The sequence below is a fragment of the Nuphar pumila genome, chromosome 12, assembly GCF_984573655.1.
Source record: "Nuphar pumila chromosome 12, dmNupPumi1.hap1.1, whole genome shotgun sequence".
Classification (NCBI taxonomy): Eukaryota; Viridiplantae; Streptophyta; class Magnoliopsida; order Nymphaeales; family Nymphaeaceae; genus Nuphar; species Nuphar pumila.
Window position 1 is genome coordinate 28,057,873 of NC_143260.1, and position 72,089 is coordinate 28,129,961.

The 72,089-nt window shown below is 36.4% G+C and overlaps 3 protein-coding genes across 4 annotated transcripts; all 3 read left to right on the forward strand.

Annotated features, from left to right (window-relative positions):
• The first annotated feature begins 2,696 nt into the window (after positions 1-2,696).
• LOC149820428 (FAD/NAD(P)-binding oxidoreductase family protein) lies at positions 2,697-25,186 on the forward strand. Of its 2 annotated transcripts, none has more exons than XM_089982294.1 (4): positions 2,697-2,940; positions 5,670-5,974; positions 19,528-19,738; positions 24,540-25,186. In XM_089982294.1, exons 1-4 carry the CDS (start codon positions 2,707-2,709, stop codon positions 25,065-25,067), a joined length of 1,278 nt encoding a protein of 425 aa, XP_089838420.1. In that variant the 5' UTR covers positions 2,697-2,706; the 3' UTR covers positions 25,068-25,186. The 2 variants fall into 2 exon arrangements, with proteins under 2 accessions (XP_089838420.1, XP_089838421.1); XM_089982295.1 differs by lacking the exon at positions 2,697-2,940 and adding an exon at positions 2,956-3,056.
• A 10,376-nt stretch (positions 25,187-35,562) lies between these two features.
• LOC149820429 (uncharacterized) lies at positions 35,563-41,629 on the forward strand. The gene is made up of 7 exons (XM_089983064.1): positions 35,563-36,096; positions 36,291-36,604; positions 38,072-38,800; positions 39,393-39,521; positions 39,832-40,035; positions 40,240-40,440; positions 41,081-41,629. Exons 1-7 carry the CDS (start codon positions 35,841-35,843, stop codon positions 41,201-41,203), a joined length of 1,956 nt encoding a protein of 651 aa, XP_089839190.1. The 5' UTR covers positions 35,563-35,840; the 3' UTR covers positions 41,204-41,629.
• An 11,294-nt stretch (positions 41,630-52,923) lies between these two features.
• On the forward strand, positions 52,924-59,823 carry LOC149820430 (P-loop containing nucleoside triphosphate hydrolases superfamily protein). Its single transcript, XM_089983774.1, has 12 exons — positions 52,924-53,096; positions 54,210-54,574; positions 57,656-57,735; positions 57,836-57,887; positions 57,983-58,024; positions 58,130-58,208; positions 58,511-58,542; positions 58,635-58,703; positions 58,902-58,976; positions 59,127-59,243; positions 59,363-59,413; positions 59,486-59,823. The coding sequence occupies exons 1-12, from the start codon at positions 52,961-52,963 to the stop codon at positions 59,621-59,623; spliced, it is 1,236 nt and encodes a 411-aa protein (XP_089839900.1). The 5' UTR covers positions 52,924-52,960; the 3' UTR covers positions 59,624-59,823.
• The last annotated feature ends 12,266 nt before the right edge of the window (positions 59,824-72,089 follow it).

A 72,089-nucleotide genomic window follows, 5' to 3' on the forward strand; every position in this document is an offset into this window, starting at 1 on the left:
AAAAGAAGAAAATACATTGATTTCAACCATGAATCTTAGAGTAAATATTCATATTTACTCCTTCTTCATGGATTTTTACCAACACATTGCATGAAATACAAATCTATGCTCTTTTTTTCATCTAAAATAAGAGAGAAACACGTACCTTTACCGTAGATCAAAAAATAAAATAAAAACAATGATGAAAAATGATGGTTGATCGAAGAAGCCTCATTCTTCCTCTTCCACTCATTTTCTCTCTTTCTCTCTTTTTCCTTCTCTTTCTCTTTATTCTTTTCTTTCTTTTTGATCTATTTATAGAGCTCTAGATGGGCTGGAGAAGAGAGTGCAGCCCCAGCTGGAACTCTCTTCTCTCTTAGAGTTTCGAAAATTTCGAAACTCTCCAAGTGTTGGCTTTTTCAAACTTTTATTTTATTTGAAACTCCACGCTTCTCCAACCTTCTTAAATGTTTCTAGGTGTGTTTAAGGGCTCTACTAAGATTCCTAAACTCTCTAAAACTAAATATTGAAATTAATTAATTAATTATTATTTATTAATAAACAAATACCTAAAAGCTTCCAAAATTCATATTATTGAACTAGAACACTTCTAAAGTGATTTTATATGGGTTTAAGGGTTCTACTTAGAGTCCTAAATAATTGTCAAATTAAAATTTTAGAATTATATAAATAAATAAATAAATTAATTACTATTAAATAATAAATAAATTTCTAGAGGCTTCTAAAAATTATCAAATTAACTTGGGAGGCTTCTTAACATTGATAAACTCCAATTTAAAGGCTTTTGATGAATTTAAAGTTAGAAAAATCATTGGGCATAAATTTGAATCCGGTTCTAAGATTCAAATCCATCTTTGAAATCCAAATGGGTTTTAAACTGGAACAAATCCAGATTAATATGGGTCTTGGATAGGGTCCAAATCCATATTAAATTGGATCAAATCCCTCAGATCCGGTCTGATCCAAATCTGGATCTGACCTGATAAATAGCTAATTTTTTAGAAAAATACATTTTTCAGCTCAACCATAGCCCGAATAAAAAAAAATAAAATATCATTGCGCTCAAAATTTTAAGATGCATCCAACGACATATTACACGAATATCAAATTTCGAACTTTGCCCAAAAATAACCCAAATTTTGCTTAAATTTAAAGGTAAAAAAGAAAATTCTTTCTCATGTTTTGATTGGCTCGCCTCGACCTTGTCGATGACACTTGGGCCAAGCCCAGACTCAAAACCATCGATCTAAAATCATGGCTCAAACGATTTTTCTTATATACTTAGCCAAATTTTTGAAAAAATTGGAAATGACTAAGTATGAAAATACGTGATATTACAACCGGCCTAGAAGGAGAATGTCTTGGGCTCTTTTTTAGTACAGTCTCTTTTACCATTTAAGGGAGGAAAGAAAACATAGATTGGGCTAAAGGTAAGGACATTCGTAACAAACATTTGCTAAGGTCGGTCATACATTTGCGATTGTACGTCTTGATTTTAAGAGAGTTTTTAATTACAAGAGGTTCACATGACATTTGTGCTAATGTCAGGACTGCCACAAATGTATGAAACAAACTTATCGAGCTCAAACTTATAAATTCTAAAAGTTTGCATCAGGCTTGTGAATCTTCAAAAAATTGACACATTTCGGATGCAAATCTCTTGTGTTGGGATCCAAGTTAGAAATGTTCACAAATATTTTATATGAATTTCATCGGGTCTACGAAATGTTCATGCAAATCTTCTTTTTATTAAGATGTTGTGATCTTCAAACAATGTACATATCTACCATACAAACATCATCGGGTTCATTTGTGTGAAGGGTAAAAATGTTTTTAAAAAGTTAAGAATAAAAAATTTGAGTATGGAGAGTATTTGGGCAAATTGTAACAAAATCGTGTCATTTTACAAGGACAATGCTATTATTTTCTGATGGTTCTATATGTACTTGTAACTATAGCGGGTAAATGCACTGGACAAACCAAACAAAGGGGGTTCAGGCTTGACTCGTTTATTGTAAAGACTGAGTCAAGCTCAAGCTAGCTCATTTATAAATAAATTATATATTTTTAGATTGAAAATAATAAAATTACACTTTAAACCTCTTTATTGAAGCTCAAAATTGATTGATTTAGAAAATAATCTCATTGTTTCAAAGTTGCAAGCAAGAGGAATTCAACTATAAGCTTATTGCTTGCTAACCAAACACTTCAATCATCTACACTTTACGGTATAAAAAATATATAAAAATACATTTATTACTAGTAATGAGCTGTACCAGAGCCGAACGGGTCTGCTCTTTTTTGGCTTGAAGAGCCAATTTCGCGAGTTTTTCTTTTAATGTTTTTTTTAAGGAAAAGAACCAATTACACGACTTGGAACGAGTTCTTTACAAACCAAACCACGAAGGGCTTTTCTCATTTCCCAGACTTGTGACCCTTCCAATCTATCGAAAGAAAAATCAATGAATCGTGTAAAATTTGTAAAATGTATAAAATCAATGAAACGTATAAAATCAAAGATTTTTTTTTTATCGAAAGAAAATTCACCAGGTTTTCTCCAAGTTTCTAGTAGATTTTTTTTTCGTGCTTGGGATTGTGTAAACCATACAAAAATGTGAAATCATGTAAAAAATTGGGAAGATTCTATTTCTTCACGTGTGGTGCAGAATTTTGTTACTTATCTCAACATCAGAGAGAGAGAGAGAGATGGGCAAGAAGGCCATCATAGTGGGTGGGAGCATCGCAGGTTTGGCGTGCTCTCACGCGCTCATACAGGCCGGCTGTGAAGTGGTGGTGCTGGAGAAGGCGTGCGCCCGTCCGTCCGGCAGCCCCACCGGCGCAGGCCTCGGTCTCGACCCTCAATCCTGCTGCTTCCTCACCCATTGGCTCCGCGACCCTCACCCCCTCACGCACTCCACCCTCCCCCTCCGCATAGAGCAGGTGCCCCCCCTCACTCACTCCCCACCAAACATTTATTCTCATTATATCACAAATTTCAACTCCCCAACATGTACTTGCCTAACAAGATGGTCGACCTCTTTTGAAGAAAAACGATGGTAGGTTGTTTTTGGCCTTGAAAACGAGTAACCCATCTTTTTTTCTCTTTCTTCAACTCTTTCTTTGCTGTTCAATTGAATGGAAACAGTTCCTGAGAGTTGGTGGAAGAGAGGAGGATGGCAGGATGCAGAACGTAGAAGCAGTTTCTTATTCTTGTTCTATGTAATATGAGTGCTTCTACACCTTCAAAGCACCCGTGTGGCACCCTCACCCACACCTGCACCTAAAAAAAATATAATTGTATAATTGTAAATGTATATATATATATATATATATATATATATATATATATATATATATATATATATATATATATATATATATATATATATATATATATATATATATATATATATATATATATATAGAGAGAGAGAGAGAGAGAGAGAGAGAGAGAGAGAGAGAGAGAGAGAGAGCTGCTCAATCCATACGTGTTCAATCAAAAACTCAATCTTGCTGCGTTTTTTTTTTCACAAAAAACGCTGAAAACGGCTCAAAAACCGAAAAATGCCTTTTAGCGACACTTTTGGAGTGCGCTAAAAACAATCTAAAAAACAGTGTGCGTCCCCGACTGACCTCTAGCCTTTGGCAGCAGTTTTAAGCACTGCTAAAGGTCACAGCAGAAAAGACCTTTTAGCGGCGCTTTTGAAGCGTGCTAAAGCTTTCTTGTGTGTGCATTTTGACATATTTTTTGCCATTTTTTGCATGCCTGCTATTGTGTTCCGCTCGAGCACTTATGGATTGAGCAACTAATATATATATAAAATGGGTGCTTCTGTGGTGGTACCGTAACTTAATTGGTACAAACTTGATTTGTATAGATCTAAGCTCCAAATGCAAAATGTAACCTTTGGATCATGTTTAACATTTTTTATTTACTATTTCCATGTGATAAAGTTGGCTGAAATATGATGTTTTATACCATTTCTGGACCATCCTTATTTTCATAATTGTGAGCTGTTGATTTTCATTGTCTAAAAAATATGATCTTATGATGTATTAGAGATGATAGAACTTTCTAACATAGTAAATAAACCATGTTAAACATCTTAGATCTGCCATTTGGTGGGTAGATCCATACAAACATGAGTGTGTATCACCATATGGTATCACAGTACAAAACTACCTCACATTTTCCCTATATATATAAAACATAAATATTTGGTGCTATTGAAAGAATGAAACTATTGAGCCGAAAATCATAGGTTCAAGTTTTATCAGCTTAATCTGACCAAATAGATGTGTTGTTTGTTTGCTAAGGGTTAAACCTTGGGTAGTGTTACTTCGATCTAAAAATATAATTTTTTAGTTGCGAAGTTTTAGTGCATTGCGGGCCCTTGAAAGACCTGCTTACGTATCATAATCACATGAATCAAAACTCATTTAATGCTAAACAAACCTTGAAGATTACATCCATAAGGTTCGATATACAAAAAAATATCTAAAAAATATAAAAAGAAGGTGGTTCATACTCAATAGTTATGTGCCTTCAATAGCACTATATATATATGATCAAGTGAAAATACTAACCATAAAGTTATTTTTTAATGTTACATTCTTGGTACATGACAAGCACTGAAAACTCATCTATTTTACATAATTGTGGCTCGCGAATGAACTATATGAAAATTCCTTCTCCGTTTTTTAAATTTAATCAAAGAGTTTCACTGGATTAGTTGTGGGTTCTTGATGCAGGAGTGGAGCGACACATATCTGGATTCACACGGTCTATTGGATCATTTGAGATCCATGTTAGTTTAGTTTGAATATTTTTGTTTTGGATCTTTGTAATGGATATTGGATCTTAATAATTGATTCATATCTCATTTTAGTAGTTTAGTAGGATTAGGACTTGCTTTCTTAATTGATGTTTACCAAGTATGGTAGTTTGAGTCTACTAGGATTAGAATTCTTTCTCCTATGAATATAGGAAAGATCTAGGATTAGAGATCACGCAATTGAGAGTTTATGAAAATATTGAAATTGTTATTTTCAGTTATTTCTTGTTTTCTAAGTTCCTGCAATTCCTTATTATTTTTCAGCATTTTTCTTGAGTTCCCTATCTTTCCTAGATAATTCGTAGAGTGAGTAGTTTTCTCGTAAATCAAGCCCTCTCGATTTACATCAATTCTAGACGTCGTTCAACCCACAAATGCAAACACCATGAAATAAATAATGAACCTTGAGTCCATAGAGATTCTCATACGAGGGAAGAATTCTCAATCTTAGTTGGATTAATAGATTAGGTATGGATGTGTGTGTTTGTGCTTATTGTCACTTTTTCAAATGATGGGGAGTTTTAGTCTAACCGTATAATTTGCATACAGCTCTGCACTGGAATTTCTGCATTTAGTTAATCTGGACCATCAAGTGTAAATCAGTTCTCAACATTCACCAGGATCTGATAATTTCATACCAAACCTATGGCAGTTATTTACAATCGGTTAAGAATTTGAATTGAATACTTCATATTAAAGCTATTCACATTGTGAGTCTTAAAATCTGTGAATCATCAAAATCAGTGAGTTCTGAAATTTTAGTAAACAGCTGCATCCATTGATCATGTCTTGTTGTTGATTCTTCTGAAATTATATATTTTCTTTTGAATGTAGAATCAAACAACAGATAGTCAGAGTAGAGTAACTGTGCCAATATCAAGGGATGAAAATTTTAATTTTAGAGCTGCACATTGGAATGATCTTCATGGTTTTCTCTACGATGCATTGCCCAGTGAAGTTGTACTTTGGGGTCACCAATTTCTAATGTTTGAGATATCTCATGACAAAAGTTCTGTTAAAGTTCAAGCCAAGGTAGTTGAATCAGGCAACACTGTTGAGATTGTTGGAGATTTGCTTGTGGCTGCAGATGGAAGCATGTCTGCAATCCGTCACCATTTTCTACCTAATTGTAAACGCAGGTGAGTGCTTCTAATGCACAATAAAAATTGGTATATATATATTCTGTTAATTGATTAACCGTGTTTGTGAAACTGATGTAGTTTGCCTAAGCCCCATCTCTCACGTGTGACCCTTTTCACACGTTTTTTGCATATGTACTGTTTCATTGATCCAACTTTAGAGGTTAAGTTGGTTTTAATAGTTCCTTGAAGGAGACATGGTATTATATGTATTATTCATTTAATGATCTATATGAATGTTTCTCTGTCCTATCACTTGCACAGGCTTTTCACTTTTTTTTTGATATTTAGACAGAGAAACCGCCCCCAGGAAAAGAGACCTAACCACGATGGCTCTGCCTGCTGTACTTACAGTCACTGTCCTGGCAGCATAAAACTCCGTGGGTTTACCCTTTGCCCCCAGGGAGTTGCCGTGCTTCGGCTTGCGCAAGGGGTGACATCCATGAGATTTGAATCTAGACGGCCTGCCTAGCGGCCTAGGCCCCATCCCACTACGCCAAACCCCTTTGGGGCCACAGGATTTTCACTTGCATGAGTGCTTGATGAAGTTAAAAATTTTAAGACCGTTTATTTGATGCGACTAGTCTCTCTAGTGCAACTAAATATCATGGGTGAACCTTGAAGGGTGATTAGGGACTTGAAATTAACATCAATGTTCTTTCGAATATTCCACATCCACAAGGGATAAGGTAGCCTATGAGATATTAAATTCTTTACAAGTATTGGACATACTTGGAGCTTTATTTACCAACTAAAGGATATGTCAGGATTTGTTTTATCTTGAAAATAGTGAATGCTCTTTCTCAGGGAATTCTAAGCATAGGATGTTACTTTCCAAGGAGGAAGATAATTTTGTGGAAGTACTTTAATTGAATCTTATATCGAACAATATAAGTGTACAATGCTTATGTCCTATGAAAATTCATGTGTAGGACTATTGAAATGAAATAAGACGCGCACAATCACAATGCCAACAAAGGGCTACACAAGTGCACAATCACAATATGGCCTCTAATGGACTGAATACAATCTCATAAAAGGGAATAAACTTCACAAGAACATAATATAGAATAAGAGTTTTTTATATTCACAACTCATATGCTAAAAAGCATGCTTTAACCCTTTACAATAAGCTCTATTTATAGAGCAGGAAACACAACAACGGTCATAAATATGACCGTTAGGAGCAATCCAACGACTAGTTGGAGTGCTTCCCAATAGTCAAACAAGATTAAATAAAAAACGAACAGACTAAAAATAAACAAAGAAAACAATACAACCCCTATTGGACTGTATATATAATGACCAAAATACCCCTAATATTACATATATTTATACAATATACGTATATAAGTTATATATATATATATTTACACAATGTATTTTAATACTCTCCTTCAAACTTACGGTGAGATCACCGAAAGATTGTTAAAAAGAAACAAAAATCGAGATAGAGCATTGGTGAAGAAGTCCGCAATCTGAAACTCGAACTGAACATATGATAAAGTAATCGTGCCCGTTAAGTATTCTTCTTGAACATAGTGACAATCCATCTCGATATGCTTTGTTCTTTTATGAAATGTATGGTTGTTGGCTATATATATGACACTTTTGTTGTCGCAACATAACTTTAAAGATTCTGAAATATCAACACCGATGTCTAAGAGTAAAGATCTCATCCACACGAGCTCGATTGTTGTTGTGACCATCGCTCTATATTCATCTTCCGAGGATGATAAGGACACTTTCTGTTGTTTTTTGTATCTCTAAAAAATGAGAGAATCACCTAAAAACACACAAAAATTTGTCGCTGAATGTCAGTTATTGGGATCCCCCCCTGTCAGAATCAATATAAGTAATAAGATTTAAAGATGATGAAGAGGATAAAAATAGCCCTTTGGATATAATCTTCTTGATGTATCAAACTATTCTTAACACGATACTCATATGAACTGACGTGGGTGCATATTGAAACTGAATTGCAGTATGAACTGCATGCGCAATATCTGCTCTAGTAATGAATAAGTACATTAGTAACCTGATAAGTTGTCGATAAGGAGTTAGATCATCTAATAAAATTCCGTCTTCAGCTCTCATTTTAGCATTTATTACTTCAGGAGTGTCAGCATATTTTGTGTCTATGATTCTCGATCACGCAACAATATCAACTGCAAACTTTATTTAAGACAAAATGTATCTTCTTGATAAGTATGCTACTTTAATACCTAAAAAATGTCTTAAAAAATCAAGGTCAGTCATATCAAGAGATTTTTTAAGCATAATTTTAATTTCTTTAATTTCCCTCTGATCATTCCCAATGATGATCATATCATCTACATATAAGAGCAAAATAATAAGTGAAGTACCTGTAGATCTTATAAAGAGTGCGATGTCATAAAACAGGATTTAAATCCAAAATTTATCATATTTTCACTAAATCGATTATATCATACTTTAGGGGCTTATTTAAGCCCATATAAAGCTTTTCGAAAATGAAGAACCATTCCATTTGCAATAGTCAGATCAGGGGGAGGATTCATGTAAACTTCTTCATTTAAATTTTCATTTAAGAAAGCATTCTTGACATCTAACTAATATATAGGTCATCTTCTAATGGATGCTACTGCAACTAAAGTCTTAACAGTGGTTATGCGGGCAACTGGGGCAAAGGTTTCCTCATAATCTATACTATATTCCTGGGAGTACCTTTTTACAATTAATCTTGTTTTATACCTTTCTATATATCCATCACTCTATGTTTTGACCTTAAATACTCATCTACATCTTATTGTCTTCTTTCCCTTAGGAAGATGTTGGACTTCCCAAATATGGGCCTTATGCAGAGCATTTAATTATATTTTCATAGCTTCTACCCATTCTCTTATATCTTTGTCTTCTCTATAATTGGATGATTCATGATATGAGTGGATTGTTAAAAGACATGCCCTATAATTCAGTGAGAAGGATTCATAGGAGACAAACCTATTTGGGGGGTCTAGGTATTCGTTCAGATCTTCTAATATTAGATTCTTCTATATTTGTTGGTTGACTATACTTCTCAAAAGCACATGGATGTTCCACATTATCATGTCTAGAGTATTGTATACTGTTATGAGTTGGTTCTCTTTCTTCTCTTGGTTCATCATTTGACTCAACATTATCATTATATTCACCATCATTTTCAATGACGGATTTAGGCAATAAATCAAATAAGAAAGCATACTCGGATTTAGTTTTTTCAAGATCAAATCATTTTTCTTTTTTAAGAAATGTTACATCTCTAGATATATAAAGTTTATCATTTTTAGAATTATAACATTGATAGTCTTTTTGATTTTTAGTATACCCAAGAAAAACACATTCAATAACTTTAGGAGAGAGTTTGTTGTATTTTTCAAGAAGTACAAAACACTTATATCCAAAAACTCTTAATCTTTTCAAATCAGGTGAAATCTTAAAGAGTTTTTCAATTGGAGATTTGTTTTTTAAAATTTGAGAAGGCATTCTATTTATTAAATAAACCGCGGTGAGGGTGGCTTCGTCCCAAAACTTCTTTGGAACTTTTTTTGAAACAAGTAAAGTTCTAGTAGTTTCAATAATATGACGATGTTTTCTTTCGGAAATTCCATTTTGTTAAGGAGTCTTTGGGCAAGATTTTTTATGTAGAATACCATGGGTTTTTAGATATGATTGGAAATCATTTTAAAGGAACTCTCCTCTCGAGTCAGAGCGGAAGGTTTTAATATTTGTGTTAAATTGATTTTTAACAAGACTATGGGGATTTTTAAAACACAAAAAAACTTTAGATTTAAGTCTAAGGAAGTAAATCCAAGTGTGCTTACTAAAATTATTTATGAATGTAATATAGTATGAATAACCACCTTTTGACATAACGGGAGCGAGACCCCGTACATCCAAATGCACTAATTCAAAATTTTCATTAGTTAAGGAAGTTCTAGGTCCAAAAGGTATCATTTGCATTTTTCCAAGTATACAATCTTCACATACAAATTCTTTTTCCTTATAAAATTTTTCCAAAAATGAAAAAAGAAATAGTTTGGAACTTTGGATACAATTTGATGTCCTAGTATTTTATACAAAAAATCCAAGTTATTTCTTGGATATGGTTACAAAAGGATTCTTTAGGTAAACATAAAGAGTCTATATAGTGAAGGTCTCATCTTCTATAGGCTTGCCCAATCAACTTCCCTTAGTGGAGATCCTGCACAGAGTTACCGGAAGCGCCTAGGCAAAAGGGGAAGCGCGCTTCCCCGAAGCACGCTTCCCAAAAAAGGGGGACGCTTCCGAAGCGTGAGGGGAAGCGTCCCCCTTTTTTGGGAAACATGCTTCCCTTTTATGGGAAGCGCGTCCCCCTTTTATGGGAAACGCGCTTCCCATAAATGGGAAGCGCGCTTCCCCCACGCTTCCCCCACGTTTCCCCCACGCTTCCCCCTCGCTTCCCCCTCGCTTCCCCATTTTTTTCCATTTTTTTCGCTTCCCCTCGCTTCCGGTTCGCTTCCTAGGTCGCTTCCGGTTCGCTTCCTAGGTCGTTTCCGAGACGGTTCGGAATTTTCTTCTAAGTGGTCCCCCGCTTCCCCGCTTCCTAAATTTTTGAAAGTGCCTCGCTTCCCGCTCCCGCTTCCCGTATCGCTTCTCGCTCCCGCTTCCTCGACTGGTAACTCTGATCCTGCACCCTGTAAAAGTATCTTCAACAAGATACTATGATCAAGACTTTAATATTCTTGATAAAGAATGACACACATGCACAATAAGAACACTTACAACACTTGTGCATAAAAGCACAAAATCATAAACTCTCACAAATGCACCAAAAGCATAAAAATAAATATTCAAACTTTATTAGGAGCTTGGGCTTTGACTCAAAGACATAAAAATACACAAGGGGAGAGCCCCTTTAAATAGAGGAAGTGGAGGCCTTGGAGGGGCTCCACTTCTAGTCTTTGGAGCCCCTGCAACGGTCACAAATGTGACCGTTGGAAGGGGCTCAACGACTAGATGGTGGGCCCTTCCAAGGTACACACTACCTTTTACAAAATGAATTAAAAAAAATGAAATGAAAAAGAAAAAAAGAAAAAAAGAAAAAAAGAAAAAAAGAAAAGGAAAAATAATTACAAAATGTATTCCAAAAAGAATATGTGTAAAAAGGCTAAACTACCCCTACGGCTAAGCAATAGGAATATATATTTTATATATATAATAAGTAGATACATATACATATATATTAATATATGTATATGTATTACCTTTTATATATAAAATATATATATTAGATTACATGGTTGATTACATAATTTAACACCCTCCTCAAACTTAGGGCAGGATGACCGAGAGTTTGCTAAGAAAGAAGTTGAAGCGCGGAGCATACAAAGCTTTAGTGAAGAAATCTGCCAATTGATATTCTGACGTGACATATGGAAGGTCAATGACTCCTTTGAGATACGCCTCACGAACATAGTGACAGTCCATCTCGATGTGTTTAGTCCGCTTGAAAAATATGATTTTTCTTAATATAAATTGCACTTTTGTTATCACAACACAGCTTGGTGGGCCCTTCTATTGTGATCCCCATGTCTTCTAGCAACTGATGAATCCATATAATTTCTATGGTAGTAGTTGTCATGGCACGATATTCAGCTTCAGTCGAAGATAAAGAAACTTTTTGTTGCTTCTTACATCTCCACGAAATCAGTGAGTCTCCTAGAACACACAAAAACAAGTAGTGGAGTGACGGTTATTTGGGTTACCTCCCTAATCAGAGTCAGTATAAGCAATTAACTTTAAATCAGAAGAAGATGACAGAAAAACTCCTTTATTTAGAGTACCCTTTATGTATCTTACGATTCGCAAGATGACACTCATGTGGACTGAAGTTGGTGCATGCTGAAACTGGCTTGCAGTATGGACTACATGAGAGATATCTAGTATGGTGATACTCAGATACATCAATGATCCAACAAGCCGTCTGTAGGGAGTATGATCCGAAAGGAGAACAACATCATCAATCTTCATTTTAGCACCTACTATAGCAGGAGTTTCAGAAACCTTTTCATCTGTAATACTTGACCTGTCAATGATCTCAGAAGCAAGCTTAGTTTGAGATAAGAAATACCCTCTATGAGAGTATGCTACTTCAATACCTAAAAAATAAGTTAGAAAACCCATATCAGACATTTCAAACTTATCTTTCAAAATTGATTTTATGCTCTTAACCCCTTTAAAATCACTACCAGTTATGAGCATGTCATCCACATACAACAGTAAGATGACAATCTCGACATTGGATTTTTTAACAAACAAAGCAGTATAAGTAAAACAGGATGAAAAACCATTTTCTATCATTACAGAATTAAACCTATCATACCAAGCCTTGGGGGCTTGTTTCAAACCATAAAGTGTTTTTCGAAGGCGAAGAACCTTTCCTTTAGGAGTTTCCATTCCAGGAGGAGCATCCATATACACTTCTTCAGTTAGATCTCCGTTCAGAAAGACATTCTTAACATCCATTTGATAGATGTTCTATTTGTTGATTGAGACAATAGTTATAAGACATCAGACAGTGATCATTCGAGCCACTAGAGTAAAGGTCTCCTTATAATCAATCCCATATTCTTGATTATACCCCTTTGCAACCAGTCGGGCCTTATATCTTTCGAGGGATCCATCACTCTTAGTCTTAACTTTAAATACTCATCTACACCCTATTGTTTTCTTACCTTTAGGAAGGTCTTGAAATTCCCATGTCTTGGCTCTTCTCAGAGCTCCGAGTTCATTATCCATGATGGCTATCCATTCAAGACATTTTCGTGCTTCCTCGAAGTTTATATGTTCTATGTAAGAATGAATGGCGCTTAGATAGACTCTATGTTTATGTGAGAAGGATTCATATGAGATGAACCTAGAAGGAGTTTTTCTATGTCTTTCGGTCCTACAAAGGTTCTCCTCACTTCGAGGAGCAGTCCTGCTAGCATCATCATATCTTTCAGGGGCACTTCTGAAGGTGTTTCTATCTCTATGAGTATAGATGATGGGATCTCTAGGAGGTTTCTCATCGACATGTTGAGGAAATGGAGATGACACAAGACTGGTTTCCCTGCTTTCATTATCACTTGAGTCATTCTGATTTGACTCATCATCACTAGTATCGTCACTTTCAGTTAATAGATCAAGTAGAAAAGAATAATCTACGTTTTCGTCATTAGATTCAAGGTTTTCGAAACCACTAAGATTTTCCAAAAAGCTTACATTTCTAAAAACATATAATTTGTCATTTTTAACATCATAACATTGAAAACCCTTTTGGGTTTCGGAATAACCAAGAAAGGCGCAAGGAATGACCTTTGGGAAAATTTGTCATTTTTATCAGTAAGGACAAAACATTTATATCAAAAAACCCTTAACCTGCTATAATCAGGTTCTTTCTCATACAATTTTTCAAATGGGGAAATCTTGTTCAATTTTTTTGATGAAAGTCTATTTATGAGATAGACCGATGCAAGAGCTGCCTCAGCCCAGAGTTTCTTTGGAATATTTTGCGAAATAAGCAATGTTCTAGTTGTTTCAATGATATGCCCATGCTTTCATTCAGCTAACCATTTTGTTGTGGGGTTTTTGGACAGGATTTTTGATGGAGAATACCATAACTTTCAAGATCACTCTTGAATTCGTTTGAAAGGTATTCGCCACTCGAGTCGGATCTAAGAATTTTTAAACTTCTATTGAATTGATTTAAAACCATCATATGAAAAGTTTTAAATGTTGAAAACACTTTATGTTTATGTTTAAGAAAATATATCCAACAAAATCTAGTGTAATCGTTCACAAAAATCACATAGTACGAGAATCCTCCTTTAGATATCACAGGAGCCGGAACCCATGCATCAGAATTAACAATTTTAAAGGGTTTTGTCGTAAACATGGATCTTTGTATAAAAGGTAGACTCTTCATTTTCCCAAGAATACATTCATTACATAAAAAATCCTCTTTATAAAGATATTTAATAAAAGGCAAATAAGAGATTTTAACAATGTTGGGATGTCTCAGTCTCTTATACCATACAAGAATATTTTTGTTTTGCGCAACATTACGAAATTGGTTCTTGGGAACTTGAAGAAAATCAACATAGTAAAGGTCTCCTCTCCTAGAGCCTTCCCCAATTAACTTTCCGGACCGACGATCCTGTATCCAACATTTGTTAGAAGAGAATTTTATATCGCAACCATGGTCCGAGAGTTGAGAGATCAAAAGTAAATTTAAATTTAGTTTTGGTATAAGACGAATTTTTGGAACAAAGAAATCCTGTTTTTCAAAATTGCCTATTCCTTTAATTTTAAGGGGTGTTCCATCCGCCGTTGAGACAAAAGATAGAAGAGAATTTTTAGAAAACTCGGAAAGAGAACAAGCACTTGGAGTCATGTGAAAAGATGCTCCAGAATCTATAAGCCAAGATGTCTTATCGGGAGGTAAGGATGTAGACATAGCGGCTCCGGAAATGCCTCCCTTGAGAAGAGGTTGTAAAGCTTTTACGATTTGTTGAAGAGAGAGACCCATTTGACGATGATGGCTGTTCCTCCGGTTGAGATGTCATAGCCATTGCAAGTAATTTCTTCCATTTTGGGCAAATAGGTTTAATGTGCTCCAGCTCTTTACAAAAGTGGCATATAAGCTTGCTATAGTCCCTCTTTTTTCCTTGACCACTTGAGTTTTGATTCATGAAGTAAGGGGGCTTGTAGGTCCTTAAATTGCTCTCCGGTCTTGAGACAACATTAACACCTTCATTTTCTTCATTGTTGGAAGGTGTAGCTAGAACACTTGGGTTGTTCTTGTTTATACCCATCCGAGTTTCTTCTTCACTAAGTTTAGTAATTACATCTTCAAGAGAGGGGGAAGTGAAGACGGATAAAAGGGAAGATCGGATTTGTTCAAATTCGGGCCTAAGCCCATTCAAAAAGTTTAAAAAACTATATTCTTCCAATTGTTTATGGCGAAGCTCTATGGCTTCTCCACTCCACTTAGGTTCGAGCATAACAAGCTCGTCCCCTTGTTGAAGTGTTAGCGCCCTTTTTTGGAGATAGTACTTATGGGACAAGTCCTTAGAGGTGTACATCTTCTCAAGATATTCCCATGCTTGAGAAGCCTTCTTGAACTTGATGATATTTGCATTAATTCTCATTTCTACGGATGAAAAAATCCAAGAGAGGATTTTAAAATTCTTCATTTCCCATTCTTCATGTTTTTTCGTATATTCTTCAAGAGCCTTGGTTCTTTCATCACCTTTAAGAATTTTTATCTCTCCTTTCTCTAGCAAGGTTATCTTGGATTCCGGTTTGGGAATAGAGCCTTGGACATAGCCCCAAAGCCCTTTTCCTTTGATGTGAGGTTCTATGTTTCTGGCCCAAACATGATAGTTGGATCCATTGAGTTTGAACCCAAGAGAAAAATGGGGGTCTTTTTCACCCATTAGAGAGGAGAGATGATGAAAAACAATACATACCTTAAGGGTTTTTCAAGTCTTTCTTGATAAAGGAGGCTTCTAAAATATTGTCTGAAGAAGATGATCCACTCGAAAATTCAATAGCTTGAAGGCACATTTTTCGAGGCACTAAAAAATGAAGAAACACACGATCCTCTTTCTTCAAACGAGGCTCTGATACCATGTAAAAGTATCTTCAACAAGATACTATGATCAAGACTTCAATATTCTTGATAAAGAATGACACACATGCACAATAAGAACACTTACAACACTTGTGCATAAAAGCACAAAATCACAAACTCTCATAAATGCACCAAAAGCATAAAAATAAATATTCAAACTTTATTAGGAGCTTGGGCTTTGACTCAAAGCCATAAAAATACACAAGCGGAGAGCCCCTTTAAATAGAAGAAGTGAAGGCCTTGGAGGGGCTCCACTTCTAGTCGTTGGAGGCCCTCCAACGGTCACAAATGTGACCGTTGGAAGGGGCCCAACGACTAGATGGTGGGCCCCTCCAAGGTACACACTACCTTTTACAAAATGAATTAAAGAAAATGAAAAAGAAAAAAAGAAAAGGAAAAATAATTACAAAACATATTCCAAAAAGAATATATGTAAAAAGACTAAACTACCCCTACAACTAAGCAATAGGAATATATATTTTATATATATAATAAGTAGATATATATACATATATATTAATATATGTAGATGTATTACGTTATATATAGGGGTGGCAATCGTGTCGGGTTGGCGGGTCAGCATACCTCAACCCGAACCCGACCCGTTTATTAAACGGGTCGGCTGTGGCAAACACGAACCCGACCCATTTAATAAACGGGTAACCCGACACGACCCGCCAACCCATTTAATAAATGGGTTGGGTCGGGTAAACGGGTTCTCAGGTTCTCGGGTCAGGTTGGCGGGTCGGGTTGACGGGTCGGGTTGACGGGTTGGCGGGTTGGCAGACGGGTTGGCGGGTTGACCCACCCGCCTAACCCGTTTATTAAACGGGTCAGCCGGGTTGGCGGGTTGGCATACCCCCAACCCGAACCCGACCTGTTTAATAAACGGGTTACGCGGGTCGACCCGTTTATTAAACGGGTTGGCTTAAGCCCAACCCGATCGTGTCAGGTTTTGCCACCCCTAGTTATATATATAAAATATATATATTAGATTACATGGTTGATTACATAATTTAACACACCCAACAAGCCTTTGATGAGAAAACTATTTTATACTTATAATCTGAAATTTGATAAACCAAAAAAAGATTTAAATCAAGTTTTGGAATAACCCTAATATTTGAAACAAAGATTTTTTTTTGAATCATTATTAAGATTTCCTACGCTTTTAACTTTTAAAGAAGTACCATCGGCGGTTGACACACATAAAAAATATGATTTAGTGCAATCGGATAGTAGAGACTCATTATGAGTCATGAAAAAGGAAAAGATGGCAGCACCGGAGGTAGAGGGAGTGACTTTTAGTATTTGAGAAACGACCTCCACAATTTGAGCAATTGATAAATCATTGAAGTTGCTCCTTTTCTTTGACCCTTGAGTCTCTTCACTTACCGTGGCCACCTTTTTGAGTTTGGGATAATCCAATCTTATGTGTCCCAGTTCTTTATAATAGTGACAAATAGTCTTTCCTCCCCTATATCCTCCCCTATTATGTCATTTTCCATTAAATTTTTTCTCAAAGTGGGGAGGTTTATAAGTTTTTACAAAACTTTTGGGTCTTGATATAGCAAGCACCTCATCACTAGACTTGTGCATTCCAAGTTTAGTTTGTTCTTGATATATTTGGGCAAGAGCATCACTTATAGAAGTGGAGGTCCTATGAAGTAAAGAAGACCGAACTTGCTCAAATTTCGGTCGAAGACCATATAAGAAAGAGATTTTTTTTCTCTTTCAACTTGTTTTCTCATTTCAATAGCCGAACCTTCCCATTTTGGTTCTGACATAGCCAACTCATCCCAAATAGGAGATAAGAGACCATAAAAATCTCTTACGCTCTTATCTCCTTGTTTGGTAGTACGTACCTTGTCTTGGAGATAATATAGTCTCATCATATCTTTTTCGATGAATGTACTTATTAAGAAGATCCATGCATCACAAGCCTTTTTGAACTTGATGATGTTAGTTGCAATCTTGAACTCCGTGGTATTCATAAACCATTAGAGTATTTGAGCATTATTGGCTTTCTAATCCTCCATTTTTTTTGATATTCTTGCAAGGCCTTCTCATTTTCTTTTTTGGAGGGGACTTTGACTTAATTTCCTTCTCTTCTCGTTAGCCTTAGTTAAGGTTCATTAGTGGTTCCACTAACAAAACCCTAAAGATTTTTTCCCTTAATATGGTTTTCCATTGCGATAGTTCACATCAAGTAGTTGTTTTCGTTGAGCTTGTAGGAGATCATGAAGGTAGATTCTCTTTCACCTATGTTAAAGAATAAAACTTGTGGTTGAAGAATAAACTTTGAAAATGACCACCACCACAAAATGAGCACACCCAAGATAATTTTTAATACTACAAGAGCCCAAGGCTCTGATACCATGAAATGAAACAAGACACGCACAATCACAATATGACCTCTAATGAACCAAATACAATCTCACAAAAGGGAATAAACCTCACAAGAACACAATATAGCATAAGAGCTTTTTATATTCACAACTCATATGCTAAAAAGCATGCTTTAACCCTTTACAATAGGCTCTATTTATAGAGCAAGAAACACATAAAAAAAAGGTTGAAAAGGGAGGCAGTCAGTCCAACCGTCGTTGGACTGCCTCCAACAGTCAGAAATATGACCATTGGGAGCAGTCCAATGACTAGTTGGACTGCTTTTCAACAGTCAAATAAGATTAAATAAAAAACAAAAAGATAAAAATAAACAAAGAAAACAATACAGTCCCTATTGGACTGTATATATACAATGACCAAAATAACCCTGATATATGTATATTTATACAATATACGTATATCAGTTATATATATATATACAATGTATTTTAACAACTATTTCTAAAGATGAAGGTAATTATGTGAATATACTGCATTAAATCTAGATGAAGCAAGATTTGGAAGGGTATAAAGATGGCTCTATAAAATTTCCTTGAAAGTCGTGCCATGCACAAGAAAATAGAGAAGACCAGAATAGAACAAAATATATGAGGCAGACAAGAGGGCATGTGAAAAATTAGTTATTTTCTTGGTTAGACTTGTATATAAGAGTAATTTTTACATAAAATACATAAATACTCCTGCACATGCATCTATTATACAACAGGATCACGTAAAAATGACAGTATCAGGTTCATCCTTAGTCTAAACAAAATAAAATGCTGTACCTTGTTGTCCTTTAAGTTTTAGCAACTCAAAAGTGTTTCAGTCTTTCAGAAAATAAATAAAATTGGAGAATAATTTGATTGATTTTTCATGATATAAGTCTTTAATCTTGTTGGAAAAAATTTGAGAATTCACTATATGTGCATTTAAACAAGGAATCTGGAAGAAAATTCAGAGGTAATGTTGTGATGCAATCCTCATAGAACTTCCCATCTTCAGACATTTAGATAGGTAAATTACAAAAACATGCATGGACTTGATTGAAGAGCTGCTTCCGTTCATGATTTTCATATCTGTATTATTTTTCCCTAATATTACTCAACCGGTGGTGGAGCTCATATATTCTTTAATATATAAGTATACAAGTAAGATTACCATAAGGCATAACTTTTCTAAAACGTGCCAATAACCTTGTAACAGTTGGAAAAAGCATTAGGACATGAAAAGGCTGACATTGTTTTACTGTTATTCGTTTCAAATAAAAAATACAAATGAAAAACATTTATTTGACATCTTTGTTTAGTAAATACAGAAATATAGGTTTTTGAACATGGTTCAGTGTATGCTGAACAGATGCCTTGCTTCTAAAGGGAATTTGCAATATCAAGCATGAATATGTGATTCTGTTTTGACATAATCTTTATTTCTGGATATCATTTTTATAAACAAATATTATGCTGACATCTTTCTTTATCTGATGTAGGTATTCAGGTTACACTGCATGGAGAGGTGTTCTGGATTTTTCTCAAGATGAATTCTCTCCCACCATTAATGGAATCCGCAAAGCATATCCTGATCTTGGAAATTGCTTATACTTTGATATTTCCCTGGGAACTCATTGTGTGCTGTATGAATTACAAAACAAAAGACTCAATTGGCTTTGGTATGTTAATCAACCAGAACCAGAACTGAAGGTACTATTTCTACCACTGGTAATGCAATAATGAATACCTCTTTTTTATGAACATGCATAGTAGCTTGATATCTTTTGTAGAATTATTTGATAATTTGATGATTGTGTGGGAAATTTATCCATGTAGCCAATCATTTTCAGTGTTCAGTGGATCTCTCTAATGCTGAATCCATGCAGTTGGGAAAAGGCTTGATCTCTCAAGCATATATTATATTTATCTAGTATTTTCTGATACTCATATTGAAAGCTATGTGGTAGTTATTGTAATGAAATGGTGGTCTTCCACAAAAGCACTTGCATTCACCAAAAGAGTGTCTATAAAGACACTTCAAGCAAACCTATAAAAGGGTATAAAAGAGAGAACACAACAATGAAATAATAAATCTTTATTAATAATAAAAATGCTTAAAAAACATTGAAGTAGATACAATGGAGGGGTTCACCCCTATTTATACAAGAGGATTGGAATGGGGTCCCAAAAAGAGTCGTTGGACTCTAGTCTAATGGCTCTTATTGTAGCCATTGGACTAGAACCTAGCCAAGTTCTTGTTAGAACTTGACTAGATTATATATCCAGTTCACATTGAACTAGATATATACAAACAAAAAAAATAAAACAATGAAAAATAAAAAAGATAATAAAATATATATATAATAATAATATAAAATAATATTATATATATACTATAATTTTTATATTTTACCCCCCCTCAAACTTACGGTACAATGAGCGAAAGTTTGTCTAAGAGAGTGAAATCTGGGAGCAGCGAGAGGCTTGGTGAAGAAGTCTGCTAATTGATACTCTGATGTAACATATGACAGATCGATGGTTCCATGTAGATATTCCTCTCTGACGTAGTGACAGTCCATTTCAATATGTTTAGTGTGTTCGTAAAATGTTCGGTTGCTTGCAATATAGATTGCACTCTTGTTGTCACAACACATACGTGAAACTTGTGTTGCTTCAACTCCCATGTTGGCAAGCAGACGTCTGAGCCAAACTACTTCTATGGTCGTAGTTGTCATGGCTCGGTATTCAGTTTTTGTGGACGTGAGAGATACCTTATGTTGCTTTTTGCATCTCCATGAGTGTAATGACCCCAACTCATACCCCTTAAAAAGTGCAATTTTTTTTTTTGTTTAAACCATTGCGGAAATATTTCCAGAGACCCGGGGCCTTTACAGTTTCACTTATAATTGGATAACTCAACCAACCACAAGGGATCTTACACTTATCATCCAAACCATAACAAACCAAATTTTATTAATTAAGTAATGATGGTCTCGAGACAATTACATAAGAAAACCATAGTGAATGAACAATTTATTTTAAAGAAAAATAAAGAAAAGCAGAGCCATGCTGTCCATCTGTTTAACTTTCTAGCAAATGTGTAGCTCTCCCAGAGGTGAGTCGCTTCACTGATCCCCTTGCGGCTGTGAAAACAAAAAAAGTAGGAGTGTCAGAAATCCAAGGAATTCTGTATACGAATACCTCTAATGAAATAAATGAGTATAAAGAATATAAATAAGAATTCATGCAATATTTTAGAGGAAATGCATTTATGACAAATTCATAATTTAGGCAAGCATGTAATTAACATGGAGCAATTGCTAAACAAGAGAAAATATCTTATATCAACAGGGAACATTAACCAAGCATTAAAGACATGCTATTATGTGAAAGAAAACTCATATCATGCATTCATCCATATATCATAAGTAAACATGCATAATCTAGTGCATAACATAAATATGCATGACTTCAGTGCAATGCATGGGTAAATTATTATCTTTTATTAGAGTTTTCTTTTCATATGCATGTCCCTATTAAATGCATACAATTAAGTTCTTCTTTTTAATTACTGTTGCCTGTGGATACATCAAACGGGTAAAATTTCCGAGATCAAGTAGGGTTTTTAGGGTAACTTAGCACACAAGTTGTATTTTAGAGGAACTTCTTTTCATAGGTGGCTAACAGTTTGCTCTTCTCTTCTTCCGTTAGAGGAACTTCTTTATCACCCTCTATTTTGGTGAGAGAGAGTTTAGGTTCTGAATCAAAACCATCCACTATACCCCATAACCCTTTTCCCCAAATGTGGTGCTTCATAATCGAAATCCACATTACATAATTAGTATAATTTAGCTTCATGGGTATGATGATGATCTTATCATTGTCATCCATCTTTTACAAGGGTGAGAAAGAAATAGATGAGAGAAGAGAGAAAAAAAGAAAAAAAGAAAATAAGAGAGAGGATGAAATACAAATTTTTGTAGCAAAAAAATTTCTTCAATAGCCTCCTTTTTTCAACGAATCTTGTTGAGCTAAGAACAAGGTGATGAAACACCTTTTGCAAGTGAGGCATGGAAAACGAGGCAAAAGCTCTTTAAGATTTAAGATCTCCACGGCTCTGATACTATGTAATGAAATTGTGGTCTTTCACAAACGCACTTGAATCCACCAAAAGAGTGTCTATAAAGACACTTCAAGCAAACCCATAAAAGGGAGAACACAACAATGAAACAATAAATCTTTATTAATAATAAAAATGCTTAAGAAGCATTGAAATAGATACAATGGAGGGGTTCACCCCTATTTATACAAGAGGATTGGAATGGGGAGAGCTCACTTTGAGCTCTCCCAAAAAGAGTCGTTGGACTCTAGTCCAACGGCTCAAGTTCTTGTTAGAACTTGACTAGATTATATATCTAGTTCACATTGAACTAGATATATAAAAAGAAGAAAAATAAAACAACGAAAAATAAAAAAGATAATAAAAATATATATAATAATAATATTATATATATGTTACAATTTTTACATTTTAACAGTTTTAGGATCTGTACCTTTCACTTTATGGACACACACACACCCACACCCACACCTATAGTTTTATGATTTTTTATGTAGTTTTTGTTTTTATATATTATCTTTGTGAATGACAAATTACTCATTTGTTGGTTGTATATGTGGAATTTGTGGAGTGCACTCTCATCTACTTGGGAGTGATGTTTCATTTAATTGTGTCTTAGTACATGATTTATGCTTTCAATTCTTTGAAGCATGAATTGAGAACCAGAACATGATCCAAATAAAAGAATTCAATGACCGTAGACCAGATCTACTGGTATGATTCAAGCTGACATTAACCATGTAACAACTGGTCCATGTATTTCAAGTTCTTTTGTAACTCGAGGCTAAGGCCATGCTACTCTGTGCAAATTGTAGTCACCTTGTGACGTATTTGGATGATCTCAAACTCATGTTTCAACATCATTGAAATCATCTATCTGAACGACTTATAGAGTGTTTATCCTAAGTAGATCTATAAGGGTTTGTCTGGATAAGCAGGGGAAGCTTGCATTGCATCTAATACTTTTGTGAGTTTATTTATTCGGTGGTCTTGACATGTTTTTTTGGTTGGTAGGTTGTTTTGCATGTATGTTTTTGTGAGTGTTATTCTGTGTTCAGTTTTTTTCACATAGTGGAGTTTATGATTAGTGCTGGTTTGACACTGTTACGGCCTGGTTAGACTTGTGAACTCTAATATAATTGGGTAATATGTCATGTTGTCGAAGTTTCACCTTCTGATGGCAATAGGAAGATTCTTTATTGCAAACATGAAATGAACTGGACCAGAAAATAATAAACTAAGTTTTTGAATATTTATAATATAAAATAATCTAGAAAGCTTTTGTGTTGCATTTAGGTTTTGGATGCCATTAGGTTGATCTCTGCCTAGTCATTAAAGATGCTTTAATTAATGACACTTATCTTTGTAACATTTTTGAGGTTGACTTGAACCAACTCAGATGAAACCCTTCACGAGGGGCAGCTGTAGGCTGAGCAAGTATAGATTTAGTCGTTTAAGCTTCAAAAAGCCTAGGTTGTGCCAACTTGCGCCATGTGAGACTTGTGTCTGATAACCAGTCAGGTGAACAGGATTATTAAATTGATGAGATTTTGTGGAATGGTTCAACTTTGTAGGCATAAGGTTATGTTTGGATTGGTGAGATAATCTGTGCATTTTATCTGCCACCGATAGCAATATCAAATCAGATACTCATTTACTGAGGTTGCATTTCTTCAAGGACTGGAATTTAAAGCATAATCAAGGATGTTTTTACTGCCCTCTTTTTTTGTTAGTCCCTTTTAATGCTATATTATTAGGCAATGGACAATACATTCTGGTTGATATTTCATCGAGGCCTTATAATCACCAGAGTCATGGGTTGCAGCAAGGTTGCTAGGTTCCTACAACTACTGGACTAGGGTAGGAAAGCTTGAATAGTTAATGCTTTCTCCTGGTGCTCTGCATGTAAAGTGAAAATCTATATGCTCCCAACCAACCCATGCTGCTGGCTACTATAATTCGAACCATAAAAACCATATATTTGAGGTTGCTACCCAAAATAGAGAAGCCATTAACTGTTCTCCACTTCTCATAATTTTTGAAGGGTCTTTCAGATTGAGTGGCAGTAGAGTGCTTAGCTCAGACTACTTTGTATCTGATTTTAGACTCTCTGGAGCACCACAATGATGTGTCTAATAGTTTGCTTAAGTACCTCTTTATCAGTGCTTACTTGAATTCCTTTTAGTTGGTAAGATATTTCATGTGTCATGTTCAAACGTATTCAATCTTCATTTGCCACTGCAACTGCATTATCTGTATCTTCCTCGAAATGCAGATGTTCTAGTTCGTGTCTTGTGAAAAAATTGTTCTGTCAACTCTCCAGTTTGCAACAAATATTGTTTCTTCCACCGTGATGCTTAAAATAACACTTCCACTAGCCGCTCAATGCAGGGTAACTCACTGACAATGAGTGTCAGCAGTGAAATGTTGAAGAATATGCATGCAGAGGCAGAGAAGGTGTGGGTTCCCGAGTTATCAAAAGTCATGAAGGAGACCGCGGACCCTTTCATCAATGTCATATATGACAGTGAACCTCTAGAAAAGATGTACTGGGATAATGTAGTCTTGGTAGGGGATGCAGCTCACCCTACAACACCCCATGGCCTAAGAAGCACCAATATGTCAATTACAGATGCTGGTACTTTAGGCCAATGCATAAAGAAACATGGCATGTCTAATTTGGGTATGGCATTGAAAGAGTATGAGAACTTTCGGATTCCTGTAGTTTCTCAGCAAGTTTTGCACTCGCGGAAACTGGGGCGTTTGAAGCAGAGCTTAGATTGTAATGGTCTTGGCAGGAGTTTTCACTGGAAGGATGCAAGTAGAGAAAATTGCATGGGGCTGTTGCAGAGGAACATGCCATTTTTTGTAGGAGCTCCAATGCCTGCTGATCAGCAACCATTGCTGAACTCTTCATGATAACGACATAATCATATAAATAAGGTGATGGCGGATTGTGGCATTGTAATCTGTTATCAGAATCTGTATACATATAAATGTGGCTCCTATAGTTCTTTAAGAGATGAAATACTCAAAAATCACTCATTGCTCTAATCTTTACATGCAAAATCAAGAAGCCTTGCAAGATCGGCCGATCAAGTCCCCTTTACCCCGAATGGGACAGCTGGACGGCTATGCCACAAAGATACAGGTATGACCCGACATGTGAGTTGAGTTCGAAATTTTTCTTAAAAATAGAATATGGCAACAAGGATAATTTTTTATCAGTAAAATTGTTTTTTGATATTTTAATATATAAAAATATATTTTCATTAGAATTTAGTAAAAAGTATTAAAATAATATTTACATATATGAAAATAATTCCCGTATATGTCAGTTGTCAGTGGGTCATAGCTGGACAGTTAGGTTGCACTATCATAATCAAGGGGTCTTGGGTTCTAATTTCATGCTGGTATCCTCGACTTGCCTATAAAAAATTAAAAAAGAAAAGGGTTTCTCGGTCCCCAGCTTGATTAAAAAAAAGGAAAAAAAGGGAAAGGTTCTTTTGGGCTTTGATGAGGCATTACCGTGTCACTTACAACCCTCTCATCTTTTATTTAATCTTTTTCCAATTCCTGTAGATGCCACTAAGATGTAGATAAAAAAACCCAGTCTTGATCTGATCTTTTTCTGGATATTAAGCAAATTCGAACGTGAGATCTCTTGGTTAAGATCAGGACTGTAGGTGGGTTGACAAAACCCATCCAACTTGATCCGTTTCTGTTTTGATGATGAACTATGCAATAACTCGAACGTCTATTTCAAATGCATATTACATTTTTTATTAGTAGCATTATGCGAACGAGGTCGGGTTGTATCAATACTTTTGGGTTGTAGATAGCAAGAACCATCGGTTGAGGCAAAATTCACTAAGAAAGGGAAGCATATGCATACTTGCTTCATTACAATCTATGACAGTTTTTTTTTTTTTGGTAAATCTAACCCTACAGATGCGATCTACATAGTCTATTTATTAGAGATTGGCATTTGGTTGGCCAAATTCTACTGTGAACAGTTTTTTCTGGTGATTGAAAATTTGATGGCTGTAAATGCACTAAAAGTTTTTGAATTTGACATCTTCCTTAAAACAAATATGATCTGAAGTTTGTTTGATTCTTGGGAATTCAACTATATTCAATTGGGGGCAAGGGGTAAAGCCCATGGAGTTTTACATTGCCAGGACAGTGATGTCTAATCTGACCACCTTATACTCGAACTGGTTATAGGCCTGAACTTTACTACCCGTATGAATACTTCATAGATTTTAAAGAAAATTTCATATAGGGGCTAACCTTCTGCGCATAATCCCAATAGAGGGCCTTACATTTCTGAATTTCCTGATACTGCTTCTGTTTTCTTGGAAATTGCTAAGCAGAGACCTATTCATACCATTGACTGTAATTATGGTTAGTTGATTTTTTCCTAAAATTTATATCCAAACCCAAGCTCAAACATGATTCATACCGTTTCAATTTTGATCTATTTTTTCGGACTTGATTCCAAATCAAGTATAACAAAACCTGACCTGTTTATACATGAGCTGCTGCTATAGACCTAAAGCCAAAGTGACTCATATGACTTTGAGATACGAAACCCAAAATGAACAAAAACTTAGTCGAAGCCTAGGCCTGATGGTTTAGGCTGCCTGTGGCTTGCTGGGCCCCTGACCTTTTTATAGGGTAAGCAGTGGGCTGGCCCGACCCATATAATCTGATAGGTGGGTTGGCTCATCTACTGACCGAGTCCGTGCCCAATCTAACCAGGTAAGAGCTAAAAAATACAGCTCAAACCTGGCCTAGATGGGCCATGTTGACCATATCCTGCAGGTCACTTCGGCCGATAACCATTGTTAAGTGTGACCTAAACCGGGCTGGTGCCATGTGGAATTTTCAATAACCATAATCTGACCTACTCCCCCAGCCAGCAAGGTAGGTGCTGCTGAACCTGGACTGGTGCCAAAACTTTAGCAAATAGGTCAATTATATGAGCCAGGTTGAATCATGGGGTCTTATCTCTAGCCTAGTTCTCAAGCTCAGTTAAATCCAAGCTCGTTTGATCTTAAGAATTGGTTGATTAACATGGTCATTATATTCAGGCGTGTGTGGGGTCTATTCAAAAGTACCGTCGCAAATGGTGTTCTTAGGAAAATCTCAGTGATATTTTCAAAAGTCTGTTTTTTAGAGAAAATCTCTAGAACACATAAATATAAACTATATAATAACATATAAAATCTTACAAGAATTAGGAAAAACATTTTTAACACAATGTTAATTCATTAAAAATGACCACTCAAATTATTGCACTAAATTGGTGATGTTTTTAAACAATCGGTGTTTATGACTGTGTTTTGGACTCCATGCACAATGGCCACTTGATTTCCATGTTTGGATAGGGCTAGGCATCATTTTTTTGGACTTTGAGCTCTAAGGGAAGGGCAATGATGCAGATCAACCCCAAATTGATCTGACATGATTGGACCCATTGGGTCTGGCCCATACATGTATGTCTTTAGAGTTTAGACTTAGATCCTCCTAGATCATCAGTATACTGTTCAAAAGATTGACATTCTAATGAGAGAGAGAGAGAGAGAGAGAGAGAGAGAGAGAGAGAGAGAGCAAAACCATTGTTCATGTGAGTGAGGTCCACAAGAATCACATGATGCTGATGTAATCCATTAAGAAGGGAGGAATGGGAGTCAAGGCTTGGCCTCCAAAACTTTTCAAAACACTCCACATGTAAAAGGAGTTTGCCTTTAGAAATGGCACATATTCTCATGTCTTTGGGGGAGATTCTCACCTTGAATTTGATCCTGTAGGTGGGTCCCACTCATTGATCAAATTGGAGGGCACCCTTACAGCGCATGTGAAGGTGGACATGTCCTTGAGTATGGTCTTTAATGCCTCAACCAGCTTGGACACAGTGGCCAAACAATTTGCTAAGGACAGTGGCAATAAAAAAAAGAAAAAAAAATCTGAATATGAGAGAATCAGATGAGGCTCATACAAAAAAGGTCAAAGGACCCCATGATGCTATGATCAACAAATCTCTCACCCACAACACCTAGGTTTATGTGCTCTCTCTCTCTCTAGCTTTTGGTAGGCTAAATTTTATTGTTATATAGCGAGAAAAAGATCATGTTTCTCTCTCTCTCTCTCTTAATAGTTTTTGCTAACATAAAGTTTATTGATATAATAAAAATATGACGCCTCTCTCTCTCTCTCTCTCTCTCTCTCTCTCTCTCTCTCTCATTTGCTAGGCTAAAAGGAGCAGTTGTTATGCACCCATCTAGGAGAAGGCACTTTCCCGCGAAATCGTTGTCCAGGCAGAAAAGTGCTTTCCCATGGTAGCAGGTGTGGCCCTATTTCTATAGATAAAAAAAAGTAAGAATGCAAAAGGTTCAGATTTCGGATAAAAAAAATACACGCTAGGATCGGATCTAGAACAGCCAAAATTTGCAAAAAAACCCCTCCCTAAATCCGATCCTTTTTGCAACCCTAGTAAAAAAGAAGACTTTGCATTTAACTAGTGGGCCCTACTATCTCTTTTTTTCACAGTAGAAAAAGGCTCTCTTCCTTATGAAAAGAGAGGCAGAAACAAATTCCCTCTCCCCCCCCCCCCCCCCCCCCCACACACACACACACACACACACCTAAATTTTATTGATATAATAAGGTGCACTCTATCAAATTTGTTAAATAGAATAGGAAAAAGTTGGTGGCACTAGTCTCATCAGTTGCCATATTGAAGATACCAGGGTCAAGGACATATCATGGATTCCCTCATCCCTAATGTGGTCATGAAAAGTGGCATATCATATGTGTAGGTCCTACTTGACAACCATATATGACTTGGCCATGAATTCCAGAATTTGATGCTTTCCAATGCATTATCTTATATATCCATGCTTGAATATTCTTCACCATCCATGACTCCTTTACAACTAGACGGGAACTGGGTCGGTTGTTGGGGTTGGGGTTGGGTTTAGGTTCGGGTTGAGATCAACTTGGGTCAGATAAAGTTCCTGCAAGCCACGTTTATTTCACGTCTCAAATAAAACAACATTTTCATATGAAAAATGGATAATTTTCCCGAGACAAGAGAGCCGATAATGAGCTTTTGATACGACATGTTTTTGACATTTGGCATTGGCATGCATTCCAAAAGATCAAGTACACTGCAGAACAAAAGTGTCTTACAGTATCGATAAAGTACGTGGGACACCGTAAAACAAAAAAATAATGTTGATCGATCCTATATTCCAATATGATTAGGGTGGTTGTTTTGGACTATCTGGTGCCTAAAATATTTTACTAGTTTGGACAGTTTTGGCATTAGCTTAAATTGATCATTAATGTGTTTTCGAGTAATTAATGTATATAAATATAAATATATATATATATATATATATATATATATATATATATATATATATAGAGAGAGAGAGAGAGAGAGAGAGAGAGAGATATGATAATCAACGGCATTTTTTCTCTAACAATCTAGTTTTTCATTGATCCAACTTTAAATATTGAATTTTTATCATTCATTTAGTGGACAACATATTTTAGAATATTAATTTTTGATGTTTAGATGTATTTTTAAAAGCGCTAAAAATCAAGGTTCTACAATGCCCCTTCATATATATAGTCACTAGAATATAAAAACTGAAATATGAGAACTAGAAATATGGGCATTTCCAAAGTTTTTTTTTTTTGCAAAACCAACCATGTGGATGTGCTTGGCATAGTAAATTTTCTAGGAATGATGAAAAAAATGAGATTTTGAATGCTTGAATATTTATGAAGATTATAAGCCATTGATTTTAAAACCGTAAAAAGACTCATTTATGCGACAAAATCGGATGATTAGATTCAAGAGCAGGTTCTTATAAAACCAAGCACGTAGATCACATCCGTATGGTTATATTCAAGAGAAAATAACAAAAAATTCATAAAAATCGCAATTCACATATTAGTTCTCATACTTTCAGTTCTCATATTCTTGTCTCTTTCTCTATATATTCACTAGAATATGAGAACTAGAAATATGAGCATTTTCAACACTTTTTTTTGCAGATTCAACTATGTGGGTGTGCTTGGCATGGTGAATTTGCTAGAAATCAACCATTAGATTGTGTATTTTTGATGAAAAAAATACAATTCTTGAATGCTTGAATATTTATGAAGATTATGAGACATTGATTTTAAAGCCTTCAAAAATCTCATTTATGAATCAAAATAGGATGATTCAAGAGCGGATTCTTATAAAACCAAGCATGTTAGGTCACATACGGTAAGATTCAAGAGAAAAGAACAAAAAATCCATGAAAATCATGGATATTAGTTCTTATATTTCCAGTTGTCATATTCTATTGACTCTCTCTCTCTCTCTCTATATATATAATATTTCCAAAAGCCAATTCTTATTATTTTGACCACCTTAAACATATTATGTTGTCAGATTTGGGTAAAACAACAAGGTTTTGTATGAGAGAGAGAGACCAATTTCTCATTTAAAAGGCAAATGTCAAATATTTGTTTGCTTCTCGGGAAGATGTATGGCAAGTTCCGGATCATGTTTGTGGAGTTTTACTAATCATAATCCTTCTACCTAAACTGGAATATCATGTTATGCTATTTATATAAAATAATATAATATTTACTATAAAACATATAATAGCATATCCATCAACAGGATAAAACTGCCATGGTCCACCACGCTTTGTAAGCAACAAAGATTTTGAAATGCAAGATTGATCTGCACCAGACCAGATCTCAACCGTCCATTTGGCAGCATTAATTGTTGATTCTGAATGTTTGGAGCATTCTCACTGCGAGGAAATTCATTCATGTGTGGTTTATGGCTTCAAGGAAATGGATCTGGTTTTCAAGGATATATACCCGACCCATATCAGGCATAAAACGTCGTGGGCTGGGTCAGTTCGGATCGGGTTGGGTCTGGTTGGGGAATCTGAAGTTCTGTCCTGAGACAATTTGACAGAGGCCCAGACTGACGTCCTTCACAGTTTTCTTGTTTCCCGTATTCAACTGAACAATGATTACGTAAGCACGCCACCCACATACCATGGGTACGCCTCATACATAGACTGTTCAATTAAAAAAAATGAGCGGTCTCGATCGATTACCTTTTCTTTCACAGATTCAAGAGACACCACCGGATGCACTAAAGTGGGTCCCAAGTCCATCTGGTGTGCACGCTTGACCGGGTCCGTCTGACCAAGTACACACGTAAATCGTATTGACACTACAGATTTTGGTTGGAACTGGACCTTTCGGTATAGATCCAGATCTAATTCTATTTTTACTTGACCGAACCTTTCCATCTCCAAGCTTAGCTTAGGAGTGGCTCACTCTTCTTTTCGGGTATAGAGATATAGGGATTATCTTGGCCAAATTCGGCAGTTTATCGGATCGGATCTACAAAGACTTACGAAATTGGACTGAGCGAGCATCTGTCATTCAGTACCCTCGACCCAGACCCGTACAATTGTGAATTCCCGCTATCTATTGAGTACCCAACCTGTCCCCACTAGGTCTGGGTATCTGATTCGGACCTGGTCCCCTACCCGACCATACAGCATGGGTTTGGATGTGGCCTGTATCCAGTTCAGCCCCTTCTAGAAATATGAGCTGCACCCAAATCCGTCCAAACCCGAACGAGACCCAACCCCTTTACAGAGTATAACTAGAACACGGGGTTCAACCCCAATTTGACATCCTGGCCGTCTATCTGATGCACACTAAAAACATAAAAAAAAAAAGGAAAATAAAATCTCACCGTTGTTGGGTGAGATCAGGGTTGACGATGCGTGAACAGCGGTGGGCCCACGTGACCTCAAGACTGTATCGGTGGGGCCCACTGCAAGTCCGGCCCCGTGCCGAACTGGGTCGTCCGTTTGGGGTTTTGGGACCGACCACGATCCCTTCTAACGGTCACCGGCTCCCTCGGGAGTCGTTCCGCCTCCTTCTTTGCTGTCTGTCAGCACGCTCTTCCTTGCCCTCACGGAAACCACCCTCGTTTCGTTCCAAAAATTACGAGAAGGCCACTCAGCCGCCCGAAAACCATGATCACAGTCAGATTTTTTTAGGGTTTTTTCTGGACCCACAACAAACTTTTGGAAAGGGAGTGAGAATGAGGTTGAAAAACGTTGGTTCGCTAAGGAGACGTTTGATTGCAGCGTTCGCAGGTCGCTGCCGTTCGTGTCCCACCCGTTCCAAATGAACCACGACGGACACGTGGCATGCCTGAAATGGGGTCTTTCGCACGCTTAGCAATCAGCCCCTCTGCTTAGACGCCGTGCAGTCTTGGATACTAGATGGTCAGGTCTAAGGTATGTTCCATGACTGCAAACATTTCTCATGTACAAACAAATGCGATTTCAAATTGCATTGTCCACTTATGATACGGAGTCACATCATTACATGTGCTTGAATCATATGCGATTTGAAATTATATGAGGTTCCAACCAACACTCCTTAGCCCCCAAAAGGTTTGGTGCCTAGGCTGCTAGGCACTCTTAGGTTCAAATGGGTGGCCGAGCCAGGATTCTAAACTAGGGTGGGCACAAATAAAGTAGAAATAATAATTACTAATAATATATTTTAAAAAATTAAATCAAAACCCTATTTTCTACAAAACATCATAAATAATTCATTTATACTAGTTGATAAAAAAAAACTCTAATATTATAACCAAAATCAAATCACACATTATTCATGGATTCATATTCAATGGTAATTAAAAAAAACACAAAAAACTTAAAATTATAAACTAAACATTTATGTCATTACAAAACTCTAATTCCTACAAACATTATAAATTATGAATTTATGATTAATTCATAAGAAACCATTAATATTCTAACAAAATTCAAATCACATAATATTCACACATTCATGCCTAATGGTAATTAAACACATACCTTAAAATTTCATAAACTAAACATTTTTGTTATTCTAAAAAAACCAAATAAAAACCTAAAATCCTAACAAAACATTATATTATAGATATGCTAAATGAAAAAAAACCAAACTCCTAATTAAATATCTATGTCATTTGAAAAACCAAAATAAAAGACATACATCCGACACAAAATCAAAGATTTAGGGGTTTGATAACCAAAATCAAGCATTTAATAATGGAATCATGCTTAATGACAATTAAAAAGAAAATAGTAGACAAAAACCCTAAAACCTTCATTATATATTCATGTTATTTGAAAAAATCTAAATCAATACTCAAAACCCTAAAACCATTATTTTATATTTATGGAATCATGTTTAATGTTGATTAAAAAAACATAAAATATACCTAATTAAATATTCATGTCATTTAAAAATTTAAAATAAAAAGTTTAAATCCTAACAAAAATCAAAGATTTAAGGGTTTGATAAGTGATAACTAAAATAAAACATTCATTAATAGGATCATGTTTAATGATAATTAAGAATAAAAACAACACACAAAAAACCTTAAATCCTAATTTAACTTTCATGTTATTTGCAAAAATCCAAATCAATACCCTAAATCCTAAATGCTAATTAAAAATCTCTTAATATTTTAATGAAAATAAAGCATTTATTACACACCTAATGTTAATTAAAAAAATAAAAAAACCATAAACTTAATTAAACATTTATGCTATTTAAAAAACAAACTAAATCAATAGCCTAAATCCTAAAAGACCATCATGCATTATGCTAACTGCAATATATATAACCCTTAAAATCAAAATCTACCAAGCACTCATTTATAATTTGAAAAAAAAAGAGGAAAAGAGGAAGAAGAGAAACCCAACGGTCAGAGTGCATCCATGCATGTAAAAGAGAAAGACATTGCCGAAGGTTCATCGCAACCCGTTCGTAGCTCTGAATGACGGATGAGCCATACCACTGGAATCATATATATATAGAGAGAGCGGGGTTGTCGGCTTGTGGTGGTTGTGGGGTTGCGGGGAGGGCTGAAAAGTGAGGAGAGAGTGGGGCCCCTTGTGGGCCTACACCATAAGGTTACGGGAAAGGCTAAACGGTGAAGGAGGGCGCGCGCGCGCGTGAGAGAGAGAGAGAGAGAGAGAGAGAGCACTGCCCACATACTTTGCAGGTAAGAGTGGACATTTTGTTTATATACTTTGAGGATCATGGCCCACCCTGACCCTATACCTCCTTGGGAGATTTTTGTTGGTCAGGGCACCCCCCCTGCCCACAACCTGTCTCTGCCACTGGTTCAAATCCTATGAGCATCACTTTCTACACAGGCATGGTGACTTTGAGGGCAAGAGGTAAGGCTTTAAAATTTTACACTGCTAGAATATCATACCCGGATCCAATAACAAGGTTTGGATCTCACACCAAAAAGGTTTAAGAAAGAATCAAGAAGCTTTATCCATTTAGGAGTTCAAGAAAAGCAAACCAACTCAAGATTGTATTGTGGGTCTCCCTAATACCAAAAACTCTTCACATGAGAAACCGCCGTCCAAGTGTTCATGTCCCAATAAAACTCCTCCAAACCGTGAACTTTTGTTGGCCATGTATCTTGACCACCTTCCTCTTGTACTGTGTATAAAGCTTAACCTCTCACCAGAGAAAATCGTTGAGATGAAGGGACCATAGGCATAAGATCAATCCACGTTAAATCGTCTGTAGTAAGTGTGTGATTGATTTTCTTTTCATATTCGTGCTCATTTATACGATGTCAGGACAACGGCTATAAATTCAACAAGCATAGTCAGCACGATTAAGTCTATGATCTTGAGGTGGTTTCTTGGAGTAAAAAACAACCAACTGATCACCCCTAAGTCTCGAGGAAGGGGAAGATGTAGAGAGAGAGAGAGAGAGAAAATCTAAATCTAAATCTAAATGAAATGAAAGTCCATTCATCCTAACAAAATTTAAGAGACATATAGTATGTAACCAATTCATCAGTTAGGTTTTAATCCCCACCACACATCTCATTTGGTGAAGATATTCATGGCCACACCTTCACAGTTCTCTACTGAAATAGACAGATCCCCAGATGAGATGTGCGGTAGGGATTGAATATCACCAGTGATCAGTTATAATATATATATATATATATATATATATATATATATATATATATATATATATATATATATATATATATATATATATATATATATATATATATATATATATATATATATGGCAAGCTGGGATTAGGTAGACTCCTAGCGGTTATACAGCGATACCATTGGAATTCGAACTTGCAACCACAAGATGACGTGGACTAGCTGCTCCTATCAGATAAGCGGAGCCCCCGTTGGTAGTTACATACGATATGATCACACCTGGCCTCATTTGAAATATCAAGTGGTTTGGAAGTCAAGGTCATCTTGTATGACCATTATAATATGGGTGGCAGTTTCGTCATTTCAACATATTAAAGACGGAATCCCTCTGAATTCTGAACTCCTCGCTCTCTCTCTCTCTCATTTTCGTCTTCCTGTCTGCAAAAAAGAAAGAAAAAACGGAAGAGAAGACCGAAAATTCCGGCGAAACAGCGGCGTCTCAGGCTAGCAACAGGCCGGAAAATGGCAGAGATGTCTCCGGAAAACAGATGACCTATTTCCCGGAGTTGTCTTCGTCCAAGTTGTTCTCCGTCACCCGTTCGTTCCACAGGCCCCGGAAAGGCGCCCGTCTCCTGGTTTTCCGGCGATGGCTTCCGGGAAGGGCTTCCTGGAGCGCCTACGGAGAGCTCTCTGGACGGCGTTCTTCATGGTGACAATGGTGGCGTCGCTCCTCCTTTTCTCTGCCACCGTCATGGTCACGGTCGCCGACGTCGTCGTCCCCTCCTTCCTCCTCACGGTCTTCGCCCGACGGAATCTGAGGGATCAGTTCGATCGGTATGGGTTCCGTCATTCCCTCGTCGACGTCCCTCTCGTTTCTGTGGTCAGATCCCTCATCATCACATGTAAGCTCCACCGTAATCTTAGGATTAGGGTTAGGGTCTACATTCGGTTTTCTTTCTCGCCCTCTTTTGGCTTACGTTGAGGAAAATTAGGGTTAGGTTTAGGCTTTTCTTCTTTTCGTTTTTGTCTCTTTGGTGGATATGGAAAAAATGTGGGTTAATGAGTTTCACCGTGTTGCTCTGCCTCTATTCTCTAGGCGTTTATTCGTTATGTGATGCGTCCGGACTCTCTCACGGGCCTTACCTCGGAACGGCGACGCTTTGTTCGCTGTCGTCAATCCTCGTTCTTTCGGTGAAGGCGTGCGTCTTCCGGGGGACGCCGGACGATGAATTCGACAGTGGCTCGAGGGTGTTCGCAGTGCAGAGGAAGTTTCACCTGAAGCAATCGTGGGGGATGCCCGTTCTCTTCATGTCTTCGTTGGTTTTCGCGCTCGGACACGTCGTTGTGGCTTATCGGACCAGTTGCAGGGCACGTAGGAAGTTTCTTTTCCATCGGATCGATCAGGAATCGGTAATTACGGGTTTTCTTTTTGTCGTGTTCCTTTAGGAAATCGTCGTTCTCTCTTTTATTCGAATCCTTTGTTGTAGCTTTATCTGTTGCAAGATCTCTTTTTTATTGCAAAATGGCTCCTTTTCCATTTGTTGAATGAGCCCTGGCGAATATGAATAAACTTGCTTTATTTGTTGTCTTTTGTGTTCTTTTTTGTAATATTGGATCCTTCTGTTTCTTGATTGCCGAAGAATTTGATTATCAGATCGTCAACTTTGTGTGATTAAATCCTAATCGAATTTGATCATGGCTTATTGTGTTGACTTGCTGCTAATCTTGAACTATTGAATCTTTTTTGTTGAATGTTTTGCTATCAAGCTTCTTGACGCAATATGGGTGTTCTCTGAGTTTTGATTTTAGTGGACGGATTCAATACCTTTATCTTGGTCATAAGATAGGGTTGAAAATATCAGCTGCAATTCTGTGTTGGTGGTAGGAAAATGTTGTGAATGCCATTTCAATGAATTGCAGGATGCTGTAGGAATCGATTTTTCAGGATGTATGGTTGAAAATGGCAGGATGAGAATGTACAGCTGCCAATGAACTGTCATTAAAATCGCTAATATTTGAGTGTTATTGTTTTTTATGAATGGGTGGTGTGGGGACTTTGTGATATGGCAAATCTTTGAAAATCGTTTGGGGTTAATAACAACTCCGTTTGATTGGGGATGTGGTTGTTTGCCATTATTAGTTGATTTCTATCATGCAGAAAGAATTCTTTATGACTGGAGTATTCTACTGTACCAGGAGGTTGTCTTCCAGCATGGTAGGATAGACACTCTACAATTATGCTATAATAATATACTTAAAACTATGAATTGGTTTCTATCTGACAAGAACTGGTTGGTGTTCACCGAAACCCATTATGAGGAGGAGAGGCAAAAGGTTGATTTTCTGCTTAATCTGAAAATCTAGATATGGGATTTGTGATTGCATTATTCGTTAGAAAATGTGAGCCTTCAAAATTCCAGCAATATCCATCTGGAAAAATTGACAAGCTATTTGTTTATTCATGTACAGAATTTTTAAGTCATTTTGTCAAAAGAATTTTGTTCATTTCCGGACTAGAATGTCCTGATTTCTTGAAATCTCAAGGCTCTTTAAACATTTCTAGGACTCAGAGTTTTATCTTGCTGTTGATGTGCTATCCATTTCTTTCTGGTTAGTTGCAAAAACTTTTTTTTATTGGCTTCAACTCCAGCTTAAACTGGGTTTTGTTTTACCTCTCCAAGGAGGGAATATATAATGTGTAATTTGCCAAGCTGTTTGTCCTTTCTCTTTCTTTGTGCTGTTCAGATTCTTACTTTCTTAGTTGTACAGTCAATTATTTAAAATAGCCTAATAGATTTGGTTCGGAAAATTAAGCAAGAAAAATGGGCTCCAAACATGCAGTTTGCTGATTTTTATGTTTTTGCACCATCATAACAGGTTTTTGGATTTCCTGGGTACCTCAAAGTCCCACGGTCACCAACTCCTATCACTGGAAAGAGTTCTAAAAGTGATAGTGAGTCCAGGAGAAGACCTGCAACTGCAACGGCAGCTGTGGCAGCCCGTGAAGAAGGGTACCTACCAATCAGGTTACTTTCTGATGTGGATAGCTTGTTCATGGTATACCAAGGTATTCTGGTTCATTACAAGCTAAGCCATCCTGATTCTCCAGTCTCCCAATCCCTGGCATGCTCTGCCTTTTTGGAGCACAGCTCAGTTAGCTCTCCACGTGCAATGCCTGACAGACTCAAGCTGGACAGACCACTCCTTACTGTTCCATCCAAAACCTTTCGCCTACATCGGAGTTTTAGTAGTGCATGTGATGATGACTCAATGTATGCTCCTCTGTTGACTGGATCTGCTGCTGTTAATCTTTTCCCTGATGAGATCCCTTGCTTAAATTTGGATAATCATGTCAAAGAACCAAGCTTTTCAAGTGATAAGAAGGAAGACCTTAGAGGAGTGGAGAATGGCATCTGTGGCATTGTTTTGGTTCATGGATTTGGAGGAGGAGTGTTCTCATGGAGGCATGTGATGGGCCCTTTGGCAAGACAGACCAGGTGTACAGTATCTGCTTTTGATCGGCCTGGTTGGGGACTGACTTCTCGCCCTAGGAGATCGGATTGGGAGGCCAAGCAGTTGCCAAATCCATATCGGCTTGAGTCACAGGTGCTTATACATATAAGATTGTTGTTAGTTGTTATGCTTGATCATAATGCCATGCATATAGTTTTCATCCTATTTGATTTCATTTGAAGCATTTTCTGGAGAAGAAGCATCTCTTCCTGATCCTCTCCCCAACCCCTCTGATGCACTTTTTGTTTGGTTTCATATGTATGACTGGATTTTTTTTATTAATGCTTCTTTTCGTAAATTTGCTAGCTCCGATGTAGGGTCGAGAGTGATTTCTTGAGGTGTTTGATCCCTCCCACCTGCGAAAACTAATCATGCAAAGGAATTTGTTTGGCATCAATCCTTCTAGGATACAACCATTTGGTGTTCAAGTTCCTTTTGCCATGTCCTCTTTAAAGCAGTTGATTTCAATAATTCAAATGATTTTGGCCTTTAAACTCAGATACGACCACACAAATATTTGTGGGATGTATACCTTGTTAATATTGCTGCACTCATTTGATACATAATTCCGTTCCATAATATGCTCTGTTACAAAGTTTCAGTTTTTGATTTAAATGTATGCATTTTTTTGAATCCTTTCAAAATTTAACCATCCGACTCTTTTGTGTAATGATGATCCAAACAGGTTGATTTGCTTCTTGATTTTTGTCTCGCAATGGGTTTCTCTTCAGTGGTGCTTGTTGGTCATGATGATGGAGGACTTATTGCTTTGAAGGCTGCTGAAAGAGTGCGGACATGTAGCAAGTTCATGAAGGTGGATTTGATGACAACTAATCTTATCATGCTTTTTTGACTTGACTTTTGGAAGTAAATATTTCGTTAGTCTTTTAGTTGAGTTTTACTTGCACAGTGTCTTGGTGTAGACCTTTCAACCTGGAAACCTTTTGGTTGTTTCACTTGATTGTTGTTGTAATTGTTGTACAAACCTTGTTTTGTTCTCATTTTCTCTTTTCCAAAATTTTTCTTGGAACCTTTACCATGGGGAATTACTATATACAAATTTTATTCCTTCTTGCTGCCGTCTTGTTCAATTATAGGTATGTATATCTTTTTTGTTTTTTCAGGTGGATATCAGAGGAGTGGTTCTTCTTAGTGTCAACCTGTCCAGAGAAGTTATTCCAGCCTTTGCTCGAATTCTCCTGCATACATCATTAGGGAAGAAACACATGGTTCGCCCACTACTACGCACTGAGATCACCCAAGTGGTTAATCGCCAAGCCTGGTATGATGCAAGGAACCTCACACCTGAAGTTATGAGTCTGTACAAGGTAAGATTCAGCCTAATTGGCAACGATGTTTATGTTAACAGCATCTCTCATGTGTTATATTCTGATAGTACTGTTGCAGTATCTCCTGTGTATTACTTGTGATGGGAATCCCTTTACCAGTTGCAACTCAATGTTTGGTGTCAAATGCAAATTTTGTTATATGATAAGTAGACTGTTGATTGAACAAGTTCCATTTGGAATCAGGCGCCACTATGTGTGGAGGGTTGGGATGATGCGCTTCACGAAATTGGGAAGTTGTCATTTGGTAGTGTCCTTTCCCCTCAGAATGCGTCACTTCTTTTGGAAGCAGTTGGGGACCTGCCAGTTTTGGTTGTTGCAGGTGCCAAAGATGTTCTCGTTTCACTTAAATCATCCCAGGCTCTTGCTTTAAAACTCGTAAATTCTGTAAGTTCCATCATATCTTCCCCAATCTACTGAGGACTTCATTGAGGCACTATATATATATATGTTCTTTTTGATGTTTTAAATATCTTGAACTTGTGTTCACAGGCTTTAGCCATCTCCATCCAAAATGAAGCACCATCTAATAGGATCACAATTATGTCAAGAATCATGTTGTTTGATGATGTTACAAAACACACATACACACATCCATGCATGGGAACATACACCTTACTGCTTTTAGATATGTATCAATGTTCATTAGAACCTCGTAAACAGTTTTGTCAAAACTGTTTCAGTTTGTTACAAGAGATAACATGCCTAGACCTTTTCAGACCCTCACGCACCAGTACCTTTTGAGTCCTTATTTTCCTGAGACTCGAGTTATCTTTTCTGACTTGTGTATTTCACAGCTAGTAAAGCTCCCTCTACCAGGGATTGTCCACAAATCTATGAAAGCCATAATAGGAGAATGTGTTGGTTAAAAAGCTGTTCTTTATCAGTATATTCTGATATATATTCGCCTTGTGAAGAAGGGAAAAGGAGGATGAAATGAATTAGCTTCCTTATGATATCTCCTTGACCACCTTTTTTTTTTATAACCAGTTGCCCTCTCTTGATTTTCCTTTTTATTTTCTTACAGAGGCTTGTTGCAATATCTGGATGTGGGCATCTTCCTCATGAGGAATGCCCTAAGGCATTATTGGCAGCTCTTTCTCCCTTCATATCCAGGCTGCTTGCAGACCATTGTGAAGGTGTGCAGTGAGGCATTGGGAGGTTTGTCGTAACTCTGGCTTTCTACAGTGAGGCTTTCCAACCTCCGGGGTCAGAGAGAGCTAACCCTGTCTGCAATCAAAGGGTTAAAGCAAGTCTGACCCTTCTTGCCCTAGTTTGGGGAGATTGTGAATTTGGTTTTGAGGGATGCTGGTAAACCCTAATCTTTTACTCTAGGGTTTAGGTTATATTGTGCATCCCCTTTTCATTTTCTTGATTAGAGGTGGATATTGTTTTCCCTGAAGCAGGCGGAAAATGAATGCTTGTAAATTAATGATGGTTGCTTGCATTTGTGTATACACGCCATTGTGTCAAGTTTTATTGCAAGCGTGCGAGAGATCTCTGTAAACTAAAATTATAAGCTTGGAGTGCATCTCTCTCTCTCTATAACTAAAATTATAAGCTTGGAATGTATCTATCTATCTATATGTTCATTGGGTGGTGTTCCAGTATTTTAGTTAACCTCGGTCAAGTACCCAAAGCTTAAAGCTCGGGATATTTTGTGCATCCTTAAATATGATAGAGTGGAAATCTAATATTCTGGTTAACCTGGATTAAGTTTCCACTTTCCAGAGCTTAAAACTCTGGCTCCTTGTATTGTCACATTTTCCTTTTATGAAACTTAACGCTATATACATATGGAGGTGGTAAACAATCCGAGCGGCTCACGGCTTGGCTCGTGTTCGGTTTGTAAAGCGCTTGTTTGAACCATGGTCACAAGTTAATATAACATGAAATTATCGTTTGCCATTCATATGACATATCCGCTACATATAGCCTATATATTGTTAATATAACATGAAATTATCGTTTGCCATTCATATGACATATCCGCTACATATAGCCTATATATTGTTAATTTATTGGCACACAAGATACTATTAAACATATAAGAAAAAAGTCAAATTCAGACAATCAGTGCATTAGCTATAATCTTCAATTATTAGTGAAAATAAACAAACACAACATAAAATTCAATGCAATTACATGTTAACACACGCTGTATGTTTTGTTTATTCAAACCTACAAGGTATGAAGATGTGGATTAAGGGATCATACTCTTTTATCTTTCCAAATTGAATCCCTCAAAAATACAGGAAAAAAACTTGTTTACATCATTTGAAAGGTTAAGTTTTCAAACGAAGAGAAAAATACAGGAAAAAAACTTGTTTTTTACTCAACACATAACATAACATGATATATCATGCTACCTTTATTTTAGCCTATTTTTGTGTAAATTTCTAGGATTTGGATTGACTGGTGATATATATATATATATATATATATATATATATATATATATATATATATATATATATATATATATATATATATATATATATATATATATATATATATATATATATATATATATATATATATATAGCCGATATTGTGATAATGGTTTTAACTCATAAAACAGGCTCTGGAAGCCGAACACGAACAATTAGTGTTTGGCTTGGCTTCGCTCAGCTCGTATAAGCCTGTTTAGTAATAAATATATTTTAGCTATGTTTTGTTGAAGTACTTGGTTTGCAATCAATAGGTTTAGGAGATAAAATCTTGTTGGTTTCAGCTATGAAATAATGTAGATTTTTTTTAACCATATTACTTAATGTGTTTTTCCGTAAACAAGCCAGCTCAAGATTTGCTCGAGCTTATTATGAGCTCGGATTCTGCTCATCTCACTATAGAATGATCCAAGCTTAGCTAGTTCAGCTTCGAATCAACTGAACATTCTGTGTATGGCCTTGGCTTGTTTACCATAGGATCTAGCTCAGGCTTGAGTCTAGCCGAGGAGAGCATGTGCCTGAGCCAGGCAAGCTGAACTCGTGCTGGCTCGTGTAAAAAATGTTTTGCTACTTTTTGTGGTAATAGATGGTAGGATTTGAACACCCGACCTATATGTTTTAATTTCGCAAGTTTAATATGAGCCGAGCCAAGCCAAACAGCCTGTGTTCGGGCACTTGTTTTTGATTAACAAGCATCTTGTGGCTCGGCTTGTCATCTCCGATTTGTTTCTCAGCATTAATAGAAAGCCAGTCTATATAGAAAAAACAATAAAAATATCAATTTAGCCATCCCTGTCCAGCCATCAAGGTGGGTTAGATTTTCTTCGTATCATGCAATGTTTGTAAGCATTTTACTTAAATATGTGCTAGCTGCTGCAGAAGGTTTCAAGTAGGAACCCTGTCAAGGGCTGATCCTCAACTGTGTAAAAGCTTGCCCCAATGGGGTTTTGGAGTAGTGTGATGAGACCTAGGCCTCTAGGCAGGTGATCTAGGTTCAAATTCCATGGGCATCACCCCCCGCGGCGTGGCAATTCTCTTGGGGGCAAGGAGTAAGCTCACAAAGTTTTACACTGTCAGGACAGCGACCGTAAGTATGGAAGCCAGCACATCTAGGTCTCTGATCCTGGGGGTGGTTTCTCCGTGTAAATGTAAAAGATAAAAAAAACACAGTGGAGAAGCTTAACCCAATTCAGGGTTATTAACATTTTAATAGAAGTTACAAAAAACTGTTAACTTACGTATTTACTATCTAATATTACATTTTAAGCACTACTCTTGTGCCATTATGTGAAATAGCCCGTAGAGCTAATTTCCTTCCGGTTATGGTTTACTCAGCTTAAGAATATGAACATCCTTTACTTTTTTTTTTTACCAAATTTACTCCTTAATTTTACCCCATAAATTTTAAACCCTCAAACTCCTGAAAAACGTGGGCTAGTCGCCAAATGACTGGTATGCTCTTTGACACCTTTACGTTTCATTTGTTTTTATTGATTCTTCTGGTTATGTGGGCATTCTCTTAATCATTTGAATTGATTTCATCCTCTTCCTCTTGTACTTTTTGTTATAGACTTCATGATGCCGGTTTGCTATGCTTGGTATCGGGTTTGGACACGGGGTCCGACTGGACCCATCATGAAAAAAACCACACCCAAGTCCTGCAATGATTATATAAACCAGACCTGGTCCATAACTATGCCACAAAGGACTCACCATTTTGGGCATGTCCTTGGTGACACAAGCTGACACGCAGATGCGGACATGATATGTATGGACATTATGTTAATATTTTAGTATATTTTAATATGTAAATTTAATAAAAATATATTTTTATTATTAAAATATCAAAAATAGTTTATTGATTAAAAAATTAAAAACATTCTGTGTCCTTGTGTCCAATTTCCCCCAAATTATTGAACTTGTGAGTCAAACTCGCACGTGTCTTTGTGTTGACATATCTTTGTGACATAGGTCCATACTCATTAAGATAATATTAATTTACATTGAAAATTTACAGACCTTAATTGGAACGTGGTTTGGACCTAGGTTTGGTGTGAAATACGAAAAATGATTGTATTGTCCTTGTAAAATGACCCGTTCCTCAAAATGCCTACCAATTTGCCGAAATCCCCCGCATCCAAAATGTCTAATTTTTATTTTTAGAACATTTTTACCCTTTTGAAAATATGGCATGACCTTCGCAAATCATTTTAGTCGAATGTCACCTAAAATGTGTGAATCTTCTTTAACAAAACACTCTCAACGTATATCCGCAAATATGGTATGACCTTCATAAATCATTGTTGCGAATGTCACCCAAAAAGTGCAAACCTTCTTTAATTAAATACTCTCAATGTATGTTCACAAATATGGAATGACCTTTGCAAGTCAGATTTGCAATTATCACCTAAAATATGTGAACCTTCTTTAAATAAATACTCTTGATGTACGTATGCAAGTATGCGATGACATTCTCAAGTAAGTTTTGCAAATGTCAAAGAATTTATGAACTTCCTTTAACTAAATACTCCTCACTTACGTTCGCAAATATGGTACACCTTTTGCAAATCATTTTTGCGAATGTCCAAAAAATGTGCAAACCTCCTTTAACTAAATACTTATGTCTACAAATATAATGTGACCTTCACAAATAATTTGTGCAGATGTCTCAAAAATATGCAAACCTTCTTTAACTAAATACTTCCATCCACAAATACTGTACAATTTTAGCAAAACATTTTTATGAATGCTCCCAAAGTGTGTAAACCTCCCTTAACTAAATACTTACGTCTGTAAATACTGTACAACCTTCAAAAAACATTTTTACAAATGTCCCCAAAATGTTCATACCTTTGTACATGCATTAAATGTGATACTTCGGATGTATTAAACCATTGTTTCACATTTGGGGACTATGTTTGCATAAAATTAAGGTTTTTGTGTTCTCCAACCTATTTCCCCCAACAATCTTTTCCAGTGAGTCTATGACGCTATTGATTTATCTCCGTTGTACGGTGGCACACCATCAATGACGAGATATTTTGGTATGTGTTTCTCTCACTGTAATAATTGAATGAGTGGCATGAATCAATTATTTTTTAAAACATTTGCATGAATTAGTTATTTTATAAAAATTGCATGGTTTTCAAGTTATCTTTGCATATTTAATAGTCTATTTTATTTTTTGCTTAATTCATTTTCATGTGAGTCTCATTTGCCTATTTTTTTCTTTAATTTGGTATGTCTCTATCCTTAATTGTGGTCATTTATCCATTGTTTATCTTGTATTATAAAGATGACTAGGAATAAAAAGTAGCATCAGTTCAAACCTGTATGAAAATCAAGAAGGGCATGAGCCCTTCCTGTGTTGTCCAGTGTAGTCGATTGGTCAACATGGTTCTCGTGAACAGTGCTCTAATACCACTATTAAGATCTAAACTCTTAAGGAGAATGATCCTGGAGATTCGGGTACACTGAACAAGGTGTGACTCGGAGAAGTGCACATATAAGAAGGATTGCACCACACGATTCGTGTCCCGCAGCAAGCAGACTCGCTGTAGAAGGCATGCGACACAGGAGAAGGAGGCATGTTCGATAGCGAGGGACACGCTGCCGAATGAAACAATAAGGGAGAGGAAGAGATGCGTGTCCGATGGAAGGGGACACACTGCAGGCATTAGCAGCAAGGGAGAGAGAGAGACGCCTCTCCAAGGATGCAAGAGTGGGCATGGGCAGGTGAGGTTGACAGTAGGGAGGATGGAGAATGTAAAGGCCCCAAATTTATCCTAAAAAATCATTGATTTTTTTTAGGTGAATGATGCATGACCTTATCGATGGTACTGCTCTAGTCGAACTAAGCACTAGGGGCTCACTTGTGTGCAAGCACTAGTGTATATTAACCCACTAAAACTAAGTCACGAAAGAAACAACCAAGGATAATAACACTTTGTCAAAAATAAAAATACATTTTTTTTAAAAGTGGAAAGACATCACATGAATCTGAGGCACAACACAGAAACAATCCATTCCAAACAATTTTTAAAATGAAATGGTTTGAACCATAATTTAAACTTAATAAACTTTAGATTTAGTTCACAAGTTCATTTAAATCCCATAACGTTTAGAAATAAGAAACCCACCATAATTCATAAATTCACCATCTCCAGCATACATGTCCTGCCATCACTCTACTTAGCTAAGTCTTAGCCTCCTCATATAAAAATATTAAACAACAAATGAGAACCAAAGTTCTCTTACAAAACTTCACATTATCCAATAGTAAGAAATAAAACATAAATCCAGTAAACATCAACCTTAGAAATTATGATGCCACATAAAATAATTCAAATATGATTGCAGTCTCACATTATACATAAACCAATGCATCCATGATACATGAACCAATGAATAATGCATGAAGTAGATTTTATTTCCTTATTGACACTTATTTTGAATGCATGAGCATGTCTAATGCAAATCATTTATTTTTTTTCTCCTAACCCAACTGTAGGTATTGTTCATAGTAAAAACCTGAAGCACAAGACAATTCTTAGTTGTATTTTAATCACACATTTGTATGTTATTAACTGAGTTCTACATACTTCTTTCGACCGACATCAGGCATCCTCACCCTAAGCCAGAACATCAGACATCTTCACTCAATGTCAGGATGACAAAGAGCATCCTTACCGTACACCCCCACTTCTCTTGGTATACCAATACGCTATTAGCTGAATCCATCATCACCATCCTCAAGCAAAATGATAGAAACATTTTCTACTACCGTGGCTGAGAACACGAACCTCCACATTAGGTTTTTGGAGAAAACAACATCATGAAGTTTCAGTATCATGCTATCATCTACGACAACCATCCAAGGATCCCACCATCATCAGAGGGTAACAAAGGAGAAAAATTAGTACACTGTTTAGGTATCTTGTACGTCTTAATTTTTCATATATTCTTCCCTTAAGAACAAATTGGATACACAATATCCATAGTATGACATCATTATGCATAATCCGATTAGGCTACCTCCCCGTTCGGACACAATAGTGTATTTATAGTGTGCCAACAAGTGCAATTAATCATATGCATGCACTAGCACAGAACCTCAATAGTCTCATATGTTACTCACTAACATGTCATAAGTTACATATATGGTACCATATTGGTTATTTTAAACCACTTTATCTTTTATGAGCATTCACATATGCATGCATGTTTTTCATGTCTTATAGTATATTAGAACATCTAATAACATCATGTTGCAATTCATAATATCATGTTGTACATTAACACATCATGCTTCATATTATAAGAGAAATTTACAGCATAACATGCAAACATTGTTTATAAGTGTTAGCACAATTACCTAGTCTTAATAGGTCCACCTATTGTACATCAGTAGGCAGGGGCGTAGCTAGGATTCATGTGAGGGGGGGAGGGGGGGGACAGGGGTGTAGCAAAAAAAAAAATTGGTGTGATAGCCGGGGGTTCGGAGGCAGCCCCCCCCCCCCCCCCCCCCAATTTTTTTTTTTAGATAAAATAAAAAATGGCTACAATTATTAATAAAAATCTATTTCATATGGACAAATCAAACTATTTGCTGCAGTCTCTCTCAACCTCAACGAAAAGTTCTTAAACATTATCTAATGACAATATATAACACTGGTGCGATAATTTGAAGTTCATAATAATGCATAAATTTTATTTATGACAAAATAAATCAAAATACAAAAGTACCAACTAAAATGGACCCCGACGGTTACCCGCAACATAAAATTCATCTATAAGAGAATCTATAACTAAAGTCATAGTATATTCTTGCTCGTTGTGTAAAGTCATACAGTCAACAAGAAAATCGTTGTCCATTTTGTTACGAATTTCCGTCTTCACATGCTTCATCACTGAAAATGCTCGTTTTATAGTGGACGTAGAAACTGATAATGTCAATACAAGATGAAATAATCTCGTTAGCATGACATAACTTTCTGACCTTCCACTTGCAACCAACTTTTGATACAAATCAGGTAGAGTAAGTACTTAAAATCGAGAATCAGAAACCACATAAATCTGATAATGTTATAACTCTGCTTTCAAGTAAAATATATCTTGTGGTGTAAAATCTTGAGGATAGAACTTCTCTGTAAGCTTGCAAATATCAACTATATTAAAGGATTTAAATGAGTTTCTAGGATCCAATGTCGCACTAAGAGAAAGAAGTTCGACTGATGTGTCATTAAATCTAGAATTTAACTCCACCAACAAGAAATCTATAACTTTATTGAAAACACCAAAATGATAGTGAAGCTCAACTGAGGGATATTCACGACCACGGGATCAACCAACCATATATGAACCACTGAAGTCAGGTAGGCAAATGTCATTTGTTGAACAAAATGATGTTACCTCTTGAAGGAATTTTTCCCAACCATCTTCTCTCAAAGCTTGAAGCACAATCTTTGTAGTGTAGACAAATCTCATAGCAGTCAAGATATCTTGATTTTTCTTCTGAAGGGCCTGACATAGAATATCAGTAACCTCAAATATTTTATTTATCAAATGCAAGACAAATACAAATTCAAAACTTGTAATGCAAGTGTATGCACCATCAACTTTAACCTGAGATCTAGCACTTGGAGAATTTTCAATCAGGCACTCAAATACTTTACATGTTGCAACATACATATCCATCAAGCTCTTTACAGATTCATAATAAGAACTCCAACGAGTAGCTCCATCTCTATGCAAGTTCCCAATCTTATTAGCCCCACTTTCTGTCGACCGTTCTCTAGTTTCTAACAAATGCTCAATTTCTTCTCTATGTGCAGCTTTTAACTCGCCAACACACTTAGGTGAAAAAGTAATAATGTTAACAACATTTTCCAAATGAGAAAAGAATTGCCAAATGTCACGAACATCCTTAGCTGCAGAAACCAATGTTAATTGCAAATGATGCGCAAAACAATGAACATAATATGCATAAGGACAATCCTTTAGAAATAAAGCTTGGAGCCCATTCCAAGCACCCCACATATTACTAGCACCATCGTATCCTTGTCCTCGCATATTCTGAATTTGAAGGTTGTGACTACTAAGAATATCAGAAATTTGATTTTTCAGATTCAACGAGGTAGTATCACTAACACTTTTAATTGCAAAAAATCGTTCTCTTAAAATTCCTTCTTCATTGACAAACCTCAATACAATGCACATTTGTTCTCATTTAGATGCATCTTGTGCTTCATCAACAAGGATATAATACGATGCATCTCCATCTTCATTACGAATCATACCTTGTATTCGGTTTGCCATAATGTGCAAAATCTCCCTCTGGATATCTGGAGAAGTGTATGTGACATTTCTTGGAACATTAGCCAAAACAACTTTACCAACATCTACATTCATTTTTTCAGAATAATCAATCAGTTCAATAAAATTTCCACGATTCAATGAAGATAAAGATTCATCATGGCCCCTAAATGTGCAACCTTGAAGTGCTAACCACTGAAGAGCTAACATTGAGGTTCTTACTCTCAAACGAGCTTTCTGACGTTCCTCTTGGGATACACCATTCATCACTTTGTCAATGTGATGACCCGGTCTCATCAAAATCTCTGCATTTCTTATACATACATTATGATATGAAGACGGTGAATAGCCGACATGGGTAAGAAAAGCATATTTTTCTCCTTGACTAACCCTCTTTCAATTATTAAACCCAACTGTTGCCAATGCTGAGAGATTCAAAGAAGGGCTATTATAAAAAAAAAGAAAGCAATAAAAACAATATGCTTTATCTTCTGTCGAAGAATACTCTAGCCAACGAAACTTATCATACCAATGTTCTTGACATCGATGCACTTGTTTACCACATTGTCTACTTGGGTATTATGCAAGTTTTGACTAAAAAGGTCGCGCCCTAAGATATGCTTGTCTAATTCGATCTATTTTAGGGTGATCACACATACACTTTCTTTTACCCGGATCTCTTTCAATATAAAAATCAGATTTGAAAGTTGGATTCGGAGATGAAATATGCTCAGGTGATGAAGGTATGGTTGGAGTAGGACTTGGAGTTTCCTCGACTTGTCCATTTGAAGAGTTGTCTAACTTCGAAAAAAATGATAACAAGTTTTTTCTTTTCTTAGTGCTCGAAGATTGTCTGCTTTTCATTTCAAATTCTACAAATAAATAAGATACTACATGAGCAATCAGTCGAAAAGCATATTGTAATGGAAATGACTCATGGGAGAGTGATGCAACTCAAAAAGATGTAGGGGGGCGTCAACTCTCTGTCGGGGATGATGCCCCTCCTGTGCAACTAAAAAGACGTAGAAAGAGAGAGCAAGGAGGGGACTTAGGGGAGAGTGATGCAGCAGGGGGGGGGGGGGGTCGGCTCCGTGCCGGCCTCCCAGCGAATATGATACAGAGGGGGAGCGTCGCCGCAGGGAGGGGGGTCAACTCCCTGTCAATCTTCCGGCGACCTCAGAGAGGCATAAAGGAAAAAGGGGCACGAAAGGGGGCCATTGGCCTCCCGCCGGTTTCTCGACAGCACAAAGAGGCACAAAGAGGGGGAATCGCCGTAGGGAGGCCTATCGGCTCCATGCCGGCCTCCCAGTGATCACGATTCAGAGGGGAATCACAGTAGAGAGCGGTCGTCGATTCCCTGCCGGCCTCCCGAGTCCCCGACGCATGCATAGAGGGGGAAAGATGAGGGAGAAAACATAGGGAGAGAGGGACAGAGAGACGACGTACCTAGATTTCGCCGGCCTCGTTGGCTGCTGCAAGCAGGGAGTGAGAGATGGGGGAGAAAGGGAGTACGGAACGGAGGGAGAGGCTGCGCTTGAAAAGGAAGAGGAAGAGATCGGCCGTGATTTAAAACCCTATCAAGTTTCGAATTTGGGTCGAGTCCGACCCGACTTTCGAGGCAGGACTGGGCTACAACCCAATCCTGCCCCCCCCCAGCTCCGTCTTTGTCAATAGGTCATGGGTCCATATGATTCACCTTTGGAACCAAGCCATGTTTATCTGGTTTACTTATAGAATCATAACATGCAATCAAAAATAATTTTTCAATTCAGAACTGTTAGGACAAAATTTACTTGTCATTGTAAATTTTACCATAAATCATACACAATGATTTAAGCTCTAAATTTTTTATAAAAGATACATAAACATGTTACATGTATACAAGAAAAACCCAGACATAAACTCATTCTGGATTAGAAAATAAATTTTTTATGAACACCGACTATTTTTTGTTTTCAGAATGATCTTATTCAACTCTGACTTTCTAATATAAAATTAGTTAATAATTATACAAAATAAATTCAATATTGAGATTTTTATTATAGGTGACTTGATCTGTCTGACACAAGCCCACAAAAACCCAAACTTAAATTCATTTTCAACAAAGTTAAAAATCCTGTAATATATGTTATTTATGTTATTTAATAAATTATTTTTAAAAAATTATTGATTTTGGACCAAACTTTTGTGAATTTTTATTTTCAAACAATGAGGAATAAGCTTTTAAATTTTTTATCGTGTATTCTTTCATATCCAGACTAACAAATATAAAAATCTCAGGCATAAATCTTGAATATCTTGGAAGATATGATTTTTACAAAAATATGCAGTTAACACCCCCGCTACTTGTGGTGACAAGATTCTTTTATTGACCTTCAAATGGCATATCTCTAAACCACCACTCATTTCAGTATAAGTTTTTTTACTGAAATTACTTTTTCATATGTTTGAAACATTTTTATAATTTTATATGATTTGTGAGTTTATCGATTTAGAAAACAAAACTTATTATTAAGGCTGGTCAGAATAAAATATATACAAACATCATGCAGTTTTCAAGAACTGAACCCATTACACCCCTGCGCTCATGGTTCTTTTGAAATAGGAAAACTTTCATTTGGAGCCCCCACCGTTTTCTTGGTATGCCAAAAGCAGTTTATGTTTTGTGGAAAGAAAGCTCAAAACTCAATTTTTCCTGAAACTGTGAATTGGAGACCTCAGTTGTAAGTCTGACAAGTGAGATGAGTCACTCGTGGCTGGGTCATGGGTCATGTTTGGCGAGCTTGATCTAAACTGGTGGAATGGTTTGGCAACCTGAACATGCACAATAGGTCATCGGCAAGGCTCAACTCACATAAACTCATTAAGTAGTAATAAAATAAGCAAAACCCACAGCTTCCAGCCAAAGGTTAAAATAGTTATTCTGCTATTCTATAGGGATCTTAACCATGAAATTAACTTCAGTTTTTATTTGACATTTGGGAAAAAGTTTGGTCTTAAAATGTCTTTCTAGAAAAATGGAGCCCGTTTTGAAATGTCATGGAAACAAATGTCTCTGAATGAAATTTCCCTTTAAAAATATCCGATGGCCTAAACCGATCGACTGGACACACTCGATTTGGTAATCTCTCTCTCTCTCTCTCATGGCGTTGAGCGTCCTCTGCCATCACCACCTTCTTCCTCGCCTCGCTTATGAAGGGACTCTCCCCTCTTGCTCCTTTTCTTCATCCAAGCAATTGGTCTTCTCGCCCACTTCCTCTTCTCTCCACCACCATCATGGTAACTCAAATTCCTCAATCAATAGCACCTGTTTCTTCATTATGTTGCTTTCTAGTTATTCACATTTTTTCAATCATCAGTTCACCAATCACACCACGGCATCGAGTAGGATAGCGTGATTCATTCCGATATTTTTGTTAGTTAATTCCTCGTCTGTTGCTCAGTTTCCTTGTTTAGTTTCTCTCTTTGGATTAGTTCCAAGTTGGTCGGTGTTGGTTGGTTTTTATATATATATATATATATATATATATATATATATATATATATATATATATATATATATATATATATATATATATATATATATATATATTAAGTGGGGCATAGTCAGACACCTAGCAGTTCACCAAAACAATTCATAAATATAGCAAATTGCACGAGTCGGCCAGTTGGACCATGATTTTCAATAGCAACTTGTGCTAACTTGCAATTTACAGCATTCCCACCACACTTTGAGATCTAGGGGACTGAAAAAAATTGTATACTCGTTAACCAATTCTGACCTCCCGCGTCCTTCCATGATGTAATTAAGCAACCGAACGTCTTTGCATAATAAATTTCCAAGTTGGTGTGTTATTCTGGTATACCCTTTTTGTTTTTCTTTTTTATTTCCATTGTGTAGAACATGCGTGGAATTTTGAAACTGCGGTTGTTGGTTTTAATATTCAAAAGGCTATGTTCTTCTGCAATCTGCCGATGGTCACTTCATTGTTGAAAAAGTGAGTTTTAGGCTTGAATGAAGAAACGTGGTGCTTTTGTGCCAAAAAATATAGGTGTTTCTTTAGATGGTTATTGTTTCTGTATGGTTTTCCCCTTCAGTGTTCTTGCTTTCTACATGTGAAATTGTGTTCTTTTAGTTTATTCCTCACCTCTTTCCTTGGTTTTGAAAAATCTTGATGGTTGATGATGTCCTATATCAGTGAAGTTTGTGTTACTGTAGTCTTTTGATTGAACACAAAGACTGTGTGCTTGATGCATTTGCAGACACATCTTCTCTTGAATCTGAAATTTAAACTTCAGGTTCTGCATTAGAATTTGTGAAATGGGGTTCCTGTTTAAGATTCCTTTTGCTTTCATTTATGCCCATCAGTTCATAGGCCTTTTTGGATGCAGGGCACTCTTTATATTACAACCATTCTAATAGAACTCATAGACGGGGGCCAACACTTCTGTATTCAGCATTCCCAACATCACCAGCAATGGTGGCCTCTGTTCAAGACCTTTTTGATTTCATATGCTCAGGCCCATTGATGAGCAAGTTGGGCCTCACCTCAGAGATAGTGGCCGAAACCATAGACAGATGGTTGGAATATGGGATTCAGCTGTGCAGATTGTTTGGCATGAACGAGCTGGACTTGTCCATTTCTGAGAAGACCAGGATATATCACTTCTACATACCAGTGTTTGTTTGGTGCCAAAAGGAGTTATTGCATCACAAATCTAAGTTCAAATATGGAGACCAAGTTCCTCCTTTGGTGGTATGCTTCTTTTGACACTTGGCTCTGGTTAGAAATGCTCTGCTGAACTATGTTTCATATATTGGTTTTTTATGATAAAGCAGTATGCCATATACAAAGGTGGAAACCCTTGTTAATGTGTATGTATGTGAGATGGACAGCACTTAAGGAGGGATGAGAAGAGAAAGTGCTGGCTACATTGTTTCCTTATCTATGTTTTTGTATACCATGAGTTGGAAGTTTTTCCATCTAAATGCTGGACTGTTTCAGAATGCCATGGCATCTGTAACGAGCAATGCTGCTCTATAAAACAAACTATGTTATACATATATTAGCAAATTACTCGATTACACTTGAGTTGTTTTAGGAATTTACTCATAGTTTCTATTTCCACCTTTTCCTTTTAGTTGATTATAAAAGGCACTTGGTGAAGCAATAATAACTAAGTGATTCACGAAAGTATACATTAGCACAAAATTGTTACTTTACCTGGGGAAATACTATACAGCAACAAAAATCACAAAATGGAAAACTAGCTCAAACATGTGCTACCAAAAAGACTAGACTTTGGTTAAGCTTCAATTCAGTTTGTTTCATTCATCATCTAAGAAGCTCACCACCTGAACAACAACACCATCAATCTAATTTGCTGGTTTTCTTTTATATTTGTCCAACCACTATGCATTAATTTGATGGATCACGACATAATTTTTGTCGAAATTTCCTGTATTTCTTAGTTTCCTTCTTTGCAGAAAATAATGTGATTCTTTTCTCATGACATGTTTGATGAAGAAATGAAGTTGAATTTTATGGAAATGAAAAGTTCTGGGATATACTTTTTTCCTTATTGGATTATTCTTGGCTATTTACTTTCTAAGGGAATGCCTACTTCAAGACAATGGTAAAAAGAAGCTTCCACACATTCTTGAAACCTGCTTCCCTGGAAACCACTTAAGAGTTGGAAATTAGGCACTTCTGAGGCTTGTTTTCCATTTTATGGGGAGCACACTTCCAATTACATGAGATTTTTAAAAACAAAATCCTACTTCCATTAAGGCATTGTGATTCAGTAGCTAAAACAAATCAAATACATACTGTGTCAGGCAACCTATCAGCATTCATTTTCCTTGTAGTAATTTTGCTTTCACCTGATGTTCCTGATATGCAATCTAGGAGATACCCCCATAAGATTTGAACTTGAGACCGTCAATTATGGCTCTCAACCCTTCAAAATGATGCTTCATATTTGAACTTTTTGCATTTCCATGCAACTATGCACTATGCAACACACAGACATACACACAGCTTTGTTCTTTCCTATAGTATTTGTTTATTTATCACAATGTCCTTTGTTCCTTTCTGCATAATTTTTCGAGTTGTATACTTGTACTTTGGTGAAAACATGGATTCTAATGTAATAGCAGTGCATTTAGTGCTTAAAATTATCACCTTGTTGGGGATTTTTATGATATTATTTACTGTTTTTCTTGTTTTTTAGTGTCAATTTCTTTCCCTTTTTATAGTAAGCAAATTGTCTCATTACAGACGAGAAAGTGATCCACAATTTTATCCATTAACTTCCTCTAGAAAAAATCAAATCTTTTCAGGAATTATTTTATTTTCTCTAATGCAAGACTGTCGGGTCACATGTTAATAGATCACAAGGTTTTGGGAATGTGAACATCCATACTGAAACTGAAACCTAATGCTACTTGAAATCTAAGCATGAGAACAAATTGAAGAACCCACAGGGATCCTGCCATCCATCTTCCTCCCATGACAAGTTTCCTTTCTTTTTTCTTATTCTTAACTCCAAATTTATTTTTCCATTTCTCCTTAAAAAGATCTGAATGTAAGTAACTTTATAATCTCAAATCCATTCGGCTACCATACTGATTGGCTTGCATCATGTCATGAATTGTTTTATTTTTGAGCATGAGTAGAACTTTTTTTTTCTCTCCTTTGAATTTGAGACTAAATAGCTTTTCTATTTTTCGATGGTCAACTAGGGTTTGCTGCCAATGGGATTCAAGCCCAAGATCCCTTGGTTAAGATCAGTGTCACCGATATATTGAAAATATTGCGGTATTTTCAATATATCGGCAAATTATATTTCTTGCAATAATATCGCGATAATATCACAATAAATATCCCTACAGAAAGGGAAGGATGAAGGGATGAAAGGAAGTAAAGGAAAAGAAGGAAGGAAAGGAAAAAAAGAAAGGAAAGGAAAGGAAAGGAAAGGAAAGGAAAGGAAGGAATGGAAAAGAAGAAAAGGAAGGAAGGGAAGAAGGGATTGTTTCTTTCATTTCTCTATTTTTTCTATTTTTACTTATTTTTTAGATTTTTTATTTAATTTTTTATATATTGCCAAGATATTCCCGAGATTTATCAACTTTTGAAAATCTCTTCGAGAAATACCCTCGCCGAGAAATTACCTTTAAGGATACAGGTGACTATGGTTAAGATAGTGCAGCTCTAATTGTTCCAGCTATCTTCATGTTCCTTGCCAATTAATGCTGGAACTAATTGGAGGTATGTGGCGTTCCTGTATTTTGGTTTTAAGATAAAATGCAAATCCTAATCCTATTCCTCCTTGCTAACCATTTAAGCAGTACGAGATGTAGCAAACCCTGTATGAAAATCCATAAAACCTGAATTTACTACTTGCACTCCCTTTACATTTTGATGCTATATATATTCATTAGAGAGAACAAGATTTTTTTTTGTTTCCCCATAAAATATATTACACCTGGCCAGGAGGCAATTTTGCATTGCATCCTCTGGGAAAATTGGATCCAAAAGTAGAAACAAAATTTCCTAGAATCTTTTTCTGTTCATGGTTTTTGTTGCCTTTTTATCTGATGGAACTGAGTGAAATTGAATATTTTGTTGCTTAGCAGTACTGGTCCCCGTATCTGGGACTAAAGTGTTTTGGTATGTATACTGATTAACTACATCCTCATATCTTTCCAGATCTGCTTGTATTCAACAATATCATCTTTGTGATATTCTTTAATCAGTCTGAAACATGTGAATTATTATGCTACTTTATGAAACACTGGAGTGTTTCTATAGTTCAAGTTTTTTTTTCTCCTGCAGATTGGAATTAGTGCTCCTCAAGGCAGTGGTAAGACCACTCTTGTGTACGCTCTTGACTATCTTTTCCGAGTCACCGGAAGGCAACATCTCTGAACTTTGGACCTTTTTTCCTTTGAATTTCTTTTGGAATGTTATTTTCAAAAACTGTATCTTACTGTTCCAATATGTCTTCCTTTGTAGAAATTCTGCAACATTGTCAATTGATGACTTTTATTTGAAAGCTGAGGATCAAGTATGCAAATGAATTTGAAATGTCCATATCATTCAAATGAAAAGCATTTTCCTTTGTTCATGAGAATATGTTCTAACAACATGCACCAACTTCAGGCAAAACTTCGTAGTGAAAATCCTGGGAACTCTCTCTTGGAGGTATGGTCAGGATCTGTTTGGAAGTTAACAAAGAATGCCTTCATAAGAAGATTCTAATATGTTATACAGTTTGATTTAGTTTACTTTTCTTTTATGCATTGTTAGCTGCGAGGAAACGCTGGAAGCCATGATTTGATTTTCTCTGTTGAGACATTGAATGCTTTATGCAATTTAACTAAAGCAGGTATTTAAGAGAACTTCTTTTCCATCCTTCATAGGCATTTGATGTGCTTCACAGAATCATCAACTAGTTATTGAGCTTTAATCATCAAAAACAAAATGTTTTCCTTGAACTTTTTTATTATTGTCTATTCTTGATAATTCACCACAATGAAAAATATGAAAATGAGAAACTGCCTATATTTTCATAACCTGCTCTTTTGAATATAATACTCGTACAAAAAAAACTTGGATAAGAATAATATCCTTTTTGCTGCCACATTTATTTTTCTGCCATGCATATTAATCGGTTTTTTGCTTACTCAGGTGAAAAGATGAAACTGCCACGTTATGACAAAGTAAGCCATTTTCATGGCAAAATGTATAAGATGCTAATAATTATTTGATTCTTCTGATTCAAAATTCACTGCTAAAATTTTCTTTAATATAGTCTGCATATGGTGGGAAAGGAGATAGAGCTGATGTATCTACCTGGCCTGAAGTTGAATCGCCATTGGCGGTATGAAATATTTAATGCTTTTTGGTTATAAGGAATAGGTTAAACTTACCTACATTCCATAGTTGGGCACACCTGATTTGTGGTGAGCTCTTGTCAAGATGAACTTATATTCATTATATGTTTTGATTAATAGCTCTAAAATGTTTCTAACATTATAATCATAATTATCAATAAATGTTGTGCATTTTGGATCTCTAGGTTGTTTTGTTTGAAGGTTGGATGCTTGGCTTTAATCCCCTATCTTTTGATGATGTCAAAGCAGTTGATCCACAGGTTAGCATGCAAACATATACTAAACTCAGGCAATTTGAATATATTTTATGAGAAATACTAATCAGTTCATTGTCTTTCATTCTATGAAGTTTTTGTTATTTACTCTGACGAGAACCTATTGAATGATGGTTCTTGCTCTTATTTCTCCAGCTTGAGGTGGTTAATAGAAACCTTGAAGCTTATTATGATGCATGGGATAAGTTCATAAAGTCATGGATAGTTATTAAGATAAAGAATCCAGAATGTGTATACAAGTGGCGTTTGGAGGTTTGAAACTCTAAAACTTGTAGAATGGCGCTGTCTATTTTTTCACTGTTTAATCTTTGTTAGTATTATTTACAAAGAATCATTTTCCTTGGATTGACTCATTATGCCTCAAATTGCAGGCAGAGATTGCCATGAGGTTGGACGGCAAGCCTGGGATGTCAGACCAGGAGGTGCAGTGATTCCTTTAGAACTTCCATAATGCTCCTAGTTGTGTTGTGATTCTCAAAGTTTACAATTTGCAGGTTTTGGACTTTGTTTCGCGCTACATGCCCGCATACAAAGCATACCTGCCAACTCTCTATTCAGAGGGGCCACGAGGTGTAGATAAAGACCATCTTCTCGTCGTTGCAATTGATGAAGATAGGAACCCTGTTGGTTAGCAACGATCAAGTTCATGCTACAGTTTGGTTCAACCAGCCGTTATTTTTCCCCAGAAGACCTAAGATTGTAAGAGAGGAATTTTGTGGAACAAGTTCATGTATATATATATAAAAGTATAAGCGAAAAGCATTTGTTAGCAATTTTTTCTTGTGGTGAATTATGAAGTGTTCGGTAATAAATCATCGTCAATTTCTGATAATATGTGGAATCTCAATATCTTTGATTCATATGGTACACACTTGGATTTCCTGCATTATTATACTCCTATATCATCATCTCTCTCACATGTTTGGTTTTTAACAGTTCATTGAACAGGTTTGGAGTCAACGAAGCCGTGTTATAAAAGGGAAAGGGGGGAGGGGGATGAAAGCGTGTCTGAGTCTAAATTCAGGTATTGGGAGTGGTCCTGAATTCAATTCTCCATACCCGATATGTTAAAGTTCTGATCAAGATTTTAAACAATAATTCTGGATCTGATTCAGAAACATTGAAAACGAGTGTTTGACATGTAAAAAGTGCAAACTAATTGGATCCGATCAAGATATGAACATAGATACGATTAAAGCTACCAGGCTATTCCAATATGAACCCAGAAAAAGTCCCGATCATGTATGTTCGAATACAATCTGAATGTGAATTCTGCTCATGTTTTAAGATCCATAATTGATGATAACAATGAGTCGGATTTGGATCAGAGATATAAGAGTATCCGACCTATTTGCAACCCAGTCCCAAAGAGGACGAAAGCTCCCATCCCCCAAGTCACCGTGACACACACAATGTATGTCCAGCTTCCCACCCTTCCCATCTAGTATCCGTGCCCGTGTCGACACGGGTACGTGGCCAATCTACTGTGTCACGGTAACATAGGGTTTTCCCTATATCGCAGTGTGCACATCGCACACTTGGGTGTTTTTTACCATTTTGTATGTAATGTCTATGTGGAGTCTGGACAACAAATAAAATAATAAACATCCACATTTAGGGGGTTTTCACCTTTGTTTTCTTTGTAATTATTAAGTATGCTGGGGACGTTTGTGCAATTTTGTTTGTCTTTGTGTGACAGATATTATGTTATCTTATGAATTAATTGCATTTTATGATTTTTAATTTTTAATGCATAATGCTGTTAGAAATTATTAAAACTTAGAAAGGTAATGATTACTAATAACTAGTTTACCTATTCATTTTTCTTGTTTTATTTCTACATGTGTAGCTTAATTATTAATATTCATTTCACAATTTTCATTATTGTTCTTATGTATGCGCATCTACGAAGCTTATGTGTTTTTTTATGCATATATTTTGTAGCTTCTATTCTTTGATGCTTTGATTTAGTGAATTTGCTGTGGATTTAGATTATTTGCATTTACATGGTAGAAAATATAGTTTATATTCAATATTTAAAGTATTATTTTAAAAAATAATGCTTAAAAGAATGAGCACATACCTTCCCAGAAATAGTCTTTCTCCCAACAATTGTTTGACAAGCTAGCTCCCAAGATTCCGGTTTCTAGAAGTATGATAGACACATGATTTACACAATATATAATCATAATTTAAACAATAAGAAACAAATAAAAGCCACACCACTTGCATAGCACACTGGCAAAGAGATAGTAATGCCTGCAGCTATTCTAGTATATACCATAAAATTTCAAATTTAAAAATGTAGAATACATCCTACCTTCTTAAGATACAGCAACTCAGCGTTTGTTCTTTCACTCTGAAGATCCTTGCCATCAATGATCTGAAACTAATAAAAGTCAATCGACACAACCTTTGATGATAATAAACTAATCCAGGACTGCATAAAAATTCAGTTGGAATAAAAATGAAATGAAGTATGTGGAAGCGCAAAAATATATTGAGAATGAGTATGACCTCAAAAATTGCACCGTTTCTTTTCCTCAAAATACCTGCTAAATTGCAAATCAACAAAAAGTCTGTACAACAATACCATTTTTTCTTTTCTCACAATCTTCTTAAACAACAGAAGGTACCTTCCTAATCGAAAGTTGTTTTGTTTTGATTAAGGGGCATGTGCTTCTAGAAATGCAATGGAGAGAGAGAGAGAGAGAGAGAGAGAGAGAGAGAGAGAGAGAGAGAGAGAGAGAGAGAGAGTTTATTTGCTTTTATCTTGTTACTGTGAAAAAAATAATTCCACCCTTGTTTCGTTTTTTTAATGAAGGGGCGGAGCGATAAGCTTAAACAAGGTAAGGTGACCATCAAAAAGTTTGACCCTATCCCCCCTCGTAGCAGACCTGTTCGAGCCACTGGGGAGTGCCCGGTGCTTCTCCTGGACCTAAGAAAGGGGGTACTGTGCGGATTGCATAGGGAGACAAGTAGTGTGTAACTAAGGATGGCAGTGGACCGGGGCGGGAGCGGGGGACAGGCCACCTCCACCACCACCCCGTTTCAAAATCCGAACCTTCATCCCTGCCTCCATCCCCGCATGGGGATGGATTTCAACCTCCACCCCTGCCTCCATCCCCGTTTCATGTCCTCCATCTCCGGTCCAAACGGGGGCGAGGCGGGGTGTAAAACCCGAATTTTTTTGTTACAAAATATTTTAAAATATGCAAATTGGGCCTAGATCCACATTTCGGATCTAGGACCCATAAAGGGGTAATTAGGAATACATGATATCAAACATGATTTAATAACATTAATAATAATAAATAGATAAAATTTTAATTATAAAATTTATTTATTTTTATTAATCCGAGGATCCACAGTTGGATCCATTGGGATCCATCTCGTTGGGGTCGGGTTACGGGTCTCGGGTCCGGACCCGAGCCGCACCCCTGTACAGCCTTTTAAAGGAAAAAAAGGGCAACCCGATAAGGATTGCCTGATAAAACTGTAACAAAACAAGAAATGGGGGCAAGGGGGGGGGGGGGGGGGGGGGGGGGGGGTTACGCAGGGCGTAACCGACCCCGCACCTCTCGGTAGAGGCGGGGTTTTGGGGCCGATAAAGGGGGGAGTGGAGAGGGGGTCTTGCCCTCTTCACTCAGTCTCTCTCTCTCTCTCTCTCTCTCTCTCTCTGTCAGTGTGCGCACGCCGAAGAGAGATCTTGTCGCTGGCGAGTTTTGGCCACCAGCAACCACCGAAGGCCACGGCAGCAGTGAGGAGCGTCAGCCGCGGCCCTGCTTTCGCGATTGCCGCCACCGATCGCCGGAAAACCAGCAAAATAATGTACGGTGCTTCTAACGAATTCGGGGTGAGGGATCGAACAGGGGTTCGATTCCATGTGGGGGTTTGAAGGTAGGATTTGGGGTTTATGTCAACCCTAAACCTAAAACCCCAAATCTATGATTTGGGGGTTTGGGATCTTTCCTGATGAGGGGTGTTTTCTTTTGTTTTTGTTGGATTTCTGGAAAAGGGGCGGCTAAAGAGAAGCTATGGCATTATCGACTTTGATATCGTTATGATGAGGCTGTTAAACTTTTGTTCAAAAGGCCGTTAGTCATTCAGTCCTAAGAAGATAGTTCTTGTGATAATGCTGAAATATTTTTGTGTTAAAAGTCATTTGATACTGTTTAGTTGAATAAATGAATTAGCTTCATTTACACTTTAGTTTAGACATTAAGATGATTTGGGGATTTTCACTAGGTGATTTTAAGTCTTATTTCCTAAGAGTTTTGTGGATGATTTTCTCAGTACACAGGATTTTCTCCATTAAGTATGAGTGCACAATTTCCATATTTATAGCTCCATGGCCCGATGCCTTCTTTTAGAAGAAAAAAAATTTCTGTGCAAGTTAATGAGCCCAACCTAGTCTTTTGCTCCTGTTGAAATCTTTGCGTTTGATTTGCTTTTGCTTTTGCTGTTTCGATTTGGGTTATCAAGCCTCAGAAATCTATTTCAAATTTTGTCCTGCAATTTCATGCTGTGATGTGCCAAATAGGAGGATAGAATTATCAGGTACACATAGCCGACCTCCACTCTTTTGTACAGTCCCCCATTCATATTCGGTATAACATGTAAATTGGGCACATTTGTTATCATTAGTTCTCTGAATTTTTGTTTATTGCAAGATCGTATTGAGAGTCTGACTGTTTTCATTAATGTGTTCTAAGTTATCCATTTACAGAAGTATTGGTCATCCGCACTGATATTTCAAGTTGTTCATTAACAAAATCTTGAATGGGTTCAATTGTGTTTTTCTTTAGGCGGTCTATTGATAGAAGTTGAAATTTCTTTACTTTACTTTTCACTTTCACATTGACAGAAGGTTGCACATAGCTTGAGGGTTATTATTTGTTACTCTGTAGCATGCATATTTTTGGTTCTGTCCCTGCAACACATGTATATAGCTGTTTTGGTTAAATAGATTATCATTTGAATCACGAGCTGCTTAAAAGTATCTCAAGTTGGTTCTTGAGTGTGGCTTAAGCACATATTTGTAATATGCAGTGTGGATTATTGAGTCATATTTGAAATTTCAGTCATGTAAAATATGGGGTCATCATACCCTGTTCAAGAAGGATGAACACATAAAACTGAATTTAATATATACTGTGACTTGCCTTGATGTCTCTAGCTGAACATTTTATTCTTGTTCAGAATTCTATGAGTGATTTAAAGGCTGGTATATTAGTTGCCATGGATATTTATGATTTCAATTGACAGATATGAATCAGGTTTAATGAAAATATGTTCCAGAATTTATAAATATTGTGTATGATTTAAATTCTGATATTAATAAAGGAAAACCTTGAAATCTTCATACACCTATCTATGTGTCAAGAACATGTTAGAATGTTATTTCTAAGAAGGTTATGTAACTATCACTGTTATGATTTTGGTACTCATGAGTGTGAGCATGATTCAATTATTAGTAATTCTTCTTGAACATGTACGCTTGATTGATATGTGAAATGGTACATGTACACTCACACACTTAAAGAAACCATGAATTGGTGAATACCCGTATGTGATGTAGGTAACACACACATAGCGAAAAGGCATATGAATGAGTAATGATATGCATACGTTTGGGTTTATGATTGCATGAGTGCACATGCTTTTGACACTTTGGGCTAGTGTTATGAATGAATCACTATTTTGGTTTTGTTATGGGATGCATCGATGGCCTAAATGGACCATCACCGGCCTGGAGAGCCGTGGGTTTGGTTTTCTTTCACATATGTTTTTAACTGCATCACTAAAACCACATAAGATGGTTTGACACATTACTACATTGTTCTAGTGGTTTATACGGGCTGGAGTCCCGAATGGGTCCCCGTAAGGGAGGATGCGGGTTTTCACTTTACTTTTGCATATGGTGTTGCAAACTTAAAGAATTAACTTTAATAAAAATATAATGAATAAGAACAATATAATATACATTCTGGGATATCTCATCTGGAGTATGAGAATCTTAGAGATCCGGTCTTGGGGAGACTGTGAGGATACAAAAACTCCGTGTGCTGAAATTTTGTCCCCTGAACCGGATATTGAGGTTCTTTTTTCTGGCCACGGTTTTAGGGAGAGTCCGCCACTTTACCCGGGAGTGGTGTGTTTGACACAACTGCTGTTTATGGTACCAAGGAAGTGACACTTATGGGCGTGGGGTGTCCCTTGTGTCCCCGATATTAGATCTGGAAGTCTAATGTTCCGAAGGTGATTCGGTCGATGGCTAAGTTGGAACCCAGTAATAAAATACAAATTGTGTGTTAAGCTACCCTGGGAACCTACTTGACCTCAGGGATTATACCCGTTTGATGTATCCGCGGGCCACAGTAATTAAAAAGAGAAACTTAAAGCTGCGTGCATTTAATAGGGCATTCATATGGAAAGATGAAACTTAAATGAAAGATAACAAAAATGAATCATGCATTGCACATAATCATGCATTTTTCTGTTATGCATTATATCATGCATGTTTGAATCATTCTCTATATCATGACATGATTTGGTGGTAGCATATGATTTACTTATTGAAATCATGCTGCAAGGTTTGGTTATTTAGTTCTTGATATATGGTACTGCTTTACTGTTCTTGACTGGTGAGCATATATAAATGTTGGTAGGTATGGATATTTGAATGCTGCAAATTTTATATCTGCACTAACTCAAATCATTGCATGAAATCTTACCCATGTTCTTTGTCTCACCTGGTTTCTTTAGAAGTAGCTGTGCTCAGAATTTCGGTTCTGACACCCTACTTTATTGATTTTTTACAGAACATGGTGAACAGTGAAGCTGGACTGGCTACTGGGGATGGATGAGAGTCATACTTGGGCTTGTCAGCTTCAGCATGTGACAGAGTGACTCTATTTTTGCTTCTTTTAGTTCTTTTTAATTTCTACAGATGTTACTTCACTTTTGAGTTGTGTATGAGACTCTTATTGGTTCATTAATAAAAGAGTTTTAGTTGGTTGATTATGGATATTGGTTGCAACTTCGTTTGTGGTGGTTGGGATATCAAATGAAAATTGGAACTGTGAGGACCCCAGATCTCTGGAAAGGTTTCCGCATTGAATTTTTTTTCTGCATTTTTCAAAGGTATGAGTTGGGGTCGTTACACGGGGTGGGGCCCCGTTTCCCCTTTGTCTATAGTCATCCCTTAAAGGATTGAGGAAGGGGCGGGATGGGGCTAGGCGAGGATTGAGACGGGAACGGGGCGGGGTGGGAAAAAGCTTAAGTCCATCCCCGCATGGGGATAGATTTTAACCTTCATCTCTGCCTCCATCCCCGTTTCATGCCCTTCATCCCCGGTCCAAACAGGGCGAGGTGGGGCGGAGCCCTGTTGTCCCCCGATCCACTGCCATCCCATGCTGCTCCACCACCCCCACAATTCGTCACTTTTCCCTATAAATATATAACGTTCTTCAATATAAAGATAAAAAAAAGAAAAAGAGAATGAACTACATAAAAGAAGCGATGAAAATGGTAGCAATGTAAGGACCATGTCAAACATCACATTTAACAGAAAATTTGACGGTAGTAAACTCCTGGGCTTTTTTAATTAACCACAATATTTGTACGTGGGTTCTAAAAAATTTTCAAAACTTTAGTGTCTTTTTTATTAATGTTCAAACTTTAGGTGCCTTTTTGAAAATTTTGCTAAAATTTTAAAATATACATGATTAGTTGAATATCATTTCATGGTTTGTTTTTAGAATGTTTTCATGCTAAAATTTCACTGATTCATAACTTTTAAGATATTTAGTCATCTCATATATGTATCGAGATATATGACACAACACATAAAATTTGTATATTTTCATGCATAATTTTATTATTTAGTGAGAAATCATACCATAAGTATGAGATTGTACTGACTTTTTTTTAAATCTTTGGCTAGAAGCTTCTAGAAAATTTTCAATGGTCTACAGTATTGTTGGTAAACCCACTGCATAAACGCTTGTTTTGGCTAAATTAACCCAGATCAAGAACCTAGAGTCTCAAAAACTATGGCTAACTCGTTTTTGTCAAGACTAGGCTAAGTTTCTGTCATGACATTATGTTTGGTTGCATTTCATCTCATGTGATTCGAATCAAATGTTATTTGAAGTCATATGATTTCAAAATCACATACACCACCATGTGATTTGGAATCACATGAAATTCACTTCAAATTGTATAAGTTTTGTTTGCTGGGTTACATGTGATTTCAAATCAATTTTGATTTGGTCTATTTCTCACCACTCATGCTGATGTTTGTTTAGCCCAAGCTAATGAGATTCATTAAGAGCAAATTTCATGAGACTCAACCAAACATAAAAATCACATTCTGTTTCTGATTTACATGAGATTACAAATCACAATGTGAATGCAGTGTTATCTTCCTTAACCAGTTTTTTCATTCATTCGTTCCAGAATTTCGCAGTTTCTTGTGTTTTGATTCAGAATCAGATATTCTCACCATCCCCATAGTGTATGAGACAAATGTATGCATTTCGATTAGGGTCGTATTCTAATGGTTAGTAGCTACATGCTCTAATCCTCTGAGCTTTAGGCCCCACCCCGTCTCCCAGGCCCAGGCATTCTGTATCGAATCAATTGAAGATTCTACGCCTGGAGTCACAAATTAAGCCATGAGTTTGCCTGAGTATCGCAAGGGAAACGGTCTTTATTGGCAACCAAAATTGCCACTAAAGGCTTGGGAAATCCCACTATATGACCAGTGGCAATTCACTAGTTGCGTTGTAGTCAATGTCACTATAGGGATATAGTGGCAATTCCTTCAAGAAAAAAACTCTATAGTGGCAATCATATTTGCTACTAATTCCATTTGATTTAGTGGCAATTTTTTAGTGCCACAAGATCTCCAAATATTCTGCCCGTTGTGTTTTGTTGCATAGGTCAATAGTGGTAAAGTGATTGCCCTACATATCTTTAGTGTCAATCACAAATGCCACTAAATTAATTACCCTGTATCATTATTACGACTTAAAGTACTAGTGTCAAAGAAAAGAGGATTTGTTTCCATGCTTAATGGTAGGATCCCATCCCATCTAGAAATTGTGGACTTGTACTCCGGTAGTATGTGTGGGATTCAGATAAAATCCCGTTTGTTTATTTTTTAAATGTAAAAGCCTAGTATACTTGGATCCAGATCCAGACCAAACCAACAGAAACAAGCATATCTAGATCCACATTAGTCATGGTATGGCCACATACATAGGACCCCTTTTGGCTTCTAGGCATCATACATAGGACCCCTTTTGACTTCTGGGCATCATGCTTCCCATAGCAACTTTATGCATTTAGAGAAAGTTGCATCACACTCACCAAACACCCATAAACTTATCAGCATCACGGCCAAGAGATAAGAAAGCTTAAAAGTATACTTGTTAAAATGATTACTGCCTCATTATTTCCTTGGTGTAGACTCCACCTAAAGCCATTTGAAGGTGGGATGCAGGGTAGACAAACAAAAGAAAGAAAAAAAAATCAAGGGTAATTTTACATATAAGCCTCTAACACATGGCTAATATATGTTTATCTGCCTCATGTTTCAAATATTTAAGATAGTGCCTAACCATTTTAAAAATTGCTCAAACGTCCTCCTCTGTTTCTTTTCAATTTATTTAACTCGACTCATTAAGTGACCTGGTTCTCATTGAAGGTTTTACTTCATCATCAAAAGAAAAGAAAAAACAACTGGAGCTAACTTTTCAATTTTTTGGGACCTTTTTTAATCATTAAATGTTATTTTCATAGCTAGCCCTTTACTTTTGCAGTTATACTTAAAAGGGCAGTTATTAAAAATGCACCTTGAGGAAGAGACTTATAAAAAAAAGAAGGAAGAAGAATAAGAAGAAGGTTAATCTCATATTTTTTAGTACTTATTTGAGATTTTCTATTGATTATTGGTTGTCACTTTATAGGGCATTATATTTTTCAATTATATAATTACTTTTCCAGTTATGTAATCAGTTTCTTAGTTACTTTTATGTATTAATCTTATATTTTTCATTACTTAGTTGAGTTTTTTTATTTCTTATTGGTTGTTACTTCATCCATAAAACATTTTTTAATTTATTTATATTTTTAAATATTTTTTAAATAATTTTTTACCCTACCTTGCATGGTATGTGCTGTAACAGAGGGCGACATCTCATAATTTATTACGTGGTGCAATTCCATGTCAAATGCCAAAATACTCAATTGAAGTAAGGGTGTCAACTGGTCTGGTTTGGTTCGCACCCAGGTGAAACCAGACTTGGACCAGATTTTTGTTAATGGAGTGCACTATAAGAAAAATCATACCCGAACCGATATAAGGACTACATGAACCAAACCCACCATATTTTTTTATCATTTTTACATTGAAAAATTATGGGTATATATTAATCAGAACTAAGGTTGGGTTTGAGTCTGGTATAAAATTTCACAAACTATACCCGGGTCCATGTATTTGGACCTTTGGGTCCGGACCCATTTCTTAATTGAGTCTTCTTATTTATCACCATACCTGGATCCTACAGGTTTGGTTCTAGTCGGTTTTTTACCCGTTGACACCCCTAAATTGAAGTATAGCAACGGAAGATGTTCCTTTTTCAAGATAAAGAAAAGAGAATACATTATTAAGGGGGGCTCTGTTTGTCTGATAGGAGCAGCTAGTGCATGTTACCTTGTGTTGGGATGTTGCAGGTTCAAAACCCAATGGTGTAGTGTATTACTTATAGGGTTTGCCTAACCCAAGCTTGCCTTAAAAAAAAAAAGGAGAATACATTAAGCCTCTGTTTAAAAATTAGGAGCTAGGATAGGGGTTAATGCATTTGGCAAAAACTTGATCAAACTACCTTGTTGTGGTCGTTTGGAAACTGGTAGTTGGGATGGGAAGTGAGGTCCCCTCAATTTTGTATTTTACACTAAAGAATAGAATCCACAGCTATGGTAGCTGCGGAATCCAGGATTTGGCAGCTCCCACTTCCTCAAATGACACTTCCTATCCCAGCTACTAGTTTCCAAACGGAGGCTAAAAGTTAAAAAAATACGTATATCTGGCCTAAGGGGAGAAGCACGCCCCAAAAAATAGAAAACAAAATGCACAATTATACAAAATAAAAGTAGACCACACAAGAACTCTGCACTTGGTTAGGTAGCTCGGTTTAGGGCTTTCAAGCTAATGGACATTGAGAGTTCAATACCGAGGGTTTGCATCCGTTTTGGAAAAGTCAAAGCTAAAGGAAAACTTTCCTCAATAAGCAAGGAGAATGCTTATGGAACATCATACTGTGAAAACTGAAATGGAGCCACGGTGATAGATGTAGGATGCAGAAGCAGGCGAACATTGTTACTCAATAATCGCCAAGGACAAATATTTGTTCAAGCCTCTAGTATTTCTCTTTAGTATGCTGGAATACTTAGAGCTTTCTGAAAGTTGTTTGATGCCTTCATCCATGGCCTTGAAGGCCTTTTTGTAACAACTAAAAGGCCTACTGGAATGGGATGTGTCCTATGAAAAAGTGTTCCTTAAGTCACGGGTTGCATCTTTTAGATACTAAGAGGCTTTGTAACTATTTATTAATGTATGTTATTATCTTATAATTTAATTAGATTTTATATTTCTTATTTAACCTTTAAATGGTTTAAAACTTGAGAGGTTTGCCCTTACCAATGGTTAACTTATGACCATATATATATACCAATATCTCCAACTTGGCCATAATGAAAAATCGGTGATACAAAGCTTGCTCTTAGTTGTTTTATTCTATTTACACATTTATTGTGGACTTTATACTGTTCTCATCTTCTAAACTCATACACAAGAGTAACATACCAATCAAATATACCTGAATCTCGTTTGACTCACATGTCTCAAAAAGACATCTTCAATGGTTGTTTTTGTCAAAAGATCGGCTACCATGTCACTTGATGAGACATAATCCATTGCAATTTCATTTTTCATAACCATGTTGTGTCAATATTGATATTTGACCTCAATATGTTTACTTTTAGAGTTATGTGCTCCTATATGAATTAGATATATGACAACTTTATTATCATAATAAATTTAAATTGAATTGTTTGAAATATCAAATTTCAAATCATTCAAGAAGCGATTTATCCAAACACCAAATGTAGCAGTCATGTTAGAGGCTATATATTTAACTTTTTGAGTATGTTATGCCACACACTCTTGTTTTTTCTGTAACCATGCAATTGTACCACCTTTTAAAGTGGATTCTTCGTCATCTCTATCGCCAATAAAATCTGTATCTAAATAACTTATAAGTTTTAATCTATCTCCTTGATAGCATAACTTGAGTTTTTTATTCCTTTTAGATATTGAAATATTCTTTTCACTACTTCTCAATTAAGAATATCATGATTGCTTGCTTTGGTATCTACTCACTTTAAAGTTTAAACAAAGTCTAGCGCGTAATATAGTATACATTAGGCTTCTAATTGCCTATGCATATGAAACATCTAATTTCTCTTGCCCATCTTTTGGGCAATATTTTTTGTTTAATCTCAATCCTCTAATTGCAGGATATTTTTCATTAGAAATTTTCTTAAAATATGATTAATATATTTTTCTTGACTTAGGCTCAATAATCTCAAATTTTTATTTCTTTGAATTCTAATTTCAAGGATATATGATGCTTCACCCATATCCTTTATCTAAAATCAAGAATTCAATCAAGACTTGGTTTTATTTATTATTTATATGCCATTTTATACAATTAATATATTAGCAACATAGAGGGATAAAATTATAATTTTACTCACTTTTTATTTGCTTCGTAACTCAATTTGGTTATAGCCTTATAAAAAGTCATTTCTGTTGTTTAAACTCATACAAAGATTTATTAACTTGTATACTTTGTTTTCTTGTTCTTCAATTTTAAAGTCTTTTGGTTGTTGCACATATATGATCTTTTTTAGTTCATCATTTAAGAATATTATTTTTATATTCATTTGATATAGGTCAAGATCAAAATGAGCCATCAATGCCAAAATCATATAAATTGAAGCCAATTGTGCTACACTAGAATATGT

What these genes read in the sequence shown, in the direction of transcription:
- LOC149820429 (XM_089983064.1), top strand. Translation starts at nt 35,841, where the DNA reads ATGGCTTCCGGGAAGGGCTTCCTGGAGCGCCTACGGAGAGCTCTCTGG. An exon ending in CATATCGGCTTGAGTCACAG is followed by an intron (nt 38,801 to 39,392) that starts GTGCTTATACAT and finishes TGATCCAAACAG; the next exon opens with GTTGATTTGCTTCTTGATTT. An exon ending in CTTTAAAACTCGTAAATTCT is followed by an intron (nt 40,441 to 41,080) that starts GTAAGTTCCATC and finishes ATTTTCTTACAG; the next exon opens with AGGCTTGTTGCAATATCTGG.
- LOC149820428 (XM_089982294.1), top strand. Translation starts at nt 2,707, where the DNA reads ATGGGCAAGAAGGCCATCATAGTGGGTGGGAGCATCGCAGGTTTGGCG. An exon ending in TCCCCCTCCGCATAGAGCAG is followed by an intron (nt 2,941 to 5,669) that starts GTGCCCCCCCTC and finishes TTTTGAATGTAG; the next exon opens with AATCAAACAACAGATAGTCA. An exon ending in AACCAGAACCAGAACTGAAG is followed by an intron (nt 19,739 to 24,539) that starts GTACTATTTCTA and finishes CGCTCAATGCAG; the next exon opens with GGTAACTCACTGACAATGAG.
- LOC149820430 (XM_089983774.1), top strand. Translation starts at nt 52,961, where the DNA reads ATGGCGTTGAGCGTCCTCTGCCATCACCACCTTCTTCCTCGCCTCGCT. An exon ending in TCAAAGCAGTTGATCCACAG is followed by an intron (nt 58,977 to 59,126) that starts GTTAGCATGCAA and finishes TTATTTCTCCAG; the next exon opens with CTTGAGGTGGTTAATAGAAA. An exon ending in TATACAAGTGGCGTTTGGAG is followed by an intron (nt 59,244 to 59,362) that starts GTTTGAAACTCT and finishes CTCAAATTGCAG; the next exon opens with GCAGAGATTGCCATGAGGTT.